This window comes from Dipodomys spectabilis, unplaced genomic scaffold (assembly GCF_019054845.1).
Source record: "Dipodomys spectabilis isolate Male_0828 unplaced genomic scaffold, ASM1905484v1 ptg000241l, whole genome shotgun sequence".
NCBI lineage: Eukaryota > Metazoa > Chordata > Mammalia > Rodentia > Heteromyidae > Dipodomys > Dipodomys spectabilis.
Window position 1 is genome coordinate 8,510,219 of NW_024870918.1, and position 72,089 is coordinate 8,582,307.

The window sequence follows — 72,089 nt, forward strand, 5'->3', positions numbered from 1 at the left end:
AAGCATCAGACAAGCTGTTCAGGAAGTCAGTAATTAGTGATAAATATTTGGAAGAGAAGGCATCAGGAGAGAGGTTAGCTGATAGTTCTTGAACTGCTTTTCCCACCAACGCATTTCTATAACTTTGGTGGGGGTGAAAGGCTGAGAGTTTAGAAAGCAGAATACCATTAAAAGGCAAAAAGACCAAAGGTCCTTTTTGAGATTCTCACAAAGTTGAGATGATAGAGTAGCTCAGGTCTTTCACAGAACCCAAGCATACTAATCCTAAAGTCTGGGATTCAGAAAAAAATAAATTTTAGTGGTGGAAATAACCAGAGGAAGATGGAAGTTAATAAAACTATGGTTTAGCATCTGCTCAGCTCAATCTATGAGCGAATCCCATTCAGCCTCCTTGTGATTATGAAGGTATCATCATCGAAAACTACCACAATTTTATACTAAATATCTGTAATGATTACAACATCAGCAGGCACATCCAGAAAAAAAATGTGAAGAGAAAAATCCAGCTAATAAGTACATTTCTATTAAAGGTATAAAACACGGATAGTAAAAATTATCAATGAAGAGAAAAGCACAAACAAAATTTAAGTTTCACAAGAAATGATAAGCAAGAAGAAAAAATTGAACATTAACCCAGTGATCAAATTTATAAAAAAAAGACAGACGGTTTTAATAACCAAAGGGACAAAAATAATGTTCATTATATGGAAATATAATTAAGTACTGAGGACAAAGACATACATTTTTAAGAAAACAAGAAGGATTTAATATATGACATATACTGAATCATATCTGCAACTGAAAACAAAATCTACAAGAGAGAAAAAAGATAGATTAATGAACCAGAACAATTTAGAACTATTGAAAAATCAAGACTTCAGTTTGAAAAGCAAAATACCATGCAGAATGAAACAAATATTATTTTATGGACATATAGAAAATCTCATAAAAATAGGTACAAGAAAAACATTGCCAAAGTAAAAATTGGCATTATCTCAAAGAAAAGCATAAACTAACAAATAAATAGGACTTACACAAATAGACCATAATTGGGGGTACTTTTGTTTTTGTCGGTCGTGGTACCTGAACTCTGGGCCTGGGCATCCCTCAGCTCTTCAGCTCAAGGCGAGCGCTCTACCACTTGAGCTACAGCACCACTTCCTATACCAAATTTTATACATTTTAAAAACACAACATTTAATATACATGAGAATAAGTTGCAAGCTTCATGTCCTTTACCTTGTGTGTTAAAGTGTACATTTCCGAAGAATACAGGTATTATTTTACAGCCTACACTGTTCAAACTAATGATGCTCAATAAATTCTATCCTTCCATGTATTTTACTGCTCATCTTCCAAGTTTGTCAAGTGGCATGATGTGTTTCTTTTCACTCTATAACAGATTACACTAAAACGTATCAGTTGAAAATAAGACTTACAGTTTTCATTTCTGTAGATTGGGTGCATGGTATGGCCTATCTAGGCCATTTGAGCCACTTCCGACTTTTTCTGCTTAGGTGGTGCTGAGGAATCAAACCCAGAGCCTCATGCATGCAAGGCAATTGCTCTACCACTAAGCCACCTTCCCAGCCTGAGGGATACTTTTTAAGTACAAAAAGATATAACAGGAAAAGACATTACTATATGTATCAACTACCATTTAAGTGTGAATAAGCAAGCAACATTTGCAATGTATAGCAAGAAAGAAAATTCTAAGCTAGCTGATATCATCCTGTTCCACAATAATTGTATTTTACAATTATGACTATAAATTATTTCACTTAGAAGATGTAAGTGATGACTGGAGGAATAAATAAACTCTGCCTTTTTGCAGTTTACCACAGGCAAACTCTCTGCATAAATACAGAAAGACTGGAAGTATAACACTGGAAACAGATATGCCAACAAACTCCACAGAAGGAAGTTAGTGCATACATTAAAGTAGAATTCCACAATAGAAACAGGACTAAAAAGAGGAGAACACTATTACTTAATTATTAACAGATGAAGTCTGAGGAGGTGTTAAATTAATATCCAGTTTTATAAGGATTATAGTGAGAAATATATTAGACACTAAAAATTTACTAGGGAAGATTTTAATACTCAAAAGACATGGTGTTTGAATGTAATAATCATCTCACTACATGTGCATATACTATTGTAAATCATTGTAAACCATATACCATTGTAAACATGTTAAACATACACAATCACCAATTTTTCACATGCTAAATTTATAAAATAGCAAGAATTACTCTACAAATAGCAAAGCATATGACCTAAAGTGGGGGAATAAACACATATACCAAAGGAACATTTTAGTTTATCTTTTTTGATAACTGATAAATGTGAGACACGATGACGTAAAGTCAGTGTGTAGAATATAATACATGGGGACATACATGGAACTCTTCATATAGTTTATTTTTATGAACCAGATTTGACCACATGCTAGTCTAAAAAGGAATGCTAAGCAAACCTCAAAAGATTACACATGTATGTATGTACAATATTCTTTTACCAAAGTAGAATAAAGTTCCTAACAAATAGAACAATAACTAGAAAATGCCCACATAAAAAGAAAATAATACACTACTAACAAATCTGTAGGTCATAACAAAATTTCACAACAGAATTTAGAAAAATGCAGTTAATGATAAAGAAAGTAAACATATCAAACTCAGATGCAACAAAACATATTCTATATGGGGGCTGATTGTTTCAAATGCAAATATTAGAAAAAAGGTAAAAAAATATTTAAAATTCAGCCTACATTGTTAGAAAAAAACAGCATATTTAACTTAGAGTGGAAAGAATGAGATAATACTAAAATAACAAACAAATGGAATAGAAAATAAAGCTAACATAAAGAACAAACAATGAAACCCAAGTTTGGTTATCAGAAAAGACTGCCAAAATTAGTAAATCTCTCCTAGGGAAAGGAGAGGGGAGGGAGAGAAAGAAGGAAGGGAGGGAGAGAAGGAGGGAGGAAGGAAGGAAGGAGGGGAAGAAAGAGAGAGAAAGAGAAGGAGGGAGGAAGGAGAGAAGGCAGGAAGGAAGGAAGGCAGGAATGCAGGCAGGCAGGCAGGGAGGTAGGGAAGGAGGAAAGGAAAGAAAGAGAGAGAGGGAGGGAGGAAGGAGGGAAGGCAGGCAGGAAGGAAGGCAAGAAGGCAGGAAGGGAGGGAGGGAAAGAAAGAGAGAAAGAGAAAGAGAGGGAGGGAGGAAGGAGGGAAGGCAGGCAGGAAGGAAGGCAAGAAGGCAGGAAGGGAGGGAGGGAAAGAAAGAGAGAAAGAGAAAGAGAGGGAGGGAGGAAGGAGGGAAGGAAGAAAGAAGGAAAGAGAGAAGGAAAGAAAGAAGATGAGAGGAAAGAGGAAGGAAAAAGAAAAGCAAGAGTAAGGAAGGAAAGAGGGAAGGGAAAAGATATTGGCAATAGTTATCACTATCAGAAATGAAAGATGGTTTTAGTAGTATATTTTTAATAAATAGAAAACAGAAATATATCAATTTTACAGAGTTCCTCTAGTGATGAAAAAATGATCAATCCCTAACACATTCATTGTAGCTAATACAATAAACTTCAAAAGGCAGAATAAAATAGACAAATACAGCATGTTTTACTCAAGATATAAATTCAGAAATAATAAGCAATATATTTGAAATTGAATCCAATAATACACTGAAACAGTGACAGGATGTATTTATTCCAAATAGTCATCTCCAGAAGGAGCAATATATTTCAATGCATAAATCAATAACAAGTGTGCATCTCCATAAATGAAAAAGAACCAACGACCATTCATACTTTAAAGCTTAGCAAAATACAAATACAATTTTCCTCACTCTACTTTTAAATTGTTTAATCTTTTATGAACCTCATACTTAGCTATGAAATATTAAGAGATTTCACATTATGAGGAAAGTGGTATTACTTTCATTCACATTTTCCTATAGGAAGCCTTCAGCTTTCCTCTTCCCTCTGAACACTGAAATTCAGATGCAATGTCTAGAGCTATGGAAGTCATTTTAAAGGCCACACTAGAAATAATGAAGGAGAAACACTAAAACTGCCTGTCAGTCAAAGAACCATGACAGAAATCTAACCTAAATAACTCCAGACTTTGTTTATATAAGGAAAAATTAAAATGAAATCTGAGTTAAGCATTGCTATTTGGGGCTTACTACTATACATAATGAACATAATCCCGAGAAAACACTCATTTTTTGAAAATACAGTTCAAAATTTCTACAACTAGACTTTGAATAAAAGTTGCAGAACAACACAAATTGCCCGGTGTGCTTGCTTTGGGATTTTTTCCTTTTATTTTTATGCTCTTCTGTATTTTAGTCATACTGAACCCTAGAGAAGAGACAGACAGAACCCCCTAAAGTGTGTCCCACTTACTGAAAGGTATCAAGAATAGGACTGAAGTTATTGTCAAACTTAGCAAATTAAAATGAAGTCACTGAGATGGTGACCACTGTCTTGAAGATAACCCCATCCATTTTCTGAGTGTCTAGATAAGATGCGTGTGCACCAGGTGCTAACTAGACCGTTCCCAGAGAGAATAAGAGGTTAAGAGACACAAAAATGAGACCATATGTCCAAACATACCACAGAGGTGTTGGCAGGAAAAATGTTCCCTGTTAAAGCAGATCATATTCTGCTTGCCATAAAGTTATATAAAAACGGAATAAAATAGCTCTTAACACTCGTGTTGGGCAGTTTGATGGAAGTTGTCACACAGCTTTAAAGCCGCAAGTTTGGGAATGTCTCCATTACTCCATGCTGACCCTGTCCAGGTGCCAAAAGATGTGAATCCTTGCAAACAGGAAATGAATGTTTGTTTACCAACACAGACTTGTTCAACTCTCAAGTCCCTTCCTTTGGCCACAAGAGAGCCTGTTTTTCTAGAACAATCCATGGTCACTGGGGAGGGGGCCTGAGCGAAAGGATTTAGCTGGATCTACAGGTCTCTTTCCGTAGTTTTTAACTGCGGGACTAGTTAACAGTCAAAGACTGCTGTTTCTTACTGTCTGGTTAACACATACACCAGTTCGGATGGACCAAAATACATCCGAACTAACCAATTTCTCCTAAGAGAAGATGAGATTTTTCTGGACCAAGCCTTCCTGAATCACTTCTAATGCTGCCGAGTGGTAAATGGAAAAATGGGGGGTTTGGGGAAGTCTGGGCTCAGGCAGATCACGCCTGTAATCCTAGCTACTCAGGAGGCTGAGATCTGAGGATCATAGTTCAAAGCCAACCCAGACAGGAAAGTCTCCGGGAGACTCCTATCTCCAATAAATCATTCAAAAATTGGAAATGGTGCTGTGGTTCAAGTGGTAGAGTGCTAATGTTGAGCACAAAGAGGTTCAGAGACACCCAGGCCCTGAGTTCAAGCCCCACAAACGCCCCCCCCCCCAAAAAATGGAAAAGGGATTTTCAAGAATATTCAGTGAACATAGGAAATAATTACTGGAGACTTAGGTTTTGGTGGCAGTAGAGTCCTATTTTTTTCTGAGTAAGCCGATAAATCATCTTTGAAAATGAATGGATGAGTCGGCAAACAGCCTAAAAAATTACTTTGAGGCAGGAGAATGGCTTACATCTACGATCCTAACTGTGCAGGAGGCTGAAAACGGGAGGGTTGTGATTTAAAGCCAGATAGGACATACAAATTCAGGAGACTCCATCTCTAATTAACCAGCAAAAAACTGGGCTTGATGCCGTCACCCTGACATCAGCACAGGCAAGAAAAAAAGTGGAATCCATTTATTCATTCTAAACGAATACCTAAAGAGGATCAGAAAAGAAAAAAATGAAATAAGATTTAAAAAAACTTACTAAAGGTAGTTTGAAAACAATTCACCTTCCTGGGTATCTAATCATTCCAAGAGTATAATGGGAATGACAGAGGAAAGATATTCATGGACTACTGGTCATATTTTCATAATTCAAACTTTTCTGGGAGATTTAAGATGGTTGTGCTCTTAAAGAATCACTTCTTTAACTGATGAAGACATTACTTCCTAAAAAGTTTGAATATTCAAAGTAGAAAAACTAAAATATTATATGAAGTGAAGTAAGCCAGGCCCAAAGAAACAGGCCCCATGGTTTCCCTTATTTGCAATAACTAGTATACGTCTGAGACAAGCAGAAAAGGTCAGATAAGCTGATGTTAGGTGAAATGCACCCCAAAACAAGTATTCAAATGTTTTTGTTTCATGCAATTGTTTCTAACATATTTATAAGATGATTTCTATGTTGCTTTGTATGTCCCTCCCCAACAGTATAACCCCTGCTTTCACTGTATTTGATGCCGGTATAATTTGTGGAGGGGAAGGGGAGAAACAAATCGTTTAAATAGGGATACAGGTGGACCCATTGCAACAATGAGATGTCCAAGTCGTTATGTTAAAAACAAACTTTACAACTTTGGTTGGTGGGGGGAGTATGGGAAGGGATGGGAAGGGGAAACAAAGAGGAGGCAACAATGCTTGATAAGAAATGTACTTGTTATCTTGCCCATGTAATTGTAACCCCTCTGTTCATTATTTTCACAATAAAAAAAAAAAAGAACTTCCCTGTGACCCAGCAATTCCTCTATAGGGTGTTTATCCAAAAGATTACAAACCAGGACACAGTAATGCCACATGCACAACCATTTTCCCTGCAGCACTATTCACCACAGCCTAGTTATAGAATCAGATTCCCAGATTCCCCTCAATGAACAAATGGACCAAAAAATGTTGTATGAATACATAATGGAATATTACTCATCCAGTAGAAATGATTTGCAAAGAAATGGGAGGACCTGGAAGAAAATTCATGTGAAGTGAGGTCAGCCTAGAGAGACAAAGGATACATGTGGTTTCTCATATGTGAAAGCTAGAATTTATGCGTAAATATATAAATGTACACTTTGGGGATATCCAACTGTACATTAGTGTAGTCACCAAAATATGGTAGACTTGGGGGAGAACTCAAACAATTGTAATTTCTTAGAATGGTCCCAGTTTCTAAAAGTAATTTCATGGAAGCTATATACTAATTAGTTTTTCCCTCACACCTATAATCAGATAAAAATAATCCTTTGGAAATTCGGCTATTGATTGCAACAGAAATTAGACAAACTGTTCTAGTAACAGTTTGGAAATTAGTTCTTATCAAATTACTACTAGGACCTTACCTAATAATTTTAAGGAGGTATTTTCTTTGTTACGTTTTTCAGGTCCAAGAACTGATTATTTACAATAGCTGGGCAGAAAACTCAATCTAGATTCCCATAGTGAACTCATCTGCTTTTGACATGGAATATAGAGTTACCATAACTATTATAAAACCTAGAGATATTATAAAACTATTATAAAACTCTGGAGATAATTGTCCTGGCGCGTTGTTTTTATTGTGAAGGTAATTTATGCCATGGTACAAAATACAAATTAAAATCTCTTCACAGCCTCCAAGTCATTTTTAGAGATAATTATTTACTATTAAAGAACTTTATTTCTAGATATCTGGCAGTTGCCAATGCAAGTACAGTGGTATTTATTTATCTCTGTGCTTTAAGATGAAACACCGAATAGTATTCTTTAAAGAGTGAAGTATCTCTTACTTATGAATGTATTTATATATGTATATATAGCAGTACTTCATTCAAGCTAAGGACTTTGCACTTGCTCGGAAGGTAGTCTACAGCTGTTGAATATTAAAGAGTAGGAAAGATGGGAAAGAGAGCAATGCAGGGGGTTAATATGAATCGGACTGTAACATAATATAAGCATTATTTAAATGCCATAGTGATGTGCTTGGAAGGGTGTCTCTGTAGAGCGCTAGCCAATAAGCAAATGCATCAAGCGCCTAAATTTTAAAAAAAAAAGGAACAACCATGGCAATTAATACCCATTACATATAAGGACCGCTTGGTTGATGGATTCTAAGCTGTAATTACCCTAATAGAAACAACAGTTTGGGTATTATGAGGCCAAAAAGGTGACAATAGGTGACAAAGGTGTGCTGAGTATTTCCAAAAGATAGCAGAAAGGATTGTAAGTGTTTCCACTGTAAGTTATGCATGTCTGAAAGGGTAGACGTATTTACACTGATTTAAATACTGCATAGTATGTACATGTATTGAAAAGTCACCATGGCATATGCGCAATTGTTACGTTACTGTGTGTCAACAAAAACAGGACTGTATAAATATTCTTAATTTTGAAACTTCTGCTGTACAAGGAGACAGGAAAGAGATTTCCTTGAGTTGGTATATTTAAAACAAAAACTTCCAAACATATATAATGCATATTATATATGAATATGAAGCAATAACATATTCAGAACTTGAATATTTGATGCCTGGTCTCATAATTGACTGTGCAAATAAAGCTCAGCTGGGATAAAAAAATGGAAATGAAACGGAAATGTACAATTACTCTATCACATGTAAAATCACCTGTTATATTAGCTAAACACAAAAATTATATATAGTAATGCACACAGTGTGTTGCTTGAATAAAATTTAACTTGTAAATAAAATGGTAATATTAAAGGTCATATTTTACATGTATAAAAATAACTTTACATTTATACAAATAGAGGGTACAAATTAAGGACACAAAAAGGAGGAATGCACACAAACTTCCAACAACGTGCACGTATCCAGGCTGGAGAAATGTTAGAATTGGGAGGCATCAAGAGGACCTCAATTCTATTTCTATTTCTCCCAGTCAGAACATAAATAAATTAAGTTTGGGAGGATGTTATGACTTGCCAAAACTGAGTAGTGGGTACACCAAGGTTCATTAGCCAGGTGTAATCTTAATACATTTCTCTCAGAAAGTAAGATACATTTTTAAAAAATAGCTAGATTTCATTAGCCTTCTAAGGTCCATTTTCAGCCCTTTAATACGCTGACTACATTCTGTAGCTGTCTATCACTGAGGTAGAAGCTTTAATCATCCAGATTTTAAAATGTAGAAATTACAAAATAAAGAGATTAAATAATTTGCCAAGTGTGAAGAGTCTCTTGCTGGCTATTTGGTGCCAGAATCTTCACGATAAAACCTTCTGTTAGATGGCCTTCCCACAAAATGTGCAGCCTTTCCAGACATGACACAAAATTCAAAAGCTGTGAAGGGAAAGATTGATATATTTTGACTGTGTAAAAAGTTAAACCTCTCTATGTGAAAATTACCACAAACAAATGCCTAAAGGGAAAAAGGAGTATCTTTTTTAAAAATCAGCATTATTGAGATACAAACTGCATTCTGCTAAATGCTCCCGTTCTAAGTGTGTAGAGCCCGATGGGTTAGTGATCTATAAAGCTTAAACCACCACTTCCCTCAAGATTCATCACCGTCATTCCAAAAAATCTCTGTCTCTTCCCTTCATCCTTGCCATTAAGTTGTGAAATGCTTTATATATTTTCAGTATCACTCCATTTTTGGTACATGTATAGTGACAGTCAAGAGCTTGCTAGTCTTTTTCGTTTCTTTATCAATGGCTTTCAAAAAGCCTTCCTTGTGTTCCAGTGAATTTTTTATCCAGAGGGCTGCATATTGAACCCATGTTAGCTATATTAGGCAATGTCTCTACACTTCTAGCTCTCGTTTTAGTGAGACAGAGTTTCAGCGTAGCTGTCTTGAATTTCTGGCGTTGTTCTACCTGGACTGAACCTTGTGATCTTCCTGTCTCTTCTTTAAGGCTGTTTGTAGATAGGCACCATCACATTTGGCAAAGGAGATTTAAAAATAAAACTTCATGATGAATTCCATTTAACTTCCTTTAAACATTATGGTTTGGGGTTTTTATGTTTTATAAAAATTTTCCTGCTAGCAAGTTTCAATGTGATTCTTTAAAATTCTTACAATTTGTGTTTTTAAGTTTAGGTCTATGATTGAGCCATTTTAAATTAATTCTCTTCGAATATTTGACTAGAGGCTTAAGTTGTTTTTTCTAAGTTTGACATTCCTATTCTGAATTACCTTGATGTGGGGGAAGGTCTTCTTATAGCCTATTTTTTATTTCATTGATCTGTACAACTTTTAATTTTATCATTACCATGTTATTTGATTCTGTAGTTTTCCAGTAAATCTTGAAATTCACATCTTGTTCAAATTTGGCAGGGCTTTCTAGATAAGTTTTAGAATCTTGTCTTTACTTCATGTTTTCTAAAAGCTTGCTGTGATTCTAAATTTGCATTGACTCTATAGAACCATTTTCCAAAATAACATTTAAAAGTGAGTTTCCTGATACATTAATAAGATTTATCATTCCATGTATTTATGTCTTCATTTCATTCTTTAACAGTTCATATTTTTCAGTATATATTGGATAAATTCAGTGTAGATTGGACATTACATCTTTGTTCTTAATTTTTTTGAACTCCTAATTGTTATGTTTAGCATGTAATCTATCTGTGTGTGTGTGTGTTTGTGTGTGTTGATCCTGGAACTTAAACTCAGGACCTAGGGGCTGTCCTTGAGCTTTTATGCTCAAGGTTGGTGCTCTACCACTTGGGCCACAGCTCTACCTCCAGCTGTTTTTGGTGGACTTTAGGAGATAAGAGTCTCCTGGACTTTCCTGCCCAGACTGGCTTCATACCGTGACCTTCAGATCTCAGCCTCCTGAGTGGCTAGGATTACAGGAGTGAGCCACCTGCACCCAGATATTTTTCTTTACATAAGATCTTACACTTTCGTCGGGGACTGACCTGTGACACGTGCCCCTACAGTTGGCCTTCTGCATAACTGGGTCCCTAGTGCAAACCGCCACACTGGTAATTGGGTTTGGACTGCATCTGTTTCAATCCTCCCTATTTTTCCTCCTCTCTCTGGGATTACAGGTGTGAGCTATCACCCCTACACTTCAACTCCTATTTTGATTCTGCCTTTTCTACTTAGAATTAGCCTCAAAACTCATAAGTGTAGAGAACATATTTATTTCCTAAGTACCAGTGCTGCTAAAAGAAGCATGTTTACTCACACACACACACACACACACACACTTGTGCTGACCAAAAATATCTACACAGAGATCAAAACTAAGATCAAATAGGGACCAAGAGGAAAAAATAAAGCTGGCCCACACCAGTCCACTTGCTAGCTGAGAAAAAAACACACTTGCTGAATCCCAATGAACAAGATAGAGCTCCAAGACAGGAAATGAAAAGGAAACAAATAGACACTTCAATTTTTATTCACCTAATTGCAAAGCCTTCAGTAAAATGACAATGGCCATCAGCACATCAAGGAACAAGAACTTGTAAGGAAATGGCTTGTCGATGCTGGATGAGTACCAGTCTACAAGTAAAGCAGAAGCCCTTCTCCAAGGACATAGGAAGGAGTTGGTTTAGTAGATTTTCATGATGGGATGATAATGACAGAGCTGTGGAAAAGCACCGAAGGGCTACATAGTAAGTAGAAATGCTCTCCTGATTCAATTACACCAAAAGACACAGTGATTTTTCTGTAATCTTCATCATAGCTGCTACATATTTCGTAAGAGTTCTTTGGGGTCGAGTTAATATTTAAGTTTTTGAAAATGTCATTAAAACTGAGTATGCACCTGAGTGGTAGAGTACTTGTAAAACATTTTCAAAGCTCTGGGTTCCATCCCCAACATGGAAAACAAAATTGTTCAAATGGCAGAGTATATCTCAACTAAAAAGATTAAAGATTAAATCTGAAGGTTTAATTCTTACCACAGAATTCAGAATTTAACTACATTCAAAGTTACATTTATTACTTTTATATGAGACACTACTAAGCATTTGAACATATATAATCTCCAAAACACTCTACTATTTGAGAATCCTAAATAGATGAGTTCCAAAAAAAAGTCCTAATTAAAAATATGTAAATAAATTCACAAAGTCACCAAAAGTTCCTGGATTTGTTTTTCAATAGCTCCTGGCAAAATTCTAGAGTAAGTTACTAAACAGAAGTCTACTGTTTTACTTCCAAAAGAAGTGGTCTTTGAGAAATAGAATGAAATTCTTAGGAATAAATCATTTTACAGTAAGTGTTTTCAATTAAGACAACATGTAATCTTCTGTTAAACACCTGCAGAAGGTCTGAACATAGCATTTGCAGAAAAGTAAGAAGGCTATAAGCTCTATGGAGAACACAGTAAGTATAAGCACACAGTGCTCAACAATGTTGAGGATGGGAAGTGTTTCAAAGTATCATGATTAAAGGATTCTGGTCTAGAACTAGATCCTATTATTATGACAAACATTTGTTTTTGTGGTTGTTTCATTTTGATTTTGCTCCTGCCCTACTGTAAACCTATATTTCTAATAATAATCATAACAAGGATATAATATTCTGGCAATGCAAAGTTGCATGCATCAAGAGTTTAAACATTGTATTAATACAGTGAAATCATTAAGATAAAAAGTATCCTGAGAAATCTGTAACACAAACTCCTACAGGATAAAATGTAAGATAAAACACAAATGAATTAACTCTGGTTTCACTACTGTTTGTTTGGTAATACATAAATATTAAATATTATGGTGGTTTATTTATAAATAAACAGTGCCTATTGTCCCTAGGGTTGGACTGATCATAGACCAACTAACGCATTAGCTCTAATTAATAAGAAGCTCAGTTTAGAAAAGAATGAAAGCGATAAGTAGGTAGATTGAATGACATTGCCTTACTCAGCTACCTTCTCCTGTACCCGAACTTTTGTAAAACTGAGATGTTGCTTTCTGAAAACCTGAATTCTACCAGCCACATTCAGTTCAATTCTGTTTTCCATTCAATGCGTTTTAAGCTAGAATGCATCTCCAAGGTTGTGGCCACAGGAAGAAAAACAGGACAGAGAAAGATGTGTGAAATCTATCACTTAAAGAACTCAGTCTGTAATCCTGTAAATATACCTCACTGTGGAAAGGATGCAATAATTTCTCTTCTTTTTTTCTCCACTTATCATAAGGGATATTCTATAGAGTTGAGAGTTGTTACAATAATGATAATAATAATCATTATTATATAATACAAAGTAGATATAATAATGGAGACCATAGAAACTACTTAGAGGTAGAATGGGTTTTTTGCTGCTAACTGTTGAAAAGCCAAATGCCTAGACATATATAAGCAGGAAGGGTGATTTTCTGCCAAGAATATTGAAGAAGAAAATAGAATCTCAGATGAACTGGTAGGTTGAGCTAGCTGACCTCTCCTTTCAAATTCCTTGATTTGTCTGTAAAATTAGATAACATAAAGTAACCTTCAATGTTGTTAGGAGCTATAGTTCCCAAGTTATCCCTGAGTTAAAAAAAAAAAACAGAGAGTTATTTTTACCCTCCTGTTCAACCTAAAATGGCAAAAGACTAAAAATAAAGTGAGCTGCAGTAGACCACTGCAAATAGAATAGCTGTGAAATCCCCACCTCTCTGACACATAAGTCATCTCCTATCACATCCACAGCCGGAGACAGAGTTAGAGGGAAGAACTTTGAACCTGTCAACCATAGTAGCTCCCCCAGCTCCCATGTCCCAGCTTCCTCCAGGAAGGAAGCTGGTATCTACCATCCAATAATCAAAACAAACAGCTGGGACTGTCACAAGGGAGATGGACTTACTGAAGAGAAAAAAAAAGAGATGATTCTCTCCAGTTGACAAATCTAACCTGAAATAAAACCCTGCCTGAGCATTACTCTTCCTGAGTGAATGCCAACCAAATCAGATCACCTTCCTCTCACCGAATTGATCTGTTGTTCTTTCTCTCCTGTGTGTGTTCCTTTTGCCTTGTCTTAGCAAATTGCATTTAAAATGAAAAGGTACAACACAATTTGGACCCTCTGTGTGAAATGGTTCAAGGGGGCTTTCTGGGGAAGACTCGTGTGGTTCTAGCAAGCCTGCAGTCATTTCGATGTGAAAAAAATATATATAAAAGAACCCTCACGATGAAGGGTCGGTCCTTTCCAAGGGCAGCAGATGTTACTTGTGTTCTCTAGGAGGAGTGCTGGCTGCCTGCAAACAAAGTTCCTATTAAGAGAAAGTGTCTAAGTGCATCTTTGCTAGAGGATTGCATTCATTTTAATTTTTTTTCCTGGCTTGTTTCCATGAGATCCGGGGTTTTTACAAAGATGTACCATGGAAATTCTCTTTTCCTAACAGATGCCATCATTAAGTTGGATAAGAATTTCTAGATGTAAGGAGAGATTGGATCATGGCACACCATTGATTCTTGTTACTTGACTCGGTAAACAATCAGCCTTTTTTATGATTTAACCATCAAGAGGAGGTTTTTTTTCCCTCCTTTCGTGTAAATGAAGATGAACTGTGGAATTAAGCGTCGTATCTCTAATAAGACTGAAACAAGACTTTAATCCTTTGCAAAAAATGAGCCCGTTTAACAGAACCTCTTCATCATAAAGAGTGAGGAGCAGAAAATTAAAATATTGTGGTTTTGTAGCACATGGACCTTAATGAAAGTGTGTGCTGCATGCTTGATCACCTACTAGCTTCTGTCCCATGATGATGCTCTCTGACCCCTTCTGGAAATAAATGTCTCTCTCTGCTCTTTCAGTTTTCCATATAACACAAATAGCAGGATAGCTGGGAAAATTAAAAACAATTAATGTGATGTGAAGGAAAATGGAATCATCTCAGTAAGTATCACATAGAAGAAAACACGTTTCCTATTTCTTCTCTCTCTTCTGTTAAAAGTAGCAAATGGACAGGATACAGACAGCATGGTTGGACCTGTAAGGTGGGAGGCCGGTTTCAGAAGATTGCTTGGAAAGGTTCACTTCTACTTTATCCAAAGCAGAGTCACGGGACTGGTTGTACTTCGGAGGCCTGTGATGATTAAGAGAAACCAGCTGGGATCTGAGGAAATGAAGGAAAGCATTCTTAACGTCTTCGTTTTAAAAATACCACAGTGAGAAAATAATAGACCAGTAATAGCACTGGTGATTTTTCCCCTATGCCCTTTCAGCGAAAAAGAAAATGAAATTATGTTTTAAAGAGAAGCTGGTGGATTCACATGCTAGAGTCCTTGGTCAAGTTCAGATCCCAGATCTGAATTAGGAAATCACCTGGGCCCACACTTAGAGGAAACTGAGGCCCATGGAAGTTAGGTGACTTTCTTCATTCATACTGTAGATAGAATCACTACACCAGAGCAAGTGAATCAAGTCTGATTTGGCATTTAACATCTAACAGTGTCCTTCGTGATTCAACAACATTCACTAGCACAGTCTTAGTCAGAGATTTCAATTTTATCTGCCCCATCAAGAGCTTCACCTAAAGCAGAAAAGACTCTGCTAAGAATTTAGATTCCTTGCTCAGAGTGGTTTTATTAAGCATGAAAATGAAACTTTACTTATTCTTTTTTAATAGATGATACGTTTTTAACTTATGTCTGCTTTCCCAAAGTTCTGGAAGATTATACTACGATCTAAATGAATATATTGTTCAAATATCCTTATAAAAAGCCTTCATCAATAAGGAGAAGCTTAACTGTAAGCATTTATTTTCTCCAGCTCACACTGAAATCTCTGCTGAAGTCACTAATAATATTTTCACTATCTTTTGCCCGGGATATAAATTAGGATGCTGATTTCTTCGTTGAATTTTTTGTGCGATTAAGAGACCAAGTCTGACGGTGAAGAGGCTTCAATCTGATGCTAATTAGCTAGGTGACTTTAAGTAAATTATTTAATGGCTACGTGCCTTAATTTCCTCATCTATAAAATGAACCATAGCAATAGCAACCTGTCTATCTGTGAGAGCCAAAGGCATCATCGATGTGAAATTGCTTTGCAGAGTAAATAACACTTTTTGATTATAAAATGGTGGTGGTGATGATGATGATGATAGTAGTGATGGTGGTGATGATGATGATGATTAATGTATCATGAGTGTGTAGGTTATGTGATCAGATATTAATTAAGGCTAGCTTTCTAGGATTGATGTCATTTCTTCAGTGAGAGGATAAACTGAGCTTCCCTTATTGCTTGACTCACAAGTAAGATGTAGATGTTGCTTCCTGCTTGAGAAGGGCTGGAATCGTCCTCAACTATCAGATAACTGCAATCACTGAGTTAAAGCTCCCAATGGACTCCCACACATGCAAACAAAATGTGAAGGAAACTTCTGGTATCCCCAAAGGAAAACCAAGAAACAGCAAAGTAGAAGCTATTCGTGGTGAAACTCCAATATTTTACATACTCCATTTTACCTTTGTCTCCAGTCACGGATGACACAGGATGGACTGGGTAAACTAGATCTCCTTCTCTTCCTAGCCCTTCTTCACAAAGGCTGCTGAGGTCAGATTCAGCCCAGAGGCAGCATTTGCCTACACAGGACTCTTGACTGTGCTTTGTAAAGAGGCTGAGTCACCGACATAGATTTGTGGAAGTGACTGAAATTTCAAACCAAAGTATTAGCCATGTCGAAGCTCGTAATGTTGACTCCAGAAAACAGAAACTATCTGTGACGTGAAACACTTCATCAAACACAATAAGCTATGTCATGAGTCTTCACCCCGAAAAGAAACATTTTTCCCTGTGTCCCTCACCTTTAATTTGATAATCATAGAATGTGACAGGAGCTATTCCTTCAAATCCTTGGAGCCCTTATTAACCATTAAATGTGCTTGTTGGATGGGCTAAGTAATATTAGAATACAGGAAAAGGGTTCTTTTCCCAAATCACTGAGGAACTCAAGATTTAGCTTGACTAATCAGTTGGGGTTTTTTTTCCACGTCCACTTCAAAAATCAGAAGTGGTTTGATGAGATGGCCTTTCCTGTAACCATCCCCAGATTAACAGCCCGAGCTGGGAGTGATGTAGAGCTTTCAAAATCAGCACCTCTACAACTTGGTTTTATTTCGTACTCTGTCCTGCAAGTTCTTCCAAAGCATCTTATCTCATATTGAGGATTTGTGAAACCCAGAGACCATAGGAGATGATTTCGATCTTAAGTAACCTCCTCCCCACCACCTGACAAAGTCCCTGTGTTGAGGATTTGCTAGCCAGGCAGTGGAAGATAGTGGAAATGTTGTCAGGTAGAATTGAGAGGAAAGAAGTGAGGTCTTGAAGAAATGAAGTATTGCAGTACTGGTTGCTTCTGTTTCTCCCATGACTTTGCAGCCACCAGGACATGGGCAATGTTCATACAAGGTTCTTTAACAAGATCTTCTATTTTTCCACGTGACTAAAGCTACAGAACAAGCCAACAACAGGCTGCAACTTCACAATTCTGAACCAAAATGAGTGTGTATGTCAGGTATATGGATGAGAAGTGACTTGCACACTAAGTTTATACATATTTGGGCTTGCACTGTGCAGGAAGCGTAACAAGTGTCCACAGAGTACTTGGTGTCCAGCTCAGGTGATTTCTTAAGATCTTTAGAAGCTGAGCGACTTTCAAATGCCATCAGAGCGACTCATCCTTTATGAATGATAATTAATGCCCCTGAGCAAGAAGACTTGTTTCAGTTTCTTACACGCTCAAATTTATTGTTTACATGTACTTTCCTCCAAAATACACTGAAGACAGCAAACATTGATTCTCATTTTCCGTAGATTTAACAGAGAACAAATTATCTCCTATTTATACAAGGAGTTTCTCACTTCATTTACTGCTCTTTAGCTCTAGACTGAATATTTTCTTTCTGGTTTGCTTTTTGCCCTACAATCCACATCTGTCAGCCTCTCAATGAAAGGAAGTGTCTTCTCTGGATTTCCTGTCATGCTACCAAGGATTCCTGGGTTAGAGTCTCAACAACAGTTGATTAGCAAAGTAAACTCTACTTGATGAAGGCCTTCGAGATTGTTTTCCTTCACAAATACAATGCTTTCCTAGTGTGAAATACATTGCCAAAGTAAATACATATATGTATGTAGAAACTTTCCTATATTTGTTCTATGTTTTCTTATGGATAATTTAACTGTGTCACTGATGCATTAAGTAAATGCACTGCATTAACTAGCCATAGTCACTGCAGGAGCTAAACTGCTTCGTGAGTAAGTGTCACAACATAAAAAGAGCATGCAATGGAATACTGGTTAAATTAATGCTTTGATCAAGAGAACATTAAGTAATAAAAATGTGTTTAAAGTGAATGTTCTTATGTAATTATGTTATTATAGTCCTCATGCTTAAAATAGTTCTTGTAATTGTTAAACAGAATTGATTAAATGTTTCGTGTTAGTTTGCCAAATGCTCAACTTGTTGGTAGGAATTAACATTTTTCAGTCAATCTTTACATAAACTATGAATGAAGTCCATTACTCATCATGCATGACAATTTTTGTGTCTGATTGAACGTTTTTAGCCCTCCTGAGCTTCTCTTTTAATTTATTTTCAATCAATTAAATAAATGTTGTACAAATGATATAAAATTAAAACATCTCTATCGAATTGAGCAGTAAACACTTTCTTTTGTTTAACTTCAGGAGAACATAAACATTGCCTTAACTGATTTCTATATGGATTTCCACTAGTGCAGAGATAAGACAAACCCACTGTCCTTCATACCCAGATCCAGACTGTTCCTCTATAATTTGTTACAATCCCATCAATTATCACAGCTGAAATTCAAGTTCATGGTAGTAAACCCTTTCCCTGCTTTGTCTTTACTACTAACATATCAGTGGAATTTTATTTTGTTGTGTGCCAGTACTGGGACTTTTCAGAATCTTTGGCTATCACTTGGTTTTTTCACTCAATGTTTGCATTCTACCACTTGAGCCATGTTTCTACTTCCAGCCTTCTTCTGGCTAATTGGAGATAAGGTTCTAAAGGAATTTTTTCTGCCACTCGGATCTCAGCGTCCTAAGTAGCTAGGATTGTGCACTAGTCCTGGGCTTGAGCTCAGGGCCTGGGCACTGTCCCTAAGCTATTTTTCTTAAGACTGCTGCTCTACCACTCAAGCCACAGTTCTACTTCTGGCCTTTTCCTTTTGATGGTTAATTGGAGGTAAGAGTCTCATGGACTTTCTTGCCTGGGATGGCTTTGAATCTTAATCCTCATATCTCAACCTCCTGAGTAACTAGGATTACAGGCAGGAGCCACTAATGCTGGCCTCTCTAGTTGCTTTTAAGGTTGGTTTACTTCTGGATCTTTGATTGGTCTGGAGGGTAATTATGCTATTTTTACATATGCATAATAAGTACTTCAGTCTTTTCTATGCCATCTCACCCTTTCCTTTCTATCTTCCTCTTATTTTATCCATGAAAACTGGACCCCTTTACCATTCTGATGTATTATTACTGCAAACATGCAGTGGCCGTCTTTCCAAGTCTGGCTTACGTCACTTAATAAGATGAACCTATTTTGTAGGAAAACTTGTCATTTTCCTGCAAACAACAAATTATATTCTTCCTATGGCCTAATAAGACTCCATCATGTATGTATATGTGTGTGTGTGTGTGTGTGTGTGTGTGTGTGTGTGTGTGTGTATACTATAGTATAGTTTATCTATAAGACAGTTTCTACCTATTGGCTATTGTGAATAATACTACAATATATATGTCTGTGCAGATATTTCTATTATATACTGACTTACATGCCTCCATTATTTACTTAGGAGTAATATAGCAAAATCTTCAGTTTCTGAGCAGTTGAAATGACAGTTCTAATGATCTTCTACAGTCCAATTCCTCTATAGGCTCTTTCTTATGCTTTATACTAGGCAGAATTCAAATTTATTTCAAGTCTCCAAACATACTTGCAACTTTAAACTACAGATTAAAGAATTTCTATTTGTTATTATACTTAGATATGTATCACTTTATGAAAATGGGTGATATTTTAAATATTTTACCAGAAAATCAAAATAGCAAACAATGTATCCATTTGTATCATTATTTTTTATTATAACACTGATTCATATACTAGCCTGGGAAATCCTAATAAAATCATTTATGATGGATAATCTTAGTGAGAAAGTGTATTATTATCATTTTAATAGCAGTTTTCCAAAGCAAACATAGGCCATAAGCAAAGCATTATGTGGTATTCTAAATTGATAGAGATAAATTTTTGTTTCAAGATCATCACTGGTCTCTATTAGAGTATTAGAAGCAAAAACTTCATCAAGAAATGAAAATCCACTCAGTAAATTTGGAGAAATATGAAAGTTAAACATTTCAAAATAAGTAAAGGGAAACTGCTTCAATTCAGGTGTATTACACATCATCTGAATTGTCAGAAAAAAAAGTTGAAACTACTGAGAAAATAAAGACATACTAATTTTATTCCAGCTCTAAAATAACATATATCCAGTTTCATTATGCATTGATACTTTTTCTGTTTTGAAAAGGCTGAGAAATTCTGTGGTTGTTGAATTTTCTTGAATGCATTATATCCTGGGGCTCTATTTTTCTTCAATTCTTGTCATCCAGAGTTTAGGATGCTCACAAAAGTTCATCCTTTGTGTATGTTAATGACTATTGCTTACTTGAAACAAAATCAAATTTTCTGTGGGTAGAAATGAATAAGAGTCTTTATTAGATAACCCAGGTACATATGTGGGAATCTCTAAGATTCTATTGGGCAAAAGGCGGCAAAAATTACGTAAATTTAACCATCGATTGTAATTCTCTTAAATTGAATGCCACAGGATATGGTCAACTGAGCGCATATAGCAGAACCAGACCTGTCTTTATTATTGAATTGGCAAGTCACTTGGGGCTCTACAGGCAATGCTAGCATGGTTTTCCAAGTCTCTCCTTATAGAGGATTCTGGCCATTATTGAAAGACAGCATCTCCAAGAGTACAATGTCTCTTGTAGTCCTTGTCAGTTCTACCTGGTTATGCTAAATACAAACAAGAATGCAAGTCTGCATGACTATGCATGCTGGTGTGTTGTATGTGGTGTATAAATGTGCAGACATGAACAGACCTGTGTTGGTGCTATAATGGAGAAAGAATGTATCGATGAAGAAGAGAGGTTCTAATGCTCTCATATAAAATAAAATGAAAATTAAACATTAGAAGATAAAAGAATTTAAAAATATAATCAATCATTGTAAATAGTATACTTTTAACATCCATAGAACTCCACTTTCAATTTAAAGTTGTGTGTAATGGTTGAAGGCATAGCTCAAGTGAGGGAGCCTTTTTGAGCTCGCTCAAGACCTTGAGTTTAATGAATGCAAAGGGAAAGAGAGAGAGAGAAAGAGGGAAAGGAGGGAAAGAAAGAAGAAAAAGAAGGAAGGAAGGAGGAAGGAATGAGGAAGGAAGGAAGGAAGGAAGGAAGGGAGAGAGGAAGGAAGGAAGGAAGGAAGGAAGGAAGGAAGGGAGGAAGGAAGGGAGGGAGAGGGGAAGGAAGGAGGGAGGGAGGGAGGAAGAAAAGAAGGAAGGAAGGAAGGAAGGGAGAGAGGAAGGAAGGAGGGAGGGAGGAAGGAAAGAAGGAAGGAAAGAAGGAGGGAGAGAGGAAGGAAGGAAGGGAGAGAGGAAGGAAGGAAGGAAGGAAGGAAGGAAAGAAAGAAAGAAAGAGGAAGGAAGAAAGGAAGGAAGAAAGAAGGGAGACAGGGATGGAAGGAAGGAAGGAAGAGAGGAAGGAAGGAAGAGAGGAAGGAAGGAAGGAAGGAGGGAAGAGAGGAAGGAAGGAGGAAGGAAGAAATAGAGGAAGGAAGGAAGGAGAGAAGAGAGGAAGTGAGGAAGGGAGAGAAGAGAGGAAGAAAGGAAGAAAGAAAGAAAGAAGGGAGGGAGGGAGGGAGAGAGGGAGGGAGGAAGGAAGGAAGGAAGGAAGGAAGGAAGGAAGGAAGGAAGGAAGGAAGGAAGGAAAGAAGGAAGGAAGGAAGGAAGGAAGGAAGGAAGGAAGGAAGGAAGGAGAGAACATCCACTGACACTGTCTGATATAGCCTCATCCAAGTTATCCCAAGGGCATATATGAAAAAAAATGGTGGAAATTAACCCTACCTACTATTGCTAGACTCTAAGTGAAAATTTCCTTCACCGTAGATCAGTTAGAGCTGCATTGCACTAAACATGAATGCTTTCACCTTTTCACATTGTTAGATGTCATCTCATGAAATAAATCTCATCTAAGATAAAGATAGACACTTTCTGTATCTCTCACTATATGACCCTGAATGCACACATCCAGAGCCAGATGGAAATTCTGGTGTGTTTCTTGTTTCCTGATGATCTCAGGCAACTTTTAGATTCAGGCCTCCCTGTTGTTATCCAAGACCTATACATCTAGGGAAACTGCCTTAAAGTTTCTCAAAATAAAGTCTAGTGCATTTATATAGACGGGCTTATAAATATAAAATTATTGATAAATATTAGCTCATTAGTTTGATTTTAAAGAAAAATGGAAATGATTCTGTTATTTAAAAACAATATAATTCTATTTTTTCCATGATGTGACCTGAATCCCAGTCCTACATTCTGATTATTGCTATACAGAGGCACAGGGGAAATATTCTAAAACTAGTTATTTGGGGAAGCCATTATATTATTTTTAATTGGCATATAAATAATAACCTCACACAATGAATTACCTCATTTAGTTATTTTGGTGCAGATTCACCAATGGTTTATCTTAGAGAGTACATGAGGAAATAACACAACTGGAATATGAGCAGTTATGAGAACTTAATGGATATTTTACTTTTATCCAGACATGCATGCGATTTCATTTGCCCTAAAATTTTCCAGGTACAATTATTTCTGCAATAAAATATGGGTTCTATTGGAGGACCATTAGTGCCCATTTCTGCAAGAATAAAAGAGAAGGTAAAACAATCTTCTGAAGACAATCTTGGCTACCTGTTATGGTCGCATTCACTGACAGATGGCACATATATATTTATATTTGATTTTTTTTCTTAGTTTTCTCCAAATGCCTTGCAATTTTACCCATAACTTTATTATCTTCCAGAAATTCTAAATCTCTGTAACAAATGTAAAAGTGAAAGAGTCATACTCAGGCATTTCCATGGAATATAATCTGGAATTCAATCCCACATACATTAGCATTGAAAATCTGGTCAAGATCAATAAGTTTTAGAGACAGGTTTTCAGATCACTCAGATCACACACTGTCTTTCTTATCCAGATCTACTAATTGGGTCGGTTGTCTATATATCTTGTTGCAATCATTAGCACTCATCAGTTTCAATCATGAGTAACTAGTTCTCTTCATTATATGGTGTTATAATGCATCTATATACATGGGGAGTGTTGCAGTTATAACTATGGGAATATGTCATTTAGCAATTGCTCTGTTACCTAATATATTGCTCATTATATTATGCTAAATTTTACTATGAGAACCTATTTTTAAAAAAGCACAGCCAATATTTTCTCTGTACGCCTTTCTCCTCTCTCTTCCCCCTGGCCTGATTCGCAGGCAGGTATTTCCATTCTTCAACTCTCTTTGTGAGTTTAAATGGCCACAATGACATGTCCTTGACCAATATGACATGAACAGAAATTACTATGGAGAAATTCCAGTAAATGTTCTCCCTCATTCCAATAAAAGAAGACAGAGACATAGGAGAGGAAAATTCTCTCCTGCTCTTCTCTTCTTTCTCTTCTTCCTACATGTGAAACTTGGAATACAAGAGATACCTCACTGCCAGGAGAAGACAAACTACAGACTCAAAAACATAATGAAGATGAAAAGAAACTTAGTTCTTAATGATATCAAAGCCTCACTAAGTAAAACTTAGACGTGCTTTTTGTTGGCATGGGACTTGAACTCAGGGCATAAGCACTATCCCTGAGCCTTCCTGACCAGGCTAACTTTGAACCATCATCTTCAGATCTCAGCCTCCTCAGTAGCTAGGATTCTAGCCACCAGTGTCCGGCCTTAGACTTCTTTTTAGGTGAGATTGTCAAATTTTTATTGCACTGTTTATCTCAGATGCTATTCACAACTCTTCTGGAACTCAGAAAGAAAATTCTAGATTTTCAAATGTTTTTCTCCTTTCTTAAATTTTATCAATACAGTAAAGAGCAATGTTCTCTCTTTCTTATTGACTTTTTTATTGTGAAAATACTGTACAGAGGGGTTACAGTTACATGGGCAAGATAATGAGTACATTTCTTATCAAGCATTGTTGCCTCCTCCTTTGTTTCCCCTTCCCATCCCTTCCTACCCCCCTCCCCGCAAAGTTGTAAGGTTTGTTTTTCGATATAATGACTTGTACATCTCATTGTTGCAATGGGTCCACCTGTATCCCTATTTATATGATTTGTTTTTGCCCTACCCCTCCACAAATTATACCATCATCAAATACAATGAAAGCAGGGGTTATACCATGGGGGAGGGACATACAAAGCAACAAAGAAATCATCTTATAAATATGTTAGAAACAAACGCATGAAAGAAAACACATTTTTTAAATCAATGCTTACATTCTTGTCTACTTTATAAGATTTGAAAGCCCTGATCTGTTTAAAATAAGATAACTGAACCAAAATTTCAAGGTATTTTTGAGCTAAATTGTCTATACATTTGTATTATGTTGTGTTCTGAAAGTTGAATATATTCATGTGACCACCATTTTATATGCAGACCATATAGAAATAAGATACACATATTTGCATGTGTGTTGTATATTTTTATGTTGTATGTTTCATGAAGTAACGGGTAAATACACAAAACAATATTTCTCTACTCTTAAAATCAATATCCTAATAGTACTTTATTTTTTTTCCTTTCTTCTTTTTCCTTTTTCTTTTTTTTTTAGTAAGTTTTTTATTCTGCAAATACCATAGAGAGGGGTTACAGTTACATGAGCAGGGTAATGAGTACATTTCTTATCAAGCATTGTTGCCTCCTCCTTTGTTTTTCCCCTACCATCCCTTTCCTCCTACCTCCACAACTTCATTCCCCTCACTCCTGGCCTAAATTATAAAGTCCACTTTTCAACATAGCATCTTGTGCATCTCATTGTTGCAATGGGTCCACCTGTATCCCTATTTAAACATTTTGTTTTTTCCCTTCCCCTCCCCAAACTATACCAACAACAAATACAGTGAAAACAGGGGTTATACTGTAGGGGAGGAACATACAAAGCAACAAAAAAAATCACATGCTACCTTATAAATATGTTAGAAACAATAACAAGAAAGAAAAAACCACTTGCGTCCTTATCTTGGAGTTCATTTCATTTCGAATCAGGTTTATGGTCATATACTTCTCCCATGCATATACTAGTTATTGCAAATAAGGGAAAACATGGGACCTATGTTTCTTTGGGCCTGGCTTACTTCACTTACTATAATTTTTTCCAAGTCTTTCCATTTCCTAACAAATGGGGTGGTGTCATTCTTTCTGATGGAGACATAGAATTCCATTAAAATGCAGTTTTAAGCTGGGCGCCGGTAGCTCACCCCTGTAATCCTAGCTACTCAGGAGGCTGAGATCTGGGGATCACAATTCACAGCCAGCCCGGGCAGGAAAAGTCTGTGAGACTCTTATCTCCAATAAACCACCAGAAAACCGGAAGTGGCTCTGTGGCTCAAGTGATGCACTAGCCTTGAGCTGAAGAGCTGAGGGACAGCGCCCAGGCCCAGAGTTCAAGCCCCATGACTGACAAAAAAAATGTAGTTTTAAGTTGTGTGCTAGTGTTTCATGCCTCTAATCCTAACTATTCGCAAATCTGAGATTTGAGGATCATGGTTCAAAGCCAGCCTGGATAGGAAAGTCCTGTGAGACTTGTATCTCCAATTAACCATCAAAAAGCTAGAAATGAAATGAAATGGCAAAGCACCAATCTTGAGTAGAAGAAAAAATCTCAAAGCTTTGAGTTCAAATACCAGCACACACACACACACACACACACACACACACACACACACACACACACACACACACACACAGAATGTAATTTAAAACCCAATTTATTCAAATATATTCTTTTCAACCTTTAATTATCAGTAAATCATATACCAGTCATCATGCTGTCTGATACAGGATCTAGCACTCCCACAAAAGAAACACAATCTTCTAGACTGATATTGTGAATTAGAAGGAAAGCAAAAGGAAGTCAGAAAAGATTTCCCCATTTTATTATTCACTCTGTCAACTGAGCTCAGATCTACATGATAAATATTCAGAAATAACTCAAGATTTAGACAATCACAAGTAATGATCACTGCTTATGTTGAGGTTACCAGGCAATCCACTGACAAATTGCTAGTCTCCCTAAACCCAAGTGGATACACTATCCTCATCATGATACTTGTTAGTTTATCATAACTCTCGCTTCTAGCATGACACTGACCCACAGTAAGGATTTTTGGTGTATCTGCCATGTTAATACTCAACTGGATACAGGATCATTCCCTTCTCCCTGCACTTAGACCATATGAAGCACATATTGATTTTTCTGCTTAATATAGTCTGGAACTTTGAATGCTTAGTCTTATATACATGAACATAACATTAGTGATCTAATTTTCTAAAGTAAACACTTAATTGTCCTACAAAACGTATATCCAGATGCAAGCAAGTAATTGCCTATGCAAAACAATAATTTGCAAGTAAAATGACTTGCTGACATGTGTGAAGACATAGTTTACAGGTGCAATTTAGGTGCAAATTTCTGAAATTTTGAACCCAGGCATTCAACCTCTTTAACACATTTTACTGTGATGTGAAGGAGAACATAGAAAAGCTGCTTAGATCCTGAAAGTATGCTAGCTCCTAAACTGTTACAGCAAGGAATATAATACCTTAGGGTATCTGGGCAGGGGGAATTGAAAATAATAACAGTTATTTCATTTGGGAAAGTAGTTCTTAACTCGGAAGTTACTCCAGGTTGAAGTTCCGAAGTTGTCGCCCCAGCTCCTATACGCTCCCGAGGGACTGACTGCCTCCACGCAAAACCAGAAAGGGAGAAAGTTATCTCAAGAACACATTTTTTTTGGTTTGTTGTCTTCCTTTTCCCAACATCAAGGTAGTTCCTGCAATTACAAGTGTCTAGTCATTGTCTCATTTGGTAAACCATTTCAAAAGTGTAGCATCTCACTTTTTTAGGTATTTTTGACTGAAAGGTCAAATTAAAACAGATTTGTCTACAGATACGAAAACAATGTTTTGTGTATTTGGAATAATAATGAAGTGGTGAACTTATTATTAATATTAATTCCATGAATGAGCTACTAGAGGTGTTTCTCTAGGGCTATACTTGAGACCAAGAATAAATATTTTAAATAATCAATACAGAAAATTCTGTATGGATCTGATTTTGAGAGCTGTTGCCTTCAAAGTGTGATTTTTACTTTTCAAAGTGACATTTAACTGATTGTTACTGCTCTAAAAGTTGGTACTAGAATGTAAGTTTAGCATAAAATAATTAAAATAAAATAATATTTTAATTCATATTCACATGACAGTATAGTGCAGTGGAAATAGCTCAATTTATGAAGCTGGATTTGGCTTTGAAAATGTACTCCTCCTCTTGGAAAATGTAAGTCAATGAGCAAGTTTCCTGAAATTCTCAGAGACTGAACATCCTTATAACTGGATTGAATTAAACTTTCCCTCCCAGATTTGTGAGGATTGAACAGAGAGAAAGAGAGAGAGAAGAGAGAAAGAGAGAGAGAGAGAAAGAGAGAGAGAGGGAGGAAGGAAGGAAGGATGGAAGGAAGGAAGGAAGGGAGAAAGGAAGAAAGGAATTAAGGAAGGAAGGAAGGAAGAAAGAAAGAAAGAAAGAAAGAAAGAAAGAAAGAAAGAAAGAAAGAAAGAAAGAAAGAAAGAAAGAAAGAAAGAAAGAAAGAAAGGAAGGGGGAAGAAGAGAGGGAGAGAGGAATGGAGGAAGGAAGGAGGGAAGGAAGGAAGAAAGAAAGAAAGAAAGAAAGAGAAGAAGGGAGGGAGAGAGGAATGGAGGAGGGAAGGAGGGAAGGAAGGAAGGAAGAAAGAAAGAAAGAGGGAAGCAGGGAGGGAAAGAGGAATGAGGAATGGAGGAGGGAAGGAAGGAAGGAGGGAAGGAAGGAAGGAAGGAAGGAAGGGAGGGAGGAAGGAAGGAAGGAAGGAAGGAAGGAAGGAAGGAAGGAAGGAAGGAAGGAAGGAAGAAAGAAAGAAAGAAAGAAAAGAAAGAAAGAGGGAAACAGGGAGGGAAAGAGGAATGGAGGAAGGAAGGAAGGAAGGAAGGAAGGAAGGAAGGAAGGAAGGAAGGAAGGAAGGAAGGAAGGAAGGAAGGAAAGAAGGAAGGAAAGAAGGAAGGAAGGGAGACAGGAAAAGAAAGAGCAAGTTGCCTGGTAGACTGTGAGCGACTCCTGTGAAGAGCAACGTCTCTCTCTGGAGGCCCAGGGAGCAGAGCCTATGTCCTGAGAAATTGGCAGTGTCAAAGACGTGATCTGAAACTCAAGTTCTGCAAGGCAGACAAAGAGTGGTCAGTGCTTCAGACTGAGCCATCAGGACAGACATGTATGAAGCTATTACTGCAGATGTCCACAATGACAGAGGAAGATGCCAAGGGTTACTCCCACACTGACCTAGTTCCTGAGGTCCCCTGGGTCAAAACACAAAACGGAAGAAAAGTAATGATGAAGACTCAGACTGATCGTAAGCGAATACAGTAGAAATCCAAAGTCGAGAGTGATTTCAATTCTAGAAACACAGCTGTTACATACCTAAGGCTAAGCCGTTCCCACTTCAGGTAGAATGGGTGGGAGAGAGTGTTTGAGATCGTGTCTGTGTTTTAGAACCCAGCTAGCTGCCTTTGGCGGTCGACAAAGGCAAGTACTTTAGGAAACACAAGCAACAGAGGTGTAGGGCATCCATTGACACAGGAGCATCAGAAAAACTATGTTCTGAGGGAAAATAACAGAAGAGAGGGAGAATAGTGAAGAATTCAGAGTATAACCTGCAAAATTAAGAAGAATGAGGGAAGGGGGAAGGGGAGGGGGAGGACGTTGGAAGGATGACATTGGTCAAGATGCACTGTATTTATTTTATAAATTGCTTTCTCAAGTGGCAACTCCTTTGTACAACTACTTAAAGATAATTTTTAAAAAAAGAAAAGACAAATGCATGGTTTGGTGCCGACCACGACAACACTTTTTTTTTTTTTTTATAAAACATTGTTCTTCGTCATCTGGAAATGAAGACAGATAAGATCAAACCTCCTAGAAGCCTCGATGTGTCAAAGAAGATTTCAGTGGCAATGAGATCATGGAAAAGACTGACATTTTCGAAGCTAGACACTAATAGGAAATTGCCCTTGTGCGTCAGTTTGAGGATGATAAAAGTACTTCCTCTGAAGTCACCTACCACTGCAAGAGCAGAGCCATGGAGCAAAGCCTGGGCTTTGATTCATCTCCCAAGTAGGTCACAGGAAGAAAAGGAGATGATCTTGAATGAGTTGTTCCTATCGCACTGATCACCATTAATGGCCCTGAACCTGAACTACAAACTTTGTACATGCTTCTTATTCTTTCCACAAACGGATCTTATTGAACCCACTTTATGCAAAGAATTCAGAGCTCAGGAAAATTAAGGAATTTACCCAGAGGTACAGAACAATCTGGTTTCTTTGACCCAGGGCCCATTATACTGTCTCCACTCATGGGACTGTTCGTGAAGACTGAAGATAAGAATGAGAATCATGGGCTGGGAAGGTGGCTCAGTGGTAGAGCGCTTGCCTTGCATGCAGGGGGCCCTGGGTTCAATTCCTCAGCACCACATAAGCAGAAAAAAGCCGGAAGTGGCGCTGTGGCTCAATGGTAGAGCACTCGCCCTGAGCTGAAGAGCTCAGGCCCAGCGTTCAGGCCCCACGACCGACAAAAAAAAAAAAAAAATCAACTGGCCTGTCTCCTGCTACACCATCTTCATTCAGCATTTATCATTTCTTCCTTACGGACCCCAAAATAATCTCTCCACTATTTCCACAAAGTAATGTGCTATATCTATTCATGTTTATTTTATATTTGTTTAAAACTAATGAAACTAGTAAACTGAAAATAAGGTGTCTTGTGGAAATAATAGCAATGAAAACATCAGGTTTTGATTTTTTTTTTTAGCATTTCAGTTTTTAATTTATTTTATCTTGTTAAATTTTTATTGTATAAGTATATACTGAGGAATTACAATTATTAGTCAGGTAATAAGTACATTTCTTTTTGTACAGTGTCAGCCCCCCATTCATTTACTCCCAGGTTTTTTTTTCCCCTCCCAACTCCCCTTTTGTTTTTTGTTTGTTTTTTGTTTTCCAGTTTTGGGTTTTTTTGTCAATTCATAAGGCATTAGCTCAGGGCCAGGGCATTATTCCTGAGATTTTTTTTTTCCTCAGTGCTAGTTTTCTACCACTTGAACCACAGCTCCACTTCTAACTTTTTTTGACAGTTAATTGGAGATAATAGTCTCATGTGCATTCCTGCCTGGCCAGCCCAGCTTTGGACTGAGATCCTCAGATCTCAGCCTCCTGAGTAGCTAGGATTATAGGCATGAGTCACCACGGCCTGTCTTGGTTCTTCATTATTCTCAAATTTACTGAGCAGTAGCAGATGGAAAATAACCCTAATTTTAAGCTCGTTTTATTGTCTTTTTTAGCCTTAAAAGTTTAGAGAGGTTTTATGTTTACATTTTTAGAAAAAGCATTTATTTCCTGACACTGAAGAACACAATGTCAAATATTGACTCAAGTTGCTGAAAATAAAAGCTTAAAATGGAAACAGCCTGTTCTATACCTACCGTGTGACACTTTCCTGTAGAAAATGTGCTAAATTTCAATCAAAGTATTTTCTTGAAGGGTGTAATTTAAATTGATCTTTTCTTTTCCTAGTTTTGCTCAGCGTGATATTATAAGGGAACATTTTATAACAATAGAAAAATATCATACATGATGCCTTTCATCCAAGTTCACTTTCCATTGTGTGATTTTCCCAAGATGCATCTCTCTGCCTTGAGTAATGAAAGATTGATGCTTGAGGAGTTCATCATCTCGCCTGAGGCTCACAAGGCCAAAAGTAGAGCTACAAAGTTAATTGTGGAATCGAGTATTTCTTCTTTCCCCCAGAGTTTACTCTGAGGTATCTCTACTCTTAAATTTCTATTTAAGAGAGTATATTTATTTAGGGCACAATTTCTTATTGGATTATCAACTTCTGAAAAGCAGGAGCAATTCTATTGATTCTTGGTAGCTAACAATATATTCCTAATGGGGATTTGTTATAATTCTATAAATAATCATATGTCTGCTTCCTCTCATGTCAGAAAGTTTGGAGATAGATTTTCAAGAGTATATAAACTTACAAAATAGCAGAAATTCAAAGTGAAAACAGGGGGGAAAAAGCCAAATGTTAAGGTAATATGTAGCCACAAGGTGTAAGAAAAAACCAGGAATATGATTTATGCTTGCTTTTATGAAAAATGGTATACTAGCTATTGTCCATGTACTGATTAACTGACTCACAGCAAATAAGGAAACCAGGATTCAGTTATATACCTCATTATCATGTCTGGAAGAAACAAACTATTGCAGAAGAGAAGGTTTTCTTTTTCATATGACAAGTGGATATCCACACCCTCCAAAAGACAGCTAACCATAGGTTAAGTAACAATAGTGATTGGTTTTATTTTTTTTCTTACCCTTTTGTCTTTCTTTGGGACCATGACCCTTGATACCTGATGCTAAATAAAATCTCCTGTTCATAAATCTCAGCTTAACAATAGCAAGTCACACGATTGGACTCATTCTAAAGATGTGATCAACATCATTTGATTTATTCCTCTTGCACTATATAGCTTCATAACCCTCTTCTAGCTTTGCTACCAAAGCTTGACTTTTTGGACTTGTACTTAACACCAACAGACAGTAGTCAGGAGAGAAAGCCGAAGAGCTACCTGGGGCTCAAAGAGGAAGGTTAGTGTATACCTACTGTCTCCAACTCCTACTCCACCTAGCCCTTTGCCATAACCTGTCTATGAAAAGCTCCTATCGGGCCTTCCCCATTTGGCCCTCAGTAAGAATCATTGGGCCTCTGCTCAAGTTTTCTCTGGTGCTCATTTTAGCAGTTTTCACTGAATAAACACGTCAAATGGTGGAAGGAAAGTCACATGATGTGAGTAACCCCACAATCCTGGCTGGTATAAACTCCAGTGTTAAAATAAAGATGTACCAAAGTAAAAATATTTATCGCATTTTTTGGGCATTGAACATTGAAAGGATTCCAAATATCGAGGACCAGGGAGGAAATAAGCACAGATGCCGCCATTTGGTGGGTTGTTGTTGTTGTACATTTTAGAGACAAAATACAGTAAATGTTTCGCAGACATAGTTGCATTACTATGCGTCCCCTGACATATTGTACTTGTCGCTTTATTATTTAGCATTTATGCTGTACTTTCACTGTCCTATATTATTTCTTACAAGCCTATCAAAGAAACGAGTTTTATTCCTGTGTGGAGCAGGATCACAAACAGCTAAACACATTCTACTTTCTCCTCAGCACATCGAAGTTCTGCTAAAAAGGAAACTCCATGCTGTGTTCTCTGCCTTCCAGAAGCCAGTTTCATCTATTCACGCAATGGCTGATGATGTTCTAATATGTATGAGGAGTAGAAATAGATATGGAAAATGTAGGACTGCTTCTGTGCAGATTTTCCATTCTGGGGTAACAACAGGCTCAAAATGCGGTCTCACTATTGTTCAAGTTAAGACAACACCAAAGTAACTAGTTGCAGCGTTGAGCCTTGAACATTAAAAAGATCCCCAAAAATGAAGCAAATACACACAGATCATAAGATTCTAGACAGCTTTATGGATAGTGTTGTTCTACCTGTTAGTAGAGGAGAAATTAGTTGCACAGAAGATAGCATGATCACATAACCTATTAAATTCTGAAGTATGATGAGAGAGAGAGAGAGAGAGAGAGAGAGAGAGAGAGAGAGAGAGAGAAGGGAAGGGCCAACAGAGAAAAGGAGTGGAGTGGAGGAGAGAGAGAGATGGAGAGGAAGAGGAGAGGATTCAAACAGAAGATGATCTTTTGAGAATTCTCACAGCTATGAACAAATACCCATCCACATGGAACATTGAGTACCTACATAGTTTTGAAGACATGATATCTATAAATCTAAAATCATGACTCATAAGTGAAACCTAAGTCTACTGCTTTACTGATGCTTAATTAATAAAGCACGAACTGCTCCAATATTTGAGGAATAAAACTTGCTAGGTGGCATGCACACACACACACATACATACACACACACACATACATACACACACAGAGCCATAACTGTCCATCTGTAATGTGGCACAAATATAGACTTATATTTTCTACCAGAAAGGTCATTTAAAAGCTTTTCAAGGGTAATGGTAACCATTCTGGATTTCCACTTTGCATCCAGATTTCAAGTTGCAATACCCAAGGAGGCGTAACTCAAATGTTTGAGTTGCACTGGGGAAAGAGAAAAGAGTGGTTTCTTGATATATGTGGCAGCAAGCATCTCCTTCGGGGAGAATCTTAAGGAATCACAGGGGTTTAAGGAGTCACAGGGGTGTGTCTAGGCTGTTCAGGAAATAATAGCAGCATTTTTCTAAATACTCTCAATAATTTTATGTGGTCAAATGGCCAGGAACAATTGGAAGAGTGTTACTGATATTATATATTTTTACACACTGGAAGATCAGAGATATCAAAGCAGCAGCACATTCTGTCCTGAAAAAAGGCTGTCAGCGGCTGTGTGAAGACAGCATTTCAAGTGACCAAGCAGAAGCTGAGATAAATTTGGAAGCTATTGCCAAGGTTTATGTAAGAAACAATGAGAGATTAAACTAAGGCATTGGCAACAGGAGGGAGTAGAATATAAAATTTTTAAAGAATGTTGGAGTCCAAAATGACAGGATTGGCTGGCAGATTGGATGCCAGAAGATGGCATCATTCCCAATTCAAAGATATCTAAAAAGTGAGTTTAGTCAGACCCTGAAGAAGTAAAAGTAGCTACACACTTATACATTTGTTCCAATATATCAGAAGGTTTGGAGAGTTATAAATGGACCCAAATGCTAATGACCACTTAATGAACTTGGGAAAAAGGATCTTAATTTGTTTTAGAGACTTCTTACCAGAAACAGATATATGAACCTGGCTTTTCTTCAATGATACAAGAATAATTCTTACAAACATCATCTGCAGTAATAGGTTAAGATTCCTAGTGCAAAACTGTTTGTGAAAAAGTGTAACATATTTGAATATGCTATTCTAAAGAGTCTAATATGTAGTAAAAATGATCTTTAATAAGAAAGTTGTCTTTCTTAATAAAAGGCTTCAAAACAGAATGCAAAATATTTTCTGCTTTTCCTTGTCCTGTAGGAAACTTCAATTTAAATTTTAAATTAGTATTGATTGGCACGACAGCTAATTATATGTATGAAATTGGGTTGGCCATGTTACCCAGATTTTAGTCACACATTATTCTAGATGAACATTTGCAGTCAGTAGACTCTGAATAAATAAAATAAGGTTTTACTCACCACAATGCTGGCGACTTTTCCGTTGAAAGCAATCATAGAAAATGACTGACCTTACTCAAGGAAAAAAAATTCTACCAGTAGACAACATTTCTACTTAAACTGGGAATCCAGGTTCCCAAACCTACCATATGTGTATGTGTGTACATAAATATATATATATATATATATATATATATATTCATATGTACGTATAGATTTCTGTTTCTCTGGAAAATCTTGACTAATACACGTAGTAACTATTGTGGCTCTTATTATAGGAAGGTGTCTTTCTTTCAAAATTCAAAATGGTGTTTTAAAGTTCAAACAAAACAGTCAATATTTAAAACAACCCTACATGATCATTATTATATTCTTTTAAGACAAATTGAATTGTATTTCAGGCATGGAAAGGGGTGAGAGAGGAAAGAAAGGAGGGAGAGATGGAGGGAGGGAGGGAGGAAGGGATAAGTCACCATCCAATCAGTTCCAAGATCCTTCCCCACAACCCCAAAACACTGTCCCCACCTACCACATACACAAGGCAGCTTCTATAGAGAAAAGCTTAAATAGTATTGTATTTCAAAACTCTCGTTGCTTAAGAGAAATCTCTCGCTTTATCATCCTGCCTAGAAATGAGAAGTGCTAAAATCAGCAAAATTTTTGTTAACCATGTTATGTGTGGTTAAAAGTCCTAAACAGAATAGAAGACATTTATTTATTTAGTGCAGTAATAGACTGTGGCTTCGAGTAAGCAAAGCAGAACTTAACAAAAGAGGACTGAGTAGAGGAGCTTCATCAAGAAACAGAAGAAACTGAATCTAAGACTTATGGCAGAGGAGGCATAGAGGGAGGAAAAACGAGTCTGTGGGAGATAAAATAGCTAGCATACAAAGAATCAGGAAATTTACCTGTCACAGTTTTCCACTGGAGCATTAGAGAACACATAAGAAGAGGGAGTTCTAATGTTTCATATTAAATGGTGGATTCTTCTGCAATACAACTGCCTTCTGTTTCCTCCAAGTCTTGGTGCAAGGTCTCATAGAACTGGCTTGTTCAGAGTGCCTAGCAATGCAAAAGAAAAGGTCTGAAGTGTGACAAAGCCACATCTGGATGGACCTAAGTACAATGACAGCCACTACATTTTCATCTGCCGGTGCCACCTGACCCAACCATGCTCACTGACCCCCACTTGGATTGAAGTAAGGCAGGTAGAGGTAACAACCACCAGATGTCAGACCTCAGTGGAAAGAAGAAGTCCAAAGAGCAAAACGGATAGTGGGAAAATAAAACCTGAAGATGGATAGGAAATTTACAGAAGATGGCAGACTCTGAAGCAAGAGGGAAGCTAGTATGATTTTATTTAAGTAGCAAAAAATAAAACCTACATAAGAATGAAAAATTCAGCCAGGCACCCATGTCTCATACCTGTCATCCTTGCTACTCAGGAGGCTGAGATCTGAGGCTCTCAGTTCAAAGCCAGCCCAGGCAAGGAAGTCCATGAGAATTTTATCTCCAATTAAGCCTCAAAGAGTGGGAAGTGGAGCTTTGGCTCAAGTATTAGAGCACAAAAGCTCATGCACAGTGCTCAGGCCCTGAGTTCAACCCCTAGGATACACACACACACACACACACACACACACACACACACACACACACATACACACGAACTATTCAGGAAAGTACAAACAACTGCATTTATTAGTGAATCCTCATTGTGGACCTGAATTGCTGTCTTCATTTCCTACAGCACAATGCTGGTCTACAGAACCTACCCAAAGTTCCCCCTCTCTCTATTTTTATATGGTTTGTTCTGTATGCATCTTCTAGGGAAATGTCAACCAATGTTTCTTCCCATGTTGATTTTGTTGGGAGAATTAACTCTTGCCCCAGCACAGTTTTGTCTACTAGTGACTTTGAAATAATTGTAATGCTGCACGTTTCGTAAGTTCAGTGACCAACAGTGTACCACACATAGCTATGTAACTGGTCTACAAATGACAAGAGCAGTAGCTAGGAGAAACAGAGGTCAAAGATCAAACTAGAAGGACCAGCTTGTGTTCAGTTTAGATGGATCTTGCTTAGTTCGCAGAATTTCTTTTATAAAACAGTTTTTAAGCAAAACTAGACCCTACAAGACACCCACATAAAAACCTTCATTTCTTGCTTCTTTAAAAAAAAAGAAATCCAAAGATCTAGAAAGCCTTCGGTGGATTTCACTCTGTTCATTTGCCTCAAGTGACCTACTTTGCTTATTCAGGTTACCTGCCCGGCAAGCTCTTTGAGTTTGTCTACTGATCTGAACTCTGCTTGAGCAACTCCCATTATGGAACATGGTCTGTCCCACAAGGCAATGCAATCTATTATTAGACTCTTAAAACTGTTAGAATATTGGACAAAACTCTATTTCTGTGAAGCTTACATTGAATTTGCAAACATCCACCTTCTGTCGGTTTGACCTATCAAATCTAAATGGCATTATTAACAGGTAGTCCCCAGTTACCCCTATATTTCTCCAATATGGGGTACACATTTTGATTATTTTATCCTTTCTATTCTTGCCAATGATTCTCAGCCCTCACCACTCTGGTCAATTTCCTCTCAATATTATTTAGACATTCATAACAAGATTAGAATTGCCACAATCTTCTTGTCATGATGAAATGAATACCCACATTAAGCTTCAGTAAATATTGTCACTTCTCATTTATCATATTGATACTTACTTTTGTTTATTTGTGTGATTGACCATTTCTTGATACCCTGCCAGAATAAAGCAGATCTGCTTTAGAATTGTGACCATAGGGAACAGGATCCATAATATATTCATTCTGTCTATTCTGTTTGCACAATAGATGCATTATATATGGACTCTGAGTGAACTTTATAAATAACCAATCAAGTAAGTGCTGTGTGAATATTGTTATTTAAAGTGGGTGAGTTTACGGAGCTGGCAATGGACATGAGGTGATTTAGGATCACCTAAGGGTGCTTGGGTGTGCCAGCATTTAAATGGCAAAGCATTTTCTATCCACTTTTATCATGCTTTTTGTTGATACATTGGAAAGCTAAATGGGCCTTATATGGGCTTAGATTAATTAGAAAAACGACAGCTTGAAAGTATGAAAGAGTGAGTGACCTGCTCACAATCACAGAGATAATTACTGACCAAAGCAGATCCAGAATCCAGGTTTCTTGGCTTCCATTTCCTTTCTCTGCAAAATAAAAATATCTGTTCCTTATATCTTTCTAGCACTTTCTCCAGATCAATGTATAATTAACGCATCATCAAAGTATTTTGTATATTCAGAGATTCTGAGTCTGAAAGGAATTAAATAAAACCTGTTAAGTATTGGACTATATACCTGAAAGATTTAAATCAAAATATTAAAAATCACCCTATCCATTTAATATTCAAAACCTATTGGTCTAGCAAGACTGAGTCTTCGGAGAAACTTTAAAATTCTGGTTACAGTTTTTTATTAACTAATGCTACCACATGCATACACTCATTTGATTCACTATTATCTCACAAGATTCTTCCTAGGTGAATCATATTTAATTCTTTGCTAACTATATCAGTTATTTTGATAAAATCCTATATAAAATTCTCATGCTTATTCGTACTTAACAAAAGGGAAATTATTTTCTAGCTAGTGAATCTGAATTGATCATAAATCTTTGTATAACGAATCTACGTGCTATCCAGGCATTGGTGGCTCATGCCTATAATTCTAGCTAATCAGAAGATCTGAGGAGCACAGTTCAAAGCCAGCCCAGGCAGGAAAGTCTGTGAGACTCTTATCTCCAATAAACCACCAGAAAACCAGAAGTGGCACCGTGGTTCAAGTGGTAGAGTGCTTGCCTTGAGCTGAAGAGCACAGGGACAGCACCCAGGCCCAGAGTTCAAGCCACACGACTGACAAAAAAAAATCTATGTGATAAAATAATGCATTATGGAGATTTATAGACATGTAGAAGGAGAAATGTGAAGCAATTAATTAAAGCATACTTCAATATGTGTGATTACAAGACACCAAGAAAAACTAAACAATATTCCTTAAAAGAAAAGAAAAACTGATAGTTATACTTCAGCACCTGAAGCCAAAATTAGATCAATAACAACTGCACTACATTGATGCAAACACACATACACACACACACACACACACACACCAGTAACTACAGGAATTTCCCATCAACAGTTTGAAAGGCATGATGGGAAGAAGTCACTAACATAGGCTCTGTGAGTTGCAACCAAGGTATCAATTACACACTGCACTGTACCATATTTACTAAGAATTGGTGCTTCTTTACCCAAGGAATGAAGATTATTCCTTTACCCCTAAAAATATAAGTTGTGTTAGTATGGAGTGTTACTTTATTTATCTAATTCTCTCAATGAAATGATCTACCTTGTTAGTCTCTGAATGAGGACATATTTAAAGATTTGAGTTCCACTCCTAATTCATGATTAATTCTATTATAGGATTTATATTTATGAAGATACTTTTTCAACTCTTAACTCTGACCAAAGTAAGAGTATGTAAAATTATTTTCTACAAGCAACCCAAAGAAATGAAGAAACTATTAACTCTGATAAAGAGTTAATATCTAGGTTATAGAAAGAATACCAAGGATTCAGCAACATTAATCCGAGTTAACATGGACAATGAACTTGAGGCTGTATTTCTCCAAAGAAGATAACCAAATGGCAAAAGCAATGTGAAGATGCTGGATATCACTATCATTAGGAAAGTTCAAATCCACAATGAGCTACCACTTATAACCTTTAGGAAGGCTACTATCAAAAAAAAAAAAAACAAATAAATCAGAAGTAGCAAACATTGAGGAGTCTATGGAGAGAATGCTTGTACACTGTTGGTGGGAAATTAAAACAAAGTACTCACTATGGAGCAAAACTGTTTATTCTTCAAAAATTTGAAAATATAATTACCATATGAGTTAGCAATTCCAGTTCTTGGCTTATGCACAAATGATCTGACAATAGGACTCAAAAATATTTGTATACCTATGTCCATAGACATTACAGAAACAATGAATTGAGCAGTATTCTTGAAACATAATTACATATATTTTCACTTATAATTCTTAAGGCCAATAACAAAGAAATCATTACTGTTTGATTTATTTCTACAGATGAAAACTCCTGGGAGTTAAATAACCTTGTCACACCTGACATTTAGAGTTAATCTCATCATTATAAGATGCCACAATGTGTTTATATGCATATATGGAAATATCATAATGAAACTCTCCCGTATATTTATGTTAATAAAAAAGATTGACTATGATTTAATAGTCTGACAATATTTAAATAAATAAAAACCCTCCATGAAACTTATTGGAGTGAGAGTTTATGGGTCAAAGTTTTGATAGGCCCCACAGAAAATGGCTTGTCCCTACTCCAAAATGTCTGGTATATCAGCTGGAACACTTCCATGACTAGAGATGGAATCATGCAAAGACTTCTGCACTCACATGCTTGGTGGCTGTTACGGATACAATCAAAGACAGAGTTCAGCTGATTCAGCCAACCAGAAGGTCTGCATGACTCTCCACCACTTTAGCTTCCTCCAATCAGGGGAGTCAGACATACAGTCCAGTGGCTCAAAACCCCAAAAATCAGTGTTCCATCAAACAAAATGACTCTAAGGTCATTGGTGAGTTGGGCTCTGATCTGAAGTGTGTCTTCTGAAGTTCACATGGTCCTGCTTTGCATGGTCCTTCCAATGTAGAGAAGTGAGATCATTCAGAAGAAGTGATTCAATCCTGAGGACTCTGCCTTAGTGAATCAACAAAGGAAATCGTTAAGGGAGAAAGGTACCACCATGGTACTTGGTCCCTCACAAAAGAAAGAGTTTAACACATTTCCCTGTCTTACTCCTCCACCCTCAGCCATTACAAGGCTTGTATATTACAAGGCTCTGTATCTTGGACTTTGCCAACCTCTAGAACCATAAACCAAATCACCTTCTCTTCTTTATAAATCTCCCAGTCTGTGGTATCTGTTACAGCAACACAAAACAAAGACATCCAGGCTTTGTATCCATACAGTGACAGTTTCACTGGTCTCTACAAGTCAAAAGCAACACAAGTCTATCCGGATTCTAGAAGAGAGGACTTAGGATCCATCTCTTGGTGACAGAACTATCCTTGTTTGTGGCTATATCTTAATATCATCACACATTCCAAAATTTTATTCCAGGTTAGTATGTGATATTTAATTCTAGAGATTTATAAACAATACCAAAGAGAATAGGGAAGAACGGATAGTTGACACAGATCAGATATTTACATTAGCAAGCTGCTAGACAGAATGAGACCTGGAGCTCAAAGCCATGCTCATTTGAAACACAATGCCACCCTAAGAATATTTTTTTAAGTCAACCCATAGTCAAGCATAAAATGCTTACATATTTTTGTTGTAAATGAGAAATACACTCAGAATAGAGAAAAAGTCACATCAAAGGTCAGTGCTGGGATTGCTGGCATCTGTGTAACAAAAGGACAAAGAGATGATGGATGGTAGTATGTATACTAGCGAGTACCAAACTTGGTTAATAGCCACTTGCCTGCTTTGAAGGTCATCACTAGATTTACACCGAAGTCTTTACAAGGAGGAAAGAAACAGAAACCGTGATGAGCAAACAGAACCCCTCAGGAGTTTAGAGCAGGCAAGGAGGGTTATAAATAGAAATGCCCTAAACCCCTCAGCAGGTAAAACAATCTCATCAATAAAGCTAAAGATGAGGAGAAAAAGCATCCTGAAAACCTGGGGAGGGACGGGGAAGTTTGGAAGAAATGAAGAAAACTCCAGGTTGTTCTTTCATAGGAAGAAAAGCATCAAAGACCTCTTAACAGTCATGGAGAATGTAGGTATACATTATATTTATAAAGCACATCTACATGATACTAACTGACAAAGCGGGGATAGTTTTTGTCAGTGAGAACAACTAGAAAAAAATGGCTTCCTAAAGTGATGAGTAATTTTCACATTATTTTATAGTGTCTTTTTCTATTGCATGTGCTGTAATAACTCTTATAAATAGTAGCGCTTGTCCTGTAAGGAGATTAATTTGTCTTTAAGAGCTACTCTGTAATTCAATCTAAGCAATATAGAGAGAAATAAATAGATTAATAGAAAAATATTGCTTATCTGTGTTTTATCAACTAGAAATTTGTACTGAGTCATGTAAGTATCCCAAATTTCAGGGGGGCAAAAAATCATAGAGGTGTTTACAATAATGATTGCAATATTTTATACACTTAAGTGATTCATGAGTTATCAAAAGAAAAACAAGAAAAATAAAACCCCGGCTAGGAAAAAAGAAAACATAGACTGAGGCGTGTAAACTCTATTGAAATGTCAAACGAAGACACAAAGTATTTGAAGTATTTTCCATTTGCAAAATAGGAAAAACGAATCTATTGCTATAGAATGATGGAGAGATGTTATGAGACTATTGAAATAATCCTGAGTGAGGAAAATATGTAAGTACCTTACGTAGCTTTTGTGATGTTGCAATGAAGAAGCGAGCGACAAGTTCATAAAGAAATATCGCAGTTTTCCTAGCACTGAAACGCTTCCTAGAGGGTGTGATGTGGTCCATTCCTCAACAAAGAGAGTCGTGGGAAAATCAGGATGGACAAATACCATTAGCTAATGTTAGGGACAAAGACAAGGAGTCTCTGTTGGATTACAGGCATACGGGACCAGCTAGGACAACCATTTGAAAACTCCTTGTATCATTTGGGTAGGAAACGTCCTCCAAAGGATTAGTTGCGAACCTACAATGCTACTGGAAGGTATTAGGATCTTTAAGATGTGGGGCCTTTGGAAAAGGAATTTAAATCAATAAGGTCATATCTCTGCATGAGATACTGGAACCGTGATTATTTATTTTCTTTCTTTTGTCTTCCAACTCCCCATGAGATGAGCTATCTTCTCTGCTATGATGAATTGCTCCATCACAAGGCCAGAAGCATGGCCAATCAACCATGCCTCACGAACTGACACGTCCATATTTAAACCAACACAAACCTTCCCTACTTACAGTTGATTCTTAGGCATTTTTGTTACCATTCCAGAAAGCTAACCAATACACTCTTTCATATCTAAAACTTTCAGCAAAATATCATGCTAGATAATCACAAGACATCCTCAATATAGACCCAAAAGAACTGGTACTCTAAATTGGTAGCTAACTTTATAGTAAGGGTTTTTTTTTAATATTTAGGTACATAGTAGTATATAATGGAACAGAAGCCAGAATTTTGAAGGAGGTAAGATATAAGAGAATAGAGTGCAAATATTAAATAGACCATAAGGTAAGGTAATGGGTCAAGGGATAAAGGCAAGCTACCTCTCAGGGCTAGCATAGGATAAGGAAGTCCTAGGTATGAGCTAAGAGATGAGTTAAGAAAGAGTAGAATGAGAAAAGCACAAGGAATGGAGCTTCAGGAAGAAAGACAGATGGGTCATCAGGGTTCAATCTTTCATCAGTTTCCTGGTTTTCAAAGACAGCTACACCGATTGTGTGTGTGTGTGTGTGTGTGTGTGTGTGTGTGTGTGTGTGTGTGTGTGTGTGTGCCAGTCCCAGGGCTTGAACTTAGAGCGTAGGTGCTGTTCCTAAGCTTTACTTATGCTATAGGCTAGCACTCTACAACTTGAGACACAAATCCACTTCCAGATTTTTTGGTGTTGAATTAGAAGTAAGTCTTTCTGGTCTTTCCTACCCAGACTGGCTTTAAACCTCGATCCTCACAGATCTTAGCCAAGGAAGTAGTCAGGATTATAGGCACGAGCCTATAATCCTGGCACCCAGCTGCACTCTTTTTTGGAGCTGGTCATGAGGCTTGAACTCAGGTCCTGGGTGCTGTCCCCAAGATTTTTCTCATGAGGATAGAATTCTACCACTTTGAGACACAGCTCCCCTTCCAGTTTTCTAGTGGTTATTGGAGATAAGAGTCTCCTGGATTTTCCTGCCTGGTCTGGTTTTGATCCACAATCCTCAGATCTCCTGAGTAGCTAGGATTACAGGCATGAGACACCGGTGCATGGTTCGCAGTTGCACTTTTAGTGAGAAAAGGCTGGAAACAATTAGAAGACTACTGAAACAATATATTATTATTATTATTATTATTGTTATTATTATTTTGTTTAGTTCTTTATGTTGCTTGTGTTTACTAGTCGATTTTACCCTTCAGTTACCACAGTATTTTCCTTGCCTCAATAAAGGATGACCAAACCAAAGGATGGAGGGTGCCCTGTTTGCTGATTTTCAAAGGTCAAAATGATATCTAAGGGAGAGGAGATGGTACATTTTGGAGATGCTAGATGACAATCATAGCTGGCTGGATGGATAAACAAACAGAAAAGAATGAATCGCCAAATGATCAGTCTAGGTAGATAACCGATAATCTTCCCAAAGGCAGAAGTCTAACGTTGAGGGAGAGCAGGCAGTGGGAACTGAAGGAGAGAGGAGCAGGTGGCTGTGGGGGGCTCAGCCTTAGTCCCAGGACGATTGTGTAAAGGCTGAATTGCACCCGAGCCTCTCCAGCCTCCACCGAAGTGAGCTTTCCTTCCCTCCTTTGCCCCCACGCCCACTCTACCTGCCTGAAGAAATCCTCAACGCTCCTCCTTCTCACCTCGACCTCCCTGTTCATTCTACTGCTTAAAGAGCTCACTCTCGCCACCCTCACCACCACTCCCGAATGCCACATCTTGCCTGCTTCCAGAACCTTCTCATTGCCTGTTCTGACGCTCACAAGCCTTCAAGACTGATATATTCATTTAATTGAATAGCCAGGGTTATTGATTGCATATGAGTTTTAAGTTGGATTTACTTAACTGTAACCATGGTTTACTTAATCATAGCTAAATTACCAGGATGTAGGGGAAGAATTGGTTTAATACCTGTACAGTATGCTCATATGATGTTTTTTTACCCAGTAAGCACTATAAGCACTCAGTGTTTTATTATTATTGCTATTATTATTACTAATGTAATGATTTAATAATAATCTTAGTAGCAGTAAAATAACATTTAATTATTTGATAATACAATTATTATTAAAATATTAAAACTATTACACAAATAATTATGAAATATTTGAATTATTGCTATTTTAATACCTATAAATACTTAATAATATTTAATATAAACTTAAAATCAGATTTATACAGGCTTTATATATTTGTATAAATCAATTGTAATATAAATTAATGTTAATATTTAGCATAAGATATTTAATTCTATAATTGTATTATTAACTACAAGTTATTGCATGCAACTATTGTCTGACCACTTCTCTATCAAATGCGAAAGCTTGAAATCTACTTCAGAAGGTCAGTTGGATTGGAGAAAGGGTGAGATGACTCTCAGGGTGTCGAGGTCCACAAGCCACAGCATGAGGGTCTGGGAAGCAGACGATGCATCCGATGTCTTTCTTCTGGGTTTTCTGGGCTTGCTTTTCACTGTATCTGTTTCATGTGCTCTCTGAAGACTGACTTCCTCTGCTGATGTTTTCTGGCTATGGCCACAAGTGGCTGTCCCCAGAATTCCTTATGCGTATGTTCTGCACACACTCCCAGCCGAAACTTCTCGGAATTTCTGTGTGACTGCAGGTGCAGGCTGACTGAGAATCCGAGAGAGGCAATGAATGGCAAAGGTGGACAGACCGGTGAATGTGTTGAGAATCCTCACTACGCCATGAGTGATCAATCACCTCTGCGAACACTTCCCTGCAGAGCAGGTTCCAACCATCCGAGTTTGTCACTTCCAAGTCACCGTTCTGTCAGGTCACACTGCCTTTACACACTATTCTGCTGGGACTGCCTTGCCTGCCTTTCTCCTAGCCTCCGTCTCCTCCCAAACTACCCCACACTGGGTACTTCCCTGTATTTGCTGAGTACTGCAAATGACTGTCTCTTTTGTGCAATTTCCCATGACAGCATCCAATGTATTGTATCAAAATGCATGTGTTATTTGTTTTCTTCTGAGTTTCTTCAGGGAGAAAACGCATTTTTAATTAACATTTGTATTTTCAACACCTAGACACTTTATCAATCAAACACTTACATAAATTTAACTGTACGTTTTTTCCTTACAAATTACATTGATCCAGTCTATTTGGGAGAAAAAAGATCTGAGGTTATGAAGAGTTTTAATAAGCATTTTAAAAATATTAATTATGTGCAATATTAAAACTAAAACACGTTGTGTCTGTGTGCGTGTGTCTGTGTGCATGTATGTACCAGTGCTGGGGCCAGAACTCAGGGCTTCAAGCTATCTTGCTTTGTTTTTATCAATCAAGGATAGAGCTCTCATTTCTGGCATTTTTCTGATTAATTAGAGATTAGGGGTTCACAGATTTTCCCACTTGGCCTGAATCTGACTTATAATCCTCAGATCTCAACTTTCTGAGTAACTGGGATTACAGGCATGAGCCACCAGTAAAATTTATTAAGAAAAATGATAGAAGTTTTCACTATGCACAGTAATGAACTAACAGCAATTTACTAAAGGATGAGCATTCTAAATAATTAATGAAATTATCATATAGAAACATATTTGCATTACGTACATAAATGTAAGCAAATACTTTTAACAGTTTGTGCAAACAGTTGAGTTCATCCCAGCTAATCCTAACCTTTCTTTCAATCAATTGTATGCTTTATTGCTTGAATATGTGTTTTGCAAAGATGATACAAGAGTAACTACCTTATACTTGAATAAACCTGAATACTAAACACAGTCTGTTTTAATAAATACTCCACCTGCATCTATTTGCTGTCATAGCTAAATGTCATGTTTCAAAACTAATACTTTTAAGAAACTCTTCCTCTGAGGATTCTCTCTCTAGTGTTGCTGTGGTTTTTTCGATCTTCAGAACTGCCTTGTCCTTTCCCCTTTCCTCATTTTCTCTTCATTTCCTGTCTTATTCAATCACTTCAGCACCATGACTAAAGCCTAGCAGCACCCTCTGTTGGAGTCTTCTCTTTCGGTTATGCGTTCACACTTCCAACTGTTCTCTAAGGCTCTGAAATACAGTGACACACATTTGCTCACCTCCTAACCTGTTGCGAGTACTCTTTCACCACTTGACATTATCACATGCTTTGAATACAACATCAGCAGCTGTGCCCTCGTGGTGTGGCTGGTTTTTTCTTCCTAGTGATCTACCATGAAAAGATGTCGTGGTGGTGGATGTTTGGCCTGCTAACTGGGATCCATTGAGCTCAAGACACACATTGAGCAGACTTGAACCCAATGCCTAGATTATAACCAAGGTCCCTTTCCTTGTCATCTAAATTGGATGTGCCCAGAAACAGTCTGAAATTCAGTCTACCAACTGACGAATATGAGAATAAATCGAGTGTTTCCAGTAACTATCTTTGGAGCTATTTTGTGTCATTGTCACAAGAGCTTGATGATACTAACATCCCATCCTTTTTAAATTCGAAAACATAAGAAAATATCCTGAAATGTAACTGAAGCAACTCCCACGTGACAAGACGTACATATGTAATTTCAGGCTTTTTAAAGGACTGGCTAGGGTTCTGATGGAGCACTTCACATATGCCAGGCATTACTTATACGCGTTATTTCTAAACCAATCTTTTATGAGTGAGAAAACTAATTCAGAAAGAGGAGATAGCTTTCTCCAGGTGATTTCACGAATAAGTTCCAGGTACTCATCTCTATCTCTCGTATGCATACAGTGATGAATAAAAGTGACAGTCATAAGATAAAATATTCAAAGAAAAATAAAAGTGAGCAATAATAATAATATAGTTAACTCCTAGGTTAATGTTTTATTCACATTGTTTCTGCTGGTAATCGGTATTTGATGGTCAATAAATTGTTTAAACTCTTTTTCTGTAATTTTTTAAGAAGTTTATTGTATTGTATTGTATTCTGCACAGCACAGAAGGGTTGCAGTTGCATGAGTAAGGTAATGAGTACATTTCTTGTGGAGCATTCTACCCCCTCCATTATGGACTGCAGCATCTGTCACCCCGCTGATCGCCGGGGTTGATTGGGCTGATCTGGTCGCTAGGCAAATGTCCTCTTCCTCCCTCACCGCTCCATGTGCTACCTTCCCAAAGCTGCAGGCTCACTCGAAGAGGACCACCATCCCGGATAGAGCAGGACCTGTCTTTGGTCAAGGCTACACAAGTAGCTCTGCTCCTCGGCTAGAACCTCCAAACAAATTCCCAAGGTCCTGCCATTTTTATTTTTTTTACAAAATTAAAACATTTGGGGATACACAAGGCATAATTTGACATTTGTTTAAATGTTCAAGGTATTATAAAATTTGTTCTAGCGGATTTGGAGGACAGCAATTACTTGCAACAGCAAAGAAATACAGAGTGTAAAGACAGAGTTTTCATTCTGGGTTTTCCAGCATCTGACACGGTGGTAGACAATTGTGTCCGGGCACTGAGCAACTCAGATTTGGGAAAAGACCAAATGACCGTTATTTTCCCATTATAAGGAAAAAACATGTTTGAAAAATATGACATACAATGCTCCGAACAACAACTTAGTGAAACTATAGTTGAAAGATACCAATTTGAAGTAATTTACTCTTTGATTTTTAGTCCTTTTCACATCTAAACAAAAACTTCTGTTTGGAATATTTTGTTTTCTTCTGGATCTTATTCAGGCATTTTTATAAGCATCATGGCTTTCTTCCCACAGAAAGTACCTAAGGAAAAGCAGAGACAATAATGTCTCTAATTCACACAGCAGGATGCTAGCTATTCTGTCAGGCCATCAAGTTATTAGGAACCTACCTATCAGGTATAATCACTGCCAGCAACTATACAAAGAAGGCCTGGACAAGAACAGTAGAATATTGTGATGGCTTTACTTTAATCTATCTTGATTTTTCTAAAAGGTAAATTAATCTACATTGATTAACACTGAGGTATTATAATTTGGATAGTTAAAATATAAGAAATTGAAATGTGAGGTAAGAATAGTATTCAAACTTGGGAGTAGAAAAGACTTAATGAGTTAGACTTGATCTGACTCAACTCCAGTCAGGGTAATTCTGGGACATACGAATGATAGACAAGCTGTTAGGCAATTGCTAACTACTGCAAAAAAAAAAAAAAAAAAAAAAAAAACTACAACTTTTCAATATGGTAATTCCATAGAGATGTATTTTTTTTCCATTTTGTGATTCTGATGATAAGCAAGGGACTTGGGCTCCTGGATCTAAATCTCTCTGTGTCCTCTGAATGCTCACTTCTCAGGAAGAGACTAGAGTGAGCACAACCATCCATGACCCCCTGACTCATATTGTAGGATGAGAAAGAGTCAGAAGGCCACCCTAAGATTCAACACAAGATGGGAAATGGAGTCCCCAGTGGGTAGATATTCTCCAGTGACAAAACTATGTTATGGGAAAGTACCACAAAACTTGATAGACAGCTTGCTTTATTCCTTCAGAAAAATATTTGCTAACTTTCATGGTATGTATATCAGAGCAGCAAGCAGTAGGAAGTTATAAATAATTTATTTTTCCTTCAAGCAGCTTATAAACTGCTATTACAAATGAAATACAGAACAGATTAATGGCATGTGCTTATAAGCATTCATGGGCCCTATTCTCAATTACTCAAGAGACCACTGCAGAGTTACAGATTTATTGTTTGATTCCTTTCCTTTTAACCATATTTTGAAGGCATATTTTCTGCTAGAAACATACACCATGTTCACATACACAGACACACAGAAAAGTGCAGACAGATAAACAGGAAGAAATTCGAATTAATCACTTTGGCTGCTTGTCCTCAGTCTTTGTAAGACACATGGTTGGGAAGAATAGATCTAAATTTATTGACTAGTTTCAAAGGGTCATGTTCCTCAAGTTCTTACTACAACAAATATTCAAGATTGGATACAGTAATAAGTGGCACTTCCACAGGAGAGTGATAAAGGAAAAAATACAGGAGACTCAGACAAGCATAAGGACAAATCCCAACAACCTGTCATTTATTGTCTAGCATAGTTCATATGTATATATATATATATATATATATATACACATATATGTATATGCACTCATATATATATGAGTGTTTCAGGCTAATATTGCTTAAAATAAAGTAGACTTATGGTTTTTATTTTGGGCAATCTTTAGAAAGATAGAAAAAGTTAATAAATCTTTACATTCTGGTATTAATTAACAAAAAAGGAAAGCACTTTTAAATCATATATTTCTTTCTGAATGTTATCTTCTTGATGTTCTGTTAGTAGTTGTTTTATATAAATACTCTGTAAAGAAAGGAGCGGATAATACCTTAATTATGGAAGACTACAGAGTTTAAAATTAAAAATTGTAAATGACATGTAACAGAGGAATGAGCATAAACTTGTGGGACAAGATGATAAATTTTGGGAAGTTATTTTATCTCTTTCTCAGATGCCTTCAGATTCTTCTTCAAGAAAATAGTTTCACCTTAAAATTAGAAAAAACAATGTTTTAATGTTCCTATGAAGGTTAATATATTCTTGTGATCACATCATACAATAGCTAACCCTTTACTGAAAGCAGGTTTTGATACTGAGGGAGAAGACTTGAAAGAGAAGAAAATGACTGTAAACATCTAAGCTTAGCACCACAGGGAGCATATTTAGACTATCTCTTAACTTTTCCCAAAACTAATCATGAACATAGATATAACAAAATTGAAGTGGCTAGATCACAAGTACTATTAACTCAAATAGGTAGATATACACAAATGCCATTTAAGGAGAAACACAAACTTTAGGTGAGACCTACATAGTAAAAATTGACAGTTGTGCAAACTTCAATTTGGAATAGGACCACAACAAATTTTATCTGACCAATTTTCAAAGGAACTTCAGGACTAAGTGGTAGAAAACTTTGGAAGATCTTAATAGAACTGAAGTTTATTTGTTTATCTCGCTTGTAAACATTTAGCATGTGCCCCACGGCTTTATGCATCTACTTGAGCATAAAAACTTGAATGGAAAATGATCACACAGCTGTTCTTCCCCCTCTTGCCCATGACAGGCATTGCTAATCAAACAAGGACATTTTCCACACTGATGTCAAGCATAGCCTCAGATTTTGCTTTCTAAGTGCTTTGTTCCAGTCACTAGCAATACATTAGCAGTTGACATAGTGATGAAATTTACTTGCTCCAGAACCAAGCAACTAAAAATGATGCAGACACAGTCTTATCCCAGAACAAACATCCTTTTTAGTATTTAAAGGGAAGAAAAGAATAGGAGGCCTTTGGAAACTCAATGACTATAGCTAAAACAAAAAACAAACCCTGAAACCAAAAGAAAGTTAAACTGTAAGGATAACTTTATTATGACTATTTCCACTTATGAATTCAATGTTACATTAATAATCTGCTAGATAGGATCGTTATTTTCTTTAGAACTAACAAAGACAAGCAAAAATGATTATTTCAACTGGCCTGAGTTTTTTGAGTCCTGGCTATTTCAACTTGGAGATCCTCAAGGAACCCTTACAGCTAATGGACATGTATCTCCACTGAAATGTAAAGGTTAAGCAAAGAGGTCTGGAAGGTTATCAATGTGAGGTTAGTTCCATTGGGTTAAAAGAGAAAATGTTTCTTCTTGGAAGGTCAAAACAAGACAGTTCCTGGAAGCCAGAAGTGCAATGCCGATGTGCCTCTGATCATATAATATTTATTAAAATGAACTCCAGGAAACGGAAACAGGAAGGTTTTTCTTTGTTCTTCCTTTTGTTTTCTTTTCTTTTTGTCTTGTTTATCTGTCTTTGGGCAGATAAGGGTGGGACACAGAAATGAGGGACAAAGGGTGAACAAATGCAGCAGTGGTCCTCATTAGCACTGTGTTGAACATGAACTATTGAACTTGTGGGTTGGGAGGGGAAAAAAATTTCCCCGGATGGGAAAAAATGGGAGAGACTAAGGGAAGAGGTGACATCATCCAAAAAGAAATGTACTCTTTACCTGACTTACTAAGCGTAACCCTTCTGTGTATCACCTTTATAATAACAATAAAAAAAGAAAATTAAAAAAAAGATAGTCCCTGGCATTTGAAAACATCAACCACTGACTTAAAATCACAAAATCGTCCTAAAACAGATTGAAACAATATTCATAAAACTGAAAATTATAAAAAAAAAGCCTTAAGAATAACTGTCATATGTATTTTGTAGGAAAATTTTTATCCACAGATAATTGTTTTCTATTTTGTTTCCAAAACAAGATCTCCATAGAAACCTAATAGTACATCATTTTCTATATTTATGAAATTGCTCTTGGTCCAACACTTCTTCCAAGATTTTCATGTCCCTTCTCCTACTTTCTCTCCCCGTTTTTCTGAGCTCTCTTCTTCCTCCTCTTCTTCTTCCTTCTACTCATTCTTCCTCTTGTTCCTCCTCTTCCATTGAAGTTACCTTAATCTCTGTCTTAATCTCTCTCTCACTTTCTCCATTTCCCTCTTCCTCCACTCCTCCCTCTCTGTCTGTCTCTGTCTGTCTGTCTCTGTCTCTTTCTCTCTGTCTCAGTCTCTCTCTCCTCTCTCTGTCTCTCTTTCTCCATTCTTGAAGGCTGCCATCCTCCATGAATTGAGTAAGACTCTTCTCTACCATTCTCTTCCACCAAGCCCGATTGGAGGCAGCCAATCGTAGACTGAGACCTCTGAAACTATAAACCAAAATAAATCCGATCAGTCACAAAACTAACACAGCAGGCTCAGGTTATAGTGTGTGAAAGGTTTATATCAAGCTTGAGTTCCGCCTACTTAAGGAAGAAGATAATGGAATGTAAAGTCATGGCTGGAATGCAGACAGCAAGCTGGGAGCTAAGGTGAACTTAATGTAATAAACATATCTACTTATTATGAGGAATTTGTAATCTATTTTGATACTAAGGAAAACCCCTGGAAGTTGGCATATTATTTTTTCCAAAATAAGATTAAATCAAAAGATCTAAATCATATTTTTACAGGATATGCCTGCCAGGGAGCATGCTACAAAGGACTGGAGTCTAACCAGAGAGAACATAGGCATGAAACTTTATATGGGTCTACTTGTAGTGCTTCGTTTTATGTAGACAAAATGTCCCTAATTCCTGGATGTCCTTAACATCTGATCATTCAAGCACTGTGTAAGTTTGCATAAGCAGTTTAACTTCCATTTTGTTTAATTTACAAAGCAAGTATTCTCACTAACAAGCCAAAATTGTTTTACAAGCTAGGGCTTCCTGATGATCAAAGAAGCTCTCTAGCACAAGAAATGTCTCTCTGTTCTTTTCTTCCTACAAGCAGAATGTTATTTCCTCTGTGAGGTTTTAAAAGGGCTTAAACCAGAGATTTTGTAGAAATTTAGAAATGATCTTTGCTTGTCTCTCTGACCTCAGCATTCCTTATTAAATGCATTTTTTATTATTAAAGAAGCTTTTAGTTCAGGGCAAAATTATTCAATGAATATCTTCTTGTAGTTGACTTGTGGGCCTGAATCACTAAACAAAACAAGAAGTACAGAAAAGCACACAAAGTTACAGAGAAAAAAATGAGAAAGGACATGAAATTGCACAAAAGGTTTCCTGGAGAACTTCTGACTGCAGTTTCTCTGTTCTTCATTCTCTTGCCTAAATGTTCTTTCTCTTGAAACCTTGTATTAGAAATGGATTAACCCTAGATGAAAATGGTACGGAAGCAGTTAATTTTACTGAAACATCCAATTCTTTGTCTCTTTCGCTTTCCAGTAATAGAGTTTAGCCTGAATGGCAAATGTGGAGTGCAGTCTAATGTTTTTTTTTTTTTTTACTATAAATCAGGATCAGAAAAGTGTTTATAACCATGGAGTGTCAAAAAGGTGTTCCATGGGACTGAAGTACGCTGCGGACCCTTCTCTTAAATCTCTTCTTTAATAGTGACTTGCTCTGCTTTACAAATGGAACAGTGTGATTTTTAAACATTGCTCTATCGGGAAAATATATCCAGAGGCAATTCAAACCAAGGACTTTAGTCTGAGAACAACAGGTCCAGGTGATTGCTATTCATTGTCAGCATCAGTCAAGGGGTTATGTGACACTACTGTGAAAAACCTTGTTCCGTCTTCCATTTATGCAAACAAGTTTCCCCAGCATCTGCTTTTAGATAAAAGGTAAAACCAAAATAAATTTGATTCCAAACCCCCTCTAGAGATAAAATATCTTCATTCATACATACATACATTTCTTTAGAAAAATAAACGTTCACCTTCTTCATTGAGATACACACTCCTAACAAATTACTGTTATATTTAATGAGTGCTATCACATTTAACATGTTAGTTCACCTATCTTTCTATGCAACAGAATTTCCTTCCTTTTTAGCACTGAATAATATTCCAGTTATATGTCTCAGTATAGGATTTCCTTGGCTTAATTCTATTAGAAATCCATTGAGCTACTTGGATGTAGAGATTTATGTATTTTAACAATTTGCAGAGGTCATCAGCTATTGTTTCTTCAAACCTACTTGCTGATCCTTTCTCTTCATTCTCCTTCTGTCATTTTTGTATTGCATTTCATCCCTTTTCAGGATTTCTGTCTCTTCATTGATACCCTTGTTTTGTTCTTAAATCATTTCCTATGTTTTTCCTAAATTGACTCTGGTTTCCTCCATCATGCTAATTATATTTAAAGGAGTGCATTACAAAAAAAAAAAAAACCATCTTTGTTAGTCTTATTTCTGAGCTCCTTGTAGAAGGATTTCTTTCCATTTACTTTGTTCTTTTGAGTGGGCTATTCTTTCTTGTTTCTATGCATGCTCAGTGAGTCGTTTATGGAAGTTGGACATTTAAATAGTATAAGGCTGTAACTCTGGAAATTAGACTTTACGCTTTGCTCAGCATGTCTTTCCTTTCTTCCCTTTCTTATATTGTTTCTGCCCCCCCCTTCTCTTTCCTCTTTTTTCCCTCTTTCTCTTTCTCCTTCCCTCTCTCCTTTCTTCCTTCTGTTTTATCTTCCTCCCTTTCTCTCTCTCCTTCATTCTTTCTTTCTCACGTTTTTGCTTACATACCTTTTTTTTCTTAAATCTTTGCATTACTTTTCGGCTGTGCTTGTGGAAGGTTGAAGTAGCCCATTCTGGCAACTTGTTTGCCAAGTCATGCTTTCTTGAAGTCTCCGTTATTCAGCTTCTGTTCTTAACCTACTGTTTTGACCCAGGTTGTTTAAATATTAGGAACTTTAAGAAGCAAACAATAGAACTTTCTTCCATCTTTATATATTGGCTCTGAGCTCTCAAAATCTTTTACAACATAACCTGGCTTGAGTTTAGCTTAAGGACAAACTCAACATGAATGTTCAGGGTCTTCTCATGTCTTTTCTAAACATTTATTTTACCTGGTCATATGCATGTCTTCCCAAAAATATTCTGTATTCACTCTGCATCTAAATCACCTAATTTTCTTTCTTTCTTTTTTTTTGGTCAGTCATGGGGCTTGAACTCTGGGCCTGGCCACTGTCCCTCAGCTCTTCAGCTCAAGGCAAGTGTTCTACCACTTGAGCCACAGCACCACTTCTGGTTTTCTGGTGATTAATTGGAGATAAGAGTCTCAGGGACTTTCCTGCCTGGGTTGGCTTTGAACCACATTTCTCAGATCTCAGTCCCCTGTATAGCTAGAATTACAAGCATGAGCCACTGGTGCCTGGCTTAAATCACCTCATTTTCTAAAGAAACTTTTCATAGCTTTTGTTCTCAGACATTAGATGATCAATTGTATGTTTCAACCATAATATGTGTCTTGAAGTATTTGCAGTCATTTTAATTTGGTTTTCTGAATAATGCCCAGAACCTTTTCATCCTAAATTATATCAAAACAGGAGTACCCTGATGCCATCTTCCAGACAGGTCCCACATAGATTTCAACAAACACACCCAACACTTTGCAAATGAAGTCTGTTTCCTCTACAGATGTCCAATAGGAATGCCAGCTTGTTCTCTCCAGACTTCAACCATACAAAGGAGAAGATGAGGGCAAGTAACACTACTGTAATTCTGAATGCCTTGAATTTTCCTTTTTTATTGATGCAACATTACCTTGGTTTATAATAAAACCTGACCTTTTTCTATGAAGTTGGTGCACAGAGTTCTTGCTTCTTTTGGGATGTTTCTAGAAATGGAGGCAATAGAATAAGACTGGAGTTTGTACTCTGTTGTTTTGCTACTTTTACTCCAGAAAAATTTTCTTAAAGTCAGGGGGATGTTTTTTGTTTTTCTGCTTTTGTAATTTAGTTTGTGTGTGAAGTAGTCAGTACCAAGGTTTGAAATCATGGGTTCGTGTTCTCATTTCGGCTTTTTTGCTTATGTCTGGTCCTCTACTTCTTGAGCCATGCATATAGTCCAGTTTTTGCTGATTAATTGGCAATAGAGTTCCATGAGCTTTTCTGGCTAGGCTGACTTAGAACCCTGGTCTAGGGATTTTAGCCTCCTGAGTTAACTAGGATCACAGTTGTGAACCATCAGTGCCTGGCTCACCTTAACCTCTTAAATATATTGTCATTGTATTACATATAATAGAGTGATCAGTGAGATTTTCGTATATGGGAATATATTAAGGTGGAGTTTAACTTTTGTAAAAAGAAATTAAGCTTAAAATGTAAGTGCAAACCATGAAGGTAGTGATTCATCCCTATAATCCTAGCTACTCAGGAGGCTGAACTGTTAGGATCACAGTTCAAAGCCAGCCCAGGCAGGAAAATCTATGTGAATCTTATCTTCAATAAACTACTCAGAAATAGCTGGAAGTGGCCCAGTGGCTCAAGAGGTAGAAAGTTAGCCTTGAGCAAAAGAAGCTCAAGGACAGCACCCAGGCCCTAACAGAAAGTGTTATTTCATTGAGGAGTCGTTGAAAGGGAATAGTGGACCTCTGCTCTCTTCTATCTTCTATTTTGTATACCTGGCCAAGCGTTGGATGGGTCTCCTCCTCCACATGCTCCTGCGAGAATGTGCTATGCTATCACAGGCTCAAAGCAACAACGCCCACTCATCAAGAATGAAGCTTCAAACCTGTGCACCAAAGTAAGCTTTTTCAGTTTTCAAACTGCGTATCTCGGTTGTTTGCAACAGTAAAGAAAGCTGACTCGCCTGCCAGGTTACACAATAAAAGAAAAAATATTGAGACCTGTTATCAGCCCTGATACCTGAAATCATATAAATATTCCAATGTAATCTAATGTGACCCCCCTCCCAGGACAGAATAAGTTCATTGCCCAACTTCCCAATTGCTCTGTAGTCCTATACAGAGATTAAAGATTCCTCCTAATCTTCAAGCATACTAATATTGTTCCACCTGAGGGCCTTGGCACTTTCTGTATATGATGCCAGAATGTTTATCCCAAAGGCCACAAATGACTGACTCCATTTGTCAAATTCATCTCAATTCTAATATCTAGAGACATTCCAGTTACCACTGGGTCTGAAATTCGAATTCCTTCTCCCCATCAACTCCTTCCTTCTTCATTCAGAATCATCTTATCTGCTTGTTCTAGCTCAGGTAAGATCAGATCTATTGTTTCCCACTGTGCTATAGCAACCATGAGAACTGCAGCCTCTTTTGTCTTAATTTTTTTTCTCTCCATCAGAATAGTCTAAGTACAGCTTCAGTAACACATAAATCAATTGTCTCACTAGCTTAGAACAGCTATCTTAGGCAAATAAGGCTAATTCTCATTCATTCTATATGTGCATCGTGGTTCAACTGGAACATAATTCCAGGACTCAGGATGGTAAAACAACTATCTATAACATTTGTCAATCATCATGATATTCAATAGAACCAGCGTTGAATTACCATTACCAAGAAATGAAATAGAGTTGCCAGAGTTTCCTCATTATCTGTAGGAAATTGTAGATAGGATTTCACAAATACAGAATCGATGGATACTTAGGATCCTTATATATAATAATATTGACACATAATCTCATATATTATCTCATAGGCTTTAGATTGTCTATAATTTGAAATACAATGTAAATGCTATGCAAATCGTTATACTTTCCTACTAAGGAATAGTGACAAGAACAAGTACACATAAGCTGTCAGATGCCACCATTATAGATCTAACCATACAGAACACAAACAAGATTTGAGGTAATCTTGCTCCAGGCATGCAAGCTAAAGAGAAATGTGGGATGTGTATGAAAGGGTAGCAGCGGCAGCTGGGTACATCTTCTTAGCACGTCAGTACAATGGTTGCCACTTCGTCATTTTAATTTTTGCCTTTAGAAGCTTTCTGGAAATGTTTTCGTGTATTTTTCATCTACATTTGGGTATGGAACCTTTAGATACTATTACCATAGTCACATTGCCTTTCATAATCTTTCAATGGTATTGTAATTTAATGAATACTAAACAGATTGATATATTCATATTAGATAGCTATTTGTAACTGAGATACTACGTGTTTACAACCTTATTCTGAATACTTGTTATACAGTCTGTGAGCTCTAAGCTCACCGACCTTTCTCTGGTGCTCAAACATGCCAAACTTGCCCCCATGTGTGGGCCTTTGTACCTGCTTTTCTGGGTCTACAATGCTTGCATTTCTTGGTACACAAAAAGAACACCCAAAAGTCTCAGAGTTAATATTTGATGGCTATGACCCAGAAATAGTATGTGAATCTTACTGACAAATAATTGACCAGAGGAGTGACAAATTGCTAAATGTAGATGACTGATTCACATAAAGTTACAATGGTAAGAGTCTTAAAGACATTGTTTTATTCAGTACACTCAGTTTGAAACTTAGGCCCAGAAACTCAAATGGTTTCTGCTAAGGTTTACGCTTCATATTGAAATACTGAAAATCTGACCAAAATCTGGAGCTTTTGCATTACATCAGTGACTCATGAACTGTAGTACATTATTTTGACTCATCTTTGAGTACATCCAAACTCAGATGAATCACACATCAATTAAGTAAAGGTTGCTGTCCTGGGCCACACAGGTCTGGGCTTGGACACAGAAGAAACTATAGCTATTAGGTCAGTTCCCAGTGTCGTTAAGCTCTATAAGTTTCAATATCCATATCATTTAACCATGATAGAAACTCATCTATCCTATACTCTACTGTTCAAAAGGCTTCTTGCTAGTCAGTCTAAATCAAAGGTGTTATGGAATCATGTCTCACTAAGAAATCTCCTTGCCACGGTACCATAATACCGAGAAACCAGAATGTGGTTTGCATTGAAGCTTGACCCACTTTAGCTTGAACTTTTTATCAGTGAGTCATTTTGCACCTAAGCACCAATATATGACTGCATATAATTTGCTGAACCTTCTTTTTCCAGCCCATTGAAAACTTACCAGATAGTCTCATTCAAGGATTACTAAGGTAGCAAAAAGATAAAATTTATTATCACTGAATTAGTAGGCTTCCGAGCTTCAGGTGAATATTAAGGCACAGTGTTAGCCCTTGACTTCTGAGCTTCCTCGTGGAGGCTACTCAGTCCTCCAGGACCTGATCTTTATCAACTTACTCTAGTTATCCTCTCTCCTCCATGCCCACTGACAAAATGTGCTTCTGCCACAGTCTCAGAAGCCCACTGACCAATGCTTTACAGGCTCCACACGTTTTCCTATAATGATTTTCCTCTATGTAATGTCTGTTTTCTTTACTTCAAGCCCAAGTGCTTTTGTTAACACACAGAAATCTCAGTGTGTGTGTGTGTGTGTGTGTGTGTGTGTGTGTGTGTGTGTGTGTGCGTGTGTGTGTGTGTGTGTGTGTGTGTGTGTGACCATACTGGGACTTGAACTCGGGGTCTAGGCCCTTAGCATTTTCACTCAAGGCTGGTATTCTGCCATTTGAACAAGAGCTCCACTTTCAGCCTTTGGCTGGGTAATTGAAGAAGATAAGACTCTGACAGACTCTCCTTTCTGGGCTATCAGATCTCAGCCTCCTGAGTAGTAGGATTACAGGCATGAGCCATCAGTGCCCAGCACTCAGAAACTGAATACCAAGTTTGAGAACTTGTAATCATTTTTATGTCACTTTTTAAAGATAAATAATATACCTGAGGTAATTCCTGAGCCACATGGAAGCATCTGTTGATTAATTAATTGATTAGTTAATGGCTATTACTTAATAAATTACACTGGATTTATTGCTTGATTTTAATTGTGTCTCCCCAGTAGATGTTCTGTTCCTTAAAGCCAATGACCATAGTGTTTACCCTTCTCTCTCAGCCACTACCTGCAGTTGCACTCAGCCCAAAGATGATGCTGCCTAAGTGCCAAACTGCCAACTGTATCTAAATTGCTCAATAAGAGCTCTTCATTTGCAAAAATCATTTAAGAAAGAATAGAGTTGAAATAAGACAAATCTGAAAAGACTTGCGAAGCAAAATATTTGGTTCTGTGAGAGAATTTGATATGTTTGTGGAGGAAATATTTGTTCCACTAACAGTCATTTCTAAAATGTGTTTTCCTTGTTGAGGATGAAAAAAGATGTTTTAAAGGCATTAGGACGCTGAATGTTAAAAACATATCTCGCCCTTAAACTAGAAAAGGGATTGTCAGTAGAAATGCTTTCAGGCAGCTTTTCAGTTTCAAAATATTTCCTTGGGCAAAAGCTATGTAGAGACACCTTAAGTTCAAAGAATTTTATTTTTGGCTTAACTACTAACATCGTGTCATTAACACAGAAGCCCAGATAGTGCTGGGAAGCAAAAAGAATATTCACTGGGTGTAACCGTAAAACACAAGAAGTAAGAGTGAGTGAGGGCCATCTGATTAGCATTCCATATATGAGAAACCAGAAACTGCCACACCTGCAGCAGTTCTTTTGTCTCTTAAAGAATGAGTCCACAGACACCCAGGGAGAAGTAAACCAACAACTGTCCTGAAGAAAACAAGCAAAGCTCCTGCAGCCCAGGAGGGGTCCCAGGAAAGGGCACTGTCTGGGGTTCATTTTGCAAGGGTTAATAAGATGGTGTTTCTAGGAGAGAGCTGTGACTCTCAAGATCATTGGACAGCCTATGGGCCACATCAGTCGCCAGACACAATCAGAGACTCCACACAACCTGCACAGGACCCCATGAGTCCTTTAGTCCTTCTGATTGGATGTTCATTCAGACTGACATCTCTGGGGTCCAAATTATTCTGTTGTTCAGGTGCAAGCCCAGGGGCAAAGGACCCTGATGTGATGTCAAGGAGCCCATATTCTGGACTGCTCAAGGCCAAGGCCAGGGTGATGTGGTGCCCAGGAGCTTGTATATGAGATTGCTCAAGGTCGTGGGAAAGGTTACAGAACCTCCATAAGATGGAGACCTTTCTCTTGATTGCCTAGCTGGAGTTTTATTTTAAATGCTCTCATATGTATGAATATATGAAATATCATATGAAAACCCTTTGAACAATTAACATCACTTAAAAGAAAATGAATGACAAGAATATACAGCAGCAGAAAGGGTAGCAAGTGAGCGGAGAAGGTGGGCGGGTGAATGTGGTCCGATACATCATGAACTTGTGTGATAATGTGTGATAATGGAGCGGTGAAGCTTGCTGAGAGTGGAATGGAGGTGGAGATCAGGGATGAGGGGGTCATGTAGTGGGTGAGTCTAGTCAAGGCACATTGCATACACGAACGGCTCAAAATAAGACTTCTGTGTACAACTAACTGATGTAATAAAATTAGTATAAAAGGGAAGTAACACAACAAACAAATAAACTTACCACCCTCCATTCCCAAGGCTCAGACAACAAGTCATAAATCATGGTCAAAAGCTGAAATGAATCAAATTCTCAAAGGTCATTTGATTGTGTAACTTGTAGAACGTTATACGCAAAATGTGATCATTTATACCTTCTGATAGATGATAGATAGATAGATAGATAGATAGATAGATAGATAGATAGATAGATAGATAGATAGATAGATAGAGATATTAATTGAAGCCCTTGAAAATATACAAAAGATATGCAGTAATATAGAGCAATACAAAAACCCACAATCTTGGTTCCCTCTGGAGAGGGAAAAGGATTTAGGATAAGGAACTTCAGAATTATCAGCTGCATATACATTCTTACACAAATAATATGAATCTGTATCATTTTATATTAAAATTGTTTAAATACCTCAGTGGCAAAATGGAAGTTAAATGTAAAATGATTATATGAAGTCCTAGTCCAAATTTTGTCCTAACATTAATTTTATTACTTTGAATACTTCTGGTAGAAAGGTAAAGAGAATTTATGTAGTTAATAAAGCTAACAAAAAAAGACATTTAGTGTTATGTTTTCAGAAATGTCAGTGTTTTCCTCAAATATAATTTTAATGTTATTTAATTCCAAAATTATAATTTGACCCAAAGTTTCTTTTTGAAAAGGAAAAGGTGGCTTTCTTACTACTTTTCTTATATTTGCTTTCCCAATTTCCAAATCAACATCTGAAACATAGAAAATATGATCGCTCATAATTTTAATTGATATTTTGAAATGTTTACTTAATTTCGAGCTTTATTTTGCCACTAGAAATATAACAACAATTTAATGATTATCCACAAAGAAATATTTGGATAAATTACAGTGAATTTCTATCAGGGATTTATGTTGCCTTTACAAAAAAATAAATCAAAACTTAAGTCAATTAGTTGAATAGATTTTCAGTGGATTATTAAATGGAAAAAAGTAATATTTAGTGAAGTGTGTTATATCCTCCATTACTGCATGTAAATTACACCAACAATTTTGCAGTTTAACACCAATATCTGTCATCTCAGAGTTTTTTCAGAGTCTAGTACCTAGGTTTAGCCACATAGGATGCTCTAGTCAGTTTCTCCAGGCTTCCATCAAGATACCAGCCAAGGCCTTAAGGTAATAGGCCAGGTCCCCATATCTAAATCCATTCTGGAGTTATTGATTTGAGGCTGTTAGACCGAGAACCTCAATTTCTCATTGCTACCTGAAGTATTCCTTAGGTCCAAATACTTATATTTCCTCAATTTCTTATATCTGCTTTTTAAAAAAAGCTTATATCATACCATTGACTTCCTAAAAGAAACAGGAAAGACAGATTGTCAGGGAGCATCCATATTTATAATCTCACATTGGAGCTAATAAGCTATCACATTGGCCATATTATTTAAAAGCAAGTCACTAGGTCCAAGAGAAAGATCAGATAAGAGTGTGATTTTGTGCTGGTTTGTGGAAAGAGCTTTTAAAGGTGGAGAGACAGAGAGAGAGAGGGGAGAGAGAGAGAGAGAGAGAGAGAGAGAGAGAGAGAGAGCTTAAAAAAGATCCATTCATCTACTGAGGGGCATCTAGAAAAAAATCAGAGGTAGAGCTGCCCTGTGGAAGTTCTTTCCAGACTGGAATGGGAAGTAGGCCCATAACCATCTGTGATTATAGTTGCCAAAGACCATGGAAATGGAGTCTTGCTCTGAGACAGGGAAGAGTGAGATAGAGAAAAATACAGGGTAGACTTCTAAGCGACATAAAGACCAATGGTGGTTCAAAGTCCTCCACTGAAGGGAAGATCCATGTACAGGTGTCTATCTCCCCAGCTTCACACAACTGTGCACGGGTTGAAACCCAGCATTGAGGCAATCTGAGTGGAGTTCATCTAGAAAATGTAGACAGGAAGGAAGGGCTAGGTGGATCTGAATACAAGCAGGGGAAGGAAGAGGAGTTTCCACTGTGTATCAACTTCACAAGCAAAGAAATGGAAACAAGAATGGCATCAAGAACCATGGAACAAATAAAGGAATATAAGGGGGTGAAATGGCAGAATTTTGGAAGGTGGAAAGAAGTGAGCAGCCCAGAGAAAGCAATCAGAGCGATGAGCAGTTGTGACGCGACAGCAACAGAGTTTTGGTGCTTTTTGAGCAGAATGCTGAAGTTGTCATTCTTTTCCAAAGAATCTAACTGAGGCTGTAAATGATAAGCTATTCTAACATCACCTTATCAGACCTCCATTGCAATTCATGTAGAGAGAGATTATGAAGTAAATGCAGAGTTTTTATTTTATTATATTATTGTGAAGATGCTGTACAGAGGGGTTGCAGTTACATGAGTAAGGCAATGAGTACAGTTCTTGACAAGCATTGTTACCCCTTCCTTGTTGTTTCTCCCATTATCCCTTCCCTCCCGACATCCCTCACTCCTCCCCCTGCCCAGAAGTTGTAAAGTTCATTTCCAGCATACTGCCTTGTGGGTAGCATTGTTGCCATGATGCAGTTTTTATGACCCTAAGCATGAGGAAGAGACGTGAGGAAGTTAAGAAGTTAATTTCTTTGGTTGGTACTAAATCCAGCAAGAATTATGACCAGGAAGGTCAGGAAGCCAAGGAATAAACTCTGATTGAGGCTGATCAACAATATAAACAGGAATAAAAAGTGACAAAGTAACAAGCTACTGATGAATGATACAGGATGCCATTTCAAAAGAGAATTTTCAGACAAAAGTTGAGCAAAACTGCAGGTGATTATTGCTAGGATAAAGGAGAAAGAAGACCCTTCGAGGTAATCTACACCCCTTTGAATTTCTGATTTAAAAAATACACGGATCAGAGGTGCCAGGAATTATGGGAGAGAAATGGAGACTTCTTAGAAATGACAGAAGTCACAGCTGAGGACAAGTGGTCCAAATATCAGATGGAAGAGGTCATGAAATGCGTCCTTACCCATTACCTTTTGTTTTACTTTGTTAAAATATGGCCTACTGACTATAGACTAAGAGTACTGAATCAAATTCATAGCATATGTTAATAAACTGGCTTCTGAGTGAAGTGTGAGGAAAACTCACTGAGATTCTCTTGTCAGACAACCAGTTTCTTTCTATATATCCATACCAAAAGAAAACCTAGTCAGTGAGTCTGAGCGAGGAGTGTGCCCAACCATATTGTTTACCCAAACTAGATTTATTATACCCCAGTATCTAGCCCTTTGCTCATCTTCATGTTTTTATTAATTTACCTTATTGTTATTATAGGGGTGGTGTACAGAGGGACTGTTTATGACTACCTGAGTCAGGTAATGAGTACATTTCCTCTTGTACAGTGTCTTCTGCTCCCTGATTCTCTCTCCGTCCCTCCCTCCCATCTCTATCCATGAGTTGTATAGTTCACTTTCCCACCCTTTATCCCTCCAATTCTGTACCCTCTCCCCAACCCCTCCATAGATGTATGCTTGAATACACCATACATAAGGTAAAGAAGACAGAATCATCAAAAACCAAAAACTTAAAGAAGAAGTCTTTTATTCCCTTATCTTTAAGTTCAGTTCAGGATGTATATTATTTTATATAAATATGAAGAGGCACTTAGGCATTGTACTTAGGAACTAGAAAAAATCATGTTAAATGAAATAAGCCAAGCTCAGAGAGACAGTGTATGTTCTCTCTGATATGTAGAAATTAGATTATTATGCATTGGGGTTCGATAAATGTATACTCACATATAGAGTGGGACCATCTTTACTTGTGTGTGTGATAAAATGGTACATATTTGGCTGCAACCCTTCATTTCTTTGAAAACGCTAAAACAAACCAGGTGCTGGTGGCCCCTGCTTATAATCCTAGCTACTCAGGAGGCTGGGATCTGAGGATCCATGTTGGAAGCCAACCCAAGCAGGGAAGTCCATAAGACTCTTATCTCCAAAGAACCACAAAAAATATAAACAAATACGAAGTTAAAAAATAAATACACAAAAATAAAACAGAAGTAGAGTTCTACCTTCACTGGTAAAGTACCAGCTTTGAGCTTAAAAGCTTCCTGAAGACCTGAGCTCAAGCCTCAGAACTTTCTCTCTCTCTCTCTCTCTCTCTTTCTCCCCCCCCCCCATTACGGTGACTTGAAGCAGAGCCATTGGTTGGAGAGAATCACTGGGACTTTAGTTTACAGCCATTCTGATAACAAGTATTAATAATGCCAGAGCTGTTCCCCATCCTGACCAATCTCTGGGGTGCTAATTGTAAAGACCCAGATTTCCTACCACGAACATTAAAAAGACCCTATAACATTAGGAGGACTTCTGTTACACCTTATTTTTTCTTGAAAGAAAGCAGACAAAGAAGCAGGACCCATTAACCAAAATAATAATAATAATAGTAATAATAATAATGTGCTTGAAAGAATAGAAATGGCTATTTAGCCAGAGGGGGAAATCTCTAAGGAAGCTCCTTAAAGAACACGTTGACATTCAGTTTTTTTTAATATATGAAAGGATTCATTTGACAATGATTACAAACAAACCCCAAAACACAGTTGATCTCAGCTGGAGCAAAAGGAGAGAATGCAGAGCAATTTATTACCTACTGGTTTAGAAGAAAAAAAAAACAGGCCCAGATAGAGGGAAAGGAGGGAAGGGGCTTGGGGAAGAGCAGGTAGAAAACTTACATTTTCTGATTATCAGTCAGGAGCCAGCTTTGGGTTCAGCACTTGGCCAAAATTTTCTTCTTGAATACTCAATCTAACTTTATGGCAAATAAACTAGAGGTGTCTTTAAGAAAAGTGAGGTCTGATGCCCTTGGGAACTTGCCTGAAGTTCATAAAAGGATCATCTGACTGCACAACCCAGGAGTGGCACACAAAGAAATTGGCTATAGAATGTTTATACCTTTTCTTCAATCAACAGCAAAGGACAAAGGGGATTAGGGTCATATTTAAGTACTTACCTTGCGTCTTTGCTTAACTAATGAAGTTTACAAGTCTAATACAAGTTTGCAGGGTTTAATTTATCAGCTGGGTGATGAGGTCCACCTTGTTAAGCCAGATGACTTTTGTGCCTCTGTTATTCCTTTTCATAATTAGTAAATATCAACTGTACAAGCTAATGGGTTTCATTAGACATTGTCACACAGGTTTATAACATGCGTTGACCCCCATTAACATTTCTGGTACCCCTTCTCTCTCCCTGGCCCCCTTTTCCTTCCCACAATGTCTGCCTTCTAATTTCTTCTTTTTATATGGTCATGTGCACCTAGCTATTGGGCTAATGTGATCCTCTGCTAAGAATATTCTAGACACAGTCTAAATTTTCCTCTACTACAGCAATTTCTTTTACTTTTTTTCCATAACCTTGTTTATCAAGTGAGGCTACTAACAAAGGATTGACAATTCTTCCTGTGATCTCGACGCCTTTTCTTATTATCTTTACATGATTCTTATTTCAGAATATATGGTATATTTCCATCTATCATAATGATATATTGCTCTTTTCTTAGCATGTCTTTTTTTAAACTCTAAATTCTACACATAACTGAGGGAATGGGTGAGGTTGGGAGAAATGAGGAAGAATAACGAAAGGGGTGATGATATTGAAAAATGGAGGAACAAAGAGTGAACAAACGCAGCAGTGATAGCTACTAGACATTATCTTGAATATCAGTTATACAATTTGGGGCAGAGGAGGGGTTCAGGAGGAAAAAACCTGGGAGAAAGGAAGGAAGAAACGTTCAAAAACAAATGCATTCATTACCTGACTTACATAACTGTAACCCCTCGGAACATCACCTTTACAATAACAATCAAATTGTTAAAAGATGCATTGCACTCAGAAACTGACATATTGAATTACCACTCCTTCATACAACTAATGATCATGAAAATGTAATTTAAAAATGAAACAAACTAAATCCTTTCCATAAGCCAAAGCATGGGATATTTGTCTGAGTTTGACTTATATCACCTTCAATGTGAATCCCAAATTTTGTCCATCTTCCTACAAAAGACATCCTCACATTCTTCTGCAGTGCTGTATAATACTACATTGTACACATACACTAAATTTTCTTTATCCACTTACCTATCCATTTACCTTAAGCAGCCATGTTGATACCATAATTTGGCTACTGTGAACAGACTACAATAAACATGGTCATGCAGGTAAGTCTACCATGACTTACATTCCTTTCTATATGTACTGAGGAGTGGTCGTAGCACAGGCTTTTGTAGCTCTATGTTTATTTTGATTAGAAACATGCATACTGATTCCTACAATGTCTGTACTACTTTTCATTACCACAAAGAGTGTATAAACAATCCACCTCAAAATTTCACCAGTGTTTGCTTTTTGTTTTCTTTTTTATATTATAAAGATTCTGTACAGCGCGGTTACAGTTAGATAAGTAAAGCAATGAGTATGTTACTTGTACCCCTTCCCTTGTTGTCCAAATCTGATAGCCATTCTAAGGTGAGATAGTAAGATGGAATCTTAGAGTTGGTTTTGGGTTTGTTTTGTTCTTATTTTGTTTGTTTGTTTGTTTGTAGAGGGACTAGTACTACGATTTGATCTCAGGAACTTAGCTCTCCACTAATTGAGGCATGGATCCTAGACATTCTTGCTTTAGTTTTCACCTAGGGCCCCTCCCTTTTTGCCCCCACCCCCTGCAATTCTATCTCAGACTCTATTCCTTTACCTACCCTTGTGCCTGGAATTTTTAGATGTGAAACCACGTCTATTGTTTCTTTTCATTCACATGAGTTTCACTGACCCAGCTTCACCTCACCTGGTCTGGAGCCACGACCCTCCTTAAGATGTTAGACATGTCTATGCTTTTTTTAAATAAGGAGGGGGTGTTTGTTTGGTGGGTTGATGTGTGAGGAGGGTGTCTCTTCAGATGGAACTCAGGACCTGAGCATGCTAGTCATGTGGTAGCATGCTCTACCACATGAACGCAGTCCCCCAGCTTTGTTTGCTTTTGTTTTGAGGTAGAGCCTCCCTAACTTCATTCAAACTGCCTTCGACCCAAAGATGCTCCTGCCTCCCCTTGTTGATACAGGAATTATAGACATTTGATGCCCTGGACTATTTCCTGTATGTATTGACATTTGTACTTCTTTTGAGATCTGTTCAATTATCACTTTTTCATTTATTGACTAGATTATTTGTTCTTTTGTTGCTTCATTTTTTTAACTTCTTTTGTCTGTTCTGGATATTAATTGCATCAAATGTCTAGGTTGCCACTTTCACTCTTCCTTGTAGAACTGCTGTATTTTGACACAATCTTATTTGTCATTTCTTTCTCTTATTTTCTGAGAAATGGATGTCCTTCTCAGAAAGTTGTTGCCTCTTGGTATGTCTAAAAGTCTTTTTTTGTGTGTTTCCTATTTTCACATAGTAGTTTCTAAATTTCAAATCTTACATCCTGGCCTTTGGTTCACTTTGATTTGGTATTTGTACAGAGTGAGAGAGACTGAGAAGTTTCAGTTTTCTGCATATGGATATCCAGTTTTCCCAGCACCATTTATTGAAGAAGTTGTCTTTTTCCATTATTCATTTTTGGCTCCTTTGTTGAGAATTTGATGGCTTCATCAATACATTAAAGGGATCATATACTGTGACCAAGTTCATTTTGCAGCTCTTTTTCATCCTGCAGTGGTTATATGAGGGCAGTTTATGTCCCTGAAAAAGTAGTAATTGCAGGATTAAGTGCACTAATCATGAAAATTAAAGGATTTGCTTCAGCATTTATAAACAAGTAGCTGGTGGGCCAGATGCAGCCCACAAACCAGTTTTCTGTGACCAGCTTTGAGCTGAATTTGACAGGTTTTACAGTCTCTTGCTTGCTCCAAGCAAGGCTTTGCTCCTCCCTATGTTCTTAAACCTGGCCAGATGCACATATTTATGTTACCTGCCTCACCCTTTAAGGCATTTGAGTTTGTAATCCTTAGACAGGATGATCTTGAAGGTTTCCTACAGCTCTCAGACTCTATGATTAATTGACTTAGAATTACTGGAATATATACCCAAATCCATCAAAATTCTTAGGGAAAAATAAAATCTAAGTCATGATATCACATTAAAGAAAAAAATGAATTCATTTGGAAAAGCAAAGACTTTCAGAAGTCACCATTATTTGTAAAAATGGAAATTAGAAATGTGGTGTTTCCCTTACATTTAACTGGAATGAAATCTTCATTTTGTAATTTTATGTCAAGCAATCAACGAATGTCTATAAGACACTGTGAACATAGCTCTACACTGCACAGTCACATAACCACAAAGAGGATTAACACTTACATCTCACCATCAAAAAGGAAGCTTCTTTCTCAGATAGTTTGTCCATTTACATTACAGCAACTTCTAAACTGATAGTGTGTCTGAATTCCTAAAGAAGGCCAGAGACATTTTAAAAATACTCATTTTTCTTTTAGAAATAGATAAAATCAGTAAGCTAAATTATAGCAAGTCAATTCTACTAGTTGCATCCCGTTGGCTGTCCTGAATTAAATGAACACAAAATAACTGGCTTAGAAGAATAGATGTTTTAAAAATGCTTGTGTACTAAATAAAAACTTACTCATCATGCCCCAGAGGCTTAGAGAAGTCAACATGCAATCTTTCATTTTTCCTCTCTAACATGGGCAATTTTTTCCAAGTTAGATGATCCTTTCAATATTGTTTTAGTTTTGATGACAGTGACTAAAATTTGCTCCCTTTAATGCAAAGGTGGAGCTCATAACCAAAAACTTAAATCTTTTGTTTGTATGCCTACAAATGGCTAGTCACTAAGTAACTTTCAGTGTCTAGAACAAGGACAGACACATAGTAAGTACTTAATTAAGGTCAATTATTTTTATTTTTACTGACTGAATATAGAGCCAATTTTTTATAAGGAGAATTCTAGCTTTGGTATCTAATATTTTCTAATACCAGTTCACATTACAGATAAAATAAACACATGAGAAAACTAGTTCAGTAAGACAGACTACTGGACAGCAGAGACATGTCCAAAAATATGGATGCTGTCAAGAAGATAGTTTGAATGGCTTGGAATCCCAAACCATACCTCCATAACTATACCTTCTCATAATGATCTGTGAGTTTTAGCTCTGTCCATCTAAAATTAGCCCACACCACATGCCTACTAGAAACTTTTCATTTCTTCCTTTAGTTCTTACACTAATCAACCCTGTTCTCACTGAGACAAAATACCCAAGAAACTCAATTTAAAAGAGAAAAGATGTATTTGGGCTCACATTAAGAAGGTTCATTCTATGATCAGTTGGTTCTTTTGTTTTGAGGCCTGTAGTGTCACAAAACATCAAGGAAAAGTTTACCTGGTACAATCAAGCTCATGGAAGGTAGGAAGGAGAAACAGAGTAAGAGGAATTAGGAGCAAAGTAGACTCTTCAAGGGTACATCCCACAAAGACCTGCCTCTCCCAGCTAGGCATCATTTTTCTAAGTTTCTACCACTTTGCAATAGCTCATGAAACTACAAATCCATCAGTGTATCAACCCATTGCTACTGCTAGAGGTCTTGTGATCTGATCACCTCCCAAAGGGCACAATGTTTGAATATTGACGCACTGAGGTCCAAGATGTGAATACATTCTTTGCGGAGACATTTCAGACAAAAGCTTAATGTTCCCAAAAGGGGAATATTTATATCATAAGCAAATTGACAAATACACAAATATAAAGACACCAGAAAATGATTGCTACAAGTGCAGATTTGGGAAGGAAAAGAGTTGAGAAATTAACTTCCATGTGAGTTCTGGTAGCTATTGGTTGATTAGGCATATTTTCCCCCTTGTCTCCATAACCCCTAGTATTTATATGTCCTATTATTGTACTGCTTTTATTTTGCTTGTCTGCTTTCCCCACTGAGCAGCTTTCCTGCTCTTTTACTAAGAAATCCTGGTACAGAACAGACTATTTGTACATCATTGTTGAATGAATATAAATTGCAAGTGATGTATCATCTATGTTCAGATTTCACCATCAGACTGGCCCTGTAAACATCCACCAAGACCAAAATCAAGTTTTATAATCTGAAGTGTATGGTCTCACATGAAAATTGCTAATATTTTTGAGATTTCATGTCTTATTTAAGTTATTTCCATAATCAGAAGCATAGACTTCCCACATGCCTTTTTAGAGGAACTCTGCTACAGGAATGGCAGTGCGTTCGTAATAACTTTGCTTGGATCACCCCAGGTACAAAGCCCATTGCAGATTCAGTCACAAATTATGGGTTTGGGGTGGGAAAGGTTCAGAGATGTTGTTTTTCAAACTCACAGTACGTGTGTGAAGAGGAAAGTAATGTCCCCTGACTGAGCTCATGAGTCAACTAAGACAGAGAAAGGAGTAATTAGCTCAAGGTTAAGCAGCTTGCAATGTGGAGGACCTAGACATTGAACCCAGTCTTTCTGGTATAGAAGTCTACCATTTTGCGTGATGACATGCTAAATAAGCAAATAACGTCCAAGTAGGACTATATGCAGATTCCAAAAGTCCCAAGATCCATTCTAATGTATCAAAATGAAAGCACTGGCTTAAAATTCAAGACCTTTTGGCTTTGATTAATATTATTACTGGGAAATAAAACCCTTGCAGATTTTAAGACATTTTCCCACTGTCTGAAAGTCACATTCTGGAGTAAAGATCTGTATGATCATAATGGTATTTTCCTGGAAGAGTCTGGAAATTATTTTCTTTCCATAAGGATACAAAAGAACTTGTCCTATGTTTTCAGGTACAGCAAATCAAATATCATAATTGTGACTGTCAATGTTTACTTCAAAATGGGGAAGAAATACTGTTTCCTAGAATGTGCTTTTCCTGGAACCATTTCCACACCCAAATCAGGAAGCAATAAGAGTTTATAAAAGAATAGGAAGGAGGATTTAAGGAATGTATAGGCATTAAGTGCCCAATGCCTGACTAGATAAAAGTGCTGTGTTTGTAGAAAGATGAGCGTTGCA